The 72089-nt window shown below is 40.7% G+C and overlaps 4 protein-coding genes and 1 long non-coding RNA gene across 7 annotated transcripts in view; 4 read left to right on the plus strand and 1 right to left on the minus strand.

Moving 5' to 3' along the window:
* Window positions 1-2643: 2643 nt before the first annotated feature.
* On the plus strand, window positions 2644-3830 carry LOC142962649 (uncharacterized). Its single transcript, XR_012957346.1, has 3 exons — window positions 2644-2715; window positions 2825-2878; window positions 3586-3830. It is a non-coding gene; the product is annotated as an uncharacterized LOC142962649 (long non-coding RNA).
* Window positions 3831-7280: 3450 nt separating this feature from the next.
* Window positions 7281-17433, plus strand: LOC142962703 (sodium-dependent phosphate transport protein 2A-like). The gene is made up of 12 exons (XM_076103317.1): window positions 7281-7341; window positions 7429-7614; window positions 8020-8166; window positions 8451-8594; window positions 10358-10469; window positions 10992-11187; window positions 12578-12673; window positions 12896-12962; window positions 13101-13268; window positions 13438-13554; window positions 16448-16572; window positions 16828-17433. Exons 1-12 carry the CDS (start codon window positions 7281-7283, stop codon window positions 17431-17433), a joined length of 2025 nt encoding a protein of 674 aa, XP_075959432.1.
* A 28538-nt stretch (window positions 17434-45971) lies between these two features.
* Window positions 45972-47243, minus strand: adra2db (adrenergic, alpha-2D-, receptor b). The gene has a single exon (XM_076103849.1). The coding sequence runs from the start codon at window positions 47241-47243 to the stop codon at window positions 45972-45974; it is 1272 nt and encodes a 423-aa protein (XP_075959964.1).
* Window positions 47244-60626: 13383 nt separating this feature from the next.
* On the plus strand, window positions 60627-69557 carry simc1 (SUMO interacting motifs containing 1). 2 transcript variants are annotated; one of them, XM_076103511.1, is made up of 10 exons: window positions 60627-61028; window positions 64392-65726; window positions 65827-66077; window positions 66217-66286; window positions 66457-66605; window positions 67054-67146; window positions 67281-67412; window positions 67831-67987; window positions 68086-68170; window positions 69205-69557. In XM_076103511.1, exons 1-10 carry the CDS (start codon window positions 60870-60872, stop codon window positions 69414-69416), a joined length of 2643 nt encoding a protein of 880 aa, XP_075959626.1. In that variant the 5' UTR covers window positions 60627-60869; the 3' UTR covers window positions 69417-69557. The 2 variants fall into 2 exon arrangements, 1 of the variants encoding a protein (XP_075959626.1); XR_012957371.1 differs by lacking the exons at window positions 68086-68170; window positions 69205-69557 and having other exon boundaries at window positions 67281-67489; window positions 67831-67969.
* Window positions 69558-69856: 299 nt separating this feature from the next.
* The window catches only part of LOC142963291 (CCR4-NOT transcription complex subunit 6), a 16297-nt gene continuing 14064 nt past the window's right edge, over window positions 69857-72089 (plus strand). The window contains exons 1-2 of one of the 2 annotated variants that reach the window (XM_076104047.1): window positions 69857-69971; window positions 71074-71195. In XM_076104047.1, coding sequence (XP_075960162.1) covers window positions 71084-71195 — 112 coding nt within the window. In that variant the 5' untranslated portion in view covers window positions 69857-69971; window positions 71074-71083. The remainder of the gene's footprint in view (window positions 69972-71073; window positions 71196-72089) is intronic. The other variant, XM_076104048.1, reaches the window with a different exon arrangement.

The raw sequence follows: 72089 nt of genomic DNA on the forward strand, positions 1-72089 counted from the left end.
TGCAGATCCTCACATCAGCATTTTATTCTGTGCTGTAAAGGCTAATTAGCTTTGTTAAACTTTGCTGCCTCAGATTTATCATGCTCCTCTTGCAGTGTCTCAGTCATGGCGATGATAAAAGGAGTGAAAGGGTGAAAAAAAAGACTGCGAGGCCAAATACTCTATTCGCCCATCCTTGCAGAAAAAGTTCTTGAGTAGCTTTTAAGGCGAATATCAAGGCGTTGCTTTTGTGTCTGTGTGTATGCCCATGTCCACGTAATAATAAATGAGCAGTTTGGGTCATTTGTGGATGTACGCATACCACAAAGAGGCGTAGTGTTTTCGAATCCTTGGCTGTTGTTAGCTTGCTCATGCGGACTAATCGATGGAGAAGCAGTTCTCAACGCCGCAGGGCTTTTCTACCTCGGCTACAAAGGAAATGCACTTCAGTGTAGCCTCTGCGGTCCTTCGTCCCTTGGCCTCGTCTACAAAGGAAGGGATTCCTCGTCTAACCAAAGTGGGACAGACAGTGACCGAGGAAAGCATGGGGAGAGACGGGGGTTAGGCAAGCATCGTACTCATTAAGGTCATATCCCTGTGAGCTGGTCGGAGAGCGCACTCAGGACTCGCTGAATGCCTGCCCTGCCATCAAGGCTGAGATTATCCTCCTCTATCCCTCAAAGGGCTGCAGCCTAATGCACATCTTAGTGTAAGTGCATGGAGTACAACAGTCTTGCATGCCCCCGGGTGACTGAACCGACACGCGTGTGCATAATAGGCCTGATGTATGAAATAAACTGGGAACCCTTCACTGGCCCAGTCCCTCTAGTGCAGATTGTTCAGTAGCAGGTAGGCCTGGTTGAATATTACAATCCAAGTGGCACTTTCTAATGGGGTTCCCCAATAGCATCAACTGTGGCGCTGACGTCAGCCGTCGCAGTGGGCGAGTGAGCTCCTGTCGATCAGCTCCCATTCATTCTTCATGAGCCTTGGGCTGAATGCTTCCTGTCGAGCAGCAACTAAAGATCACGGAGGTAGACGAGTCAGTTCAGACGCATCAGGAGGGGACTTTCTACGCAATTCATCTTTGCTCTGTGGACATTGTTGTCGCGCCGTCATCAGGAATGTAATGCAGAGATTTACTTAAACCCAATGATAACTTGCTTTAACGGCCCTGAAAACCAAACGTCTCCATCAGCTTGATGATTGCTAAACTCGCCGGCTAGTGTTTGAATGTTGTGTTTATGAACCATGATGGACAAATCCTACTCACTCTGGCTTTTAAAGGGATTAAGCCTTGACTTAAGGGGTGTTACTGTACTATAGTAGGTGTTCATGCTAAGATATGTTAGCCATTAAACAAATACCAAACGGATATTGCCAAAAGAGAAAAATTTGAAATTACAAGTTTTAGAAAAACTTACAAATGTAATAATCTTGAGGTCTGCGCAAGGACAAGCTAGACTTGGTGTTTCTGAAGCTTTCAGCATCACCCTTTAGAGCTCAGCAGTCGTGCTTTTCTGCTGAGGAAGGACACAAGACGTACAGTAGCTTCAGAAACATCAAGTAAGTGGACCTTGTGTTGAGCTGTTTTTCTTTTGCACATTTCGTTTTGCTTTATAATGAGAAACGTCAGTGAACCGCGCCTTCGAATCTCCGATATCTTACCCTGGTGTCTCTCCACCATCAAAAGGCATCAGCAGAATAGAAAATCAGTAAACCATCGATTCACTCCGAAATGCCAGGAAGTATGTTCGATTGATCTGATGATCTAACTGGTCAGATGTCAGACGGATGCAGACTTCGACAGGCACCACTGAGATCGTTGGAGTATGAAAATGGACCCAGACCCAGAGGTCTTTTGTCCCCGGCCACCAGGCCTCCTGCCACCAGCTGTGCATCTGGCTGGTAATCATTGTGGCCTTTTAGTTGTGCTGAAATCATTTTGTCCTGCATGACTCCAACTGGTATTGATATATTTCTGGCTCTATCACCTTTCAAATGTTCAAATGGAATCTTAAACTGGCAGACTGTGGACCATTTCTACTGTTATAGGACTCACCGTTTATTTTAAAACCTTTAGTTAGTTAGTTTCTGCCAGTTGGATGAAGACAAAAAAAACCCCCTCAGGTGCGTTTTTGTTCCTGTCTTTACAAATCAAAATGAGAAGCAAGAATAAAAGCAGCAGTGTCTGGTGGTGTTTCAGAGTGATAATTGGTACCAAAATCAAAGGTTTAACGCCTGAGGAAAATCATTCAACAAAACATTCAGATCAGTGAAGTAGCAACAGCGTTGGATCCCTGGGTCAACGTCGCCATCTAGTGAAAGGAGTTCAGAACTGCAGATTTTTCAGCTGGCAAGATCAGGGATCAGTTCAGCTTTTTGGTCACATTTTAAATGACAGTAAAATGATTTGGTCAGTTTAGATCAGTAAACTAAAGAATTATAAAATATCTTGCAACCACATGACATGTAAAGTTCTTCCTCTTTCCTTCTAGTTGTACAACCACTATATTCCAAAGGATATCATCTAATCAGCACTGAACGTCTCCAAGTCAGCCATGGAACAGAAGGCAAATGAGGTGTGTGAAAGCCTGATGGAGAGGAAGGATCATATTGGACAGGACCAGAGTGATAATATTTTGTCTCTGTCTCTAGTGTCCCACCACCACGTCTCCTCAGAAGCACATGAAGAACAGGTCCAAATCCACAGAGGAGATGCAACAGACGAAGAAGGTTAGAATTAATCTGACATTCATACCTTTTGGTGTTTTATGCCTTTTTCTTTTGTTGCATACTTTTATAATCATCGGATCTAATGGGACTCTCCTGTCTCACATTACAGTCCTTCTCCTCACAAAAGTCACTCCCGGGCAGACCAGAGCTGGAGAAAGTGAAGGTGAGCAGTGCACACGTTTCTATTTGTATTTATTTGGATCTGAAGAAGTTTTCAGATGCTTTTTAAGTCAAAATACTAATACCACACTATGAAAATACTTCACTTCATTGTGCAGTAAAATGTTCCTTGTCTGTGTTCTTGTTTTTACTGTTGTAGATGATTAAGGTTGAGCTCATTTTAACTCCTTTTATATGTTGTTTGATAGTTTAATCCACAGCAATGTGTCATATTCTATAAAATCATCTTATGTTTGCAGCGTCGCTGTTTTGCGAGAGCCACATAACTCTACAAAGTCCACTTTTCTTATGCTTTGTGACGATGCATTATCCATTTTGTCAACTCTCAAAGAAACACTTCATCCTTCTGTATATCACAAACTTTTAAAATCAGAGATGCATGGTTTTGACTGGGCAGGAAGAAAATGAAAAGCTAATCTCTAGAGTTACAAAAGCTGTCAGAGTAGTGGGAGGAGTAGAAGTTTGAATGAAAGTGAAATACTTAGTGGAATACCTTTTTTAAATGTGTACTTATGTACAGTACTCAAGAGTAAACGTACTTAGTTACATTGCACCACTGTATTGCAATACGTATGAAAAGAGAGCTGTTATGCATTTATTTCTATGTCACTGTTTAAAACGTAAGATATTTCACGGAAATGCAGTTGAGCTGGATCTGTATTTTTTTCATGTGCCTCCCTGTTTTTTCAGGAGTGTCCTGACGGCTCTGACACGCCGTCGTCCTCCACCGAGGAGCTAAAGTAACAAAGGCCTAACCCAAAGGATATTTGAGTCACTTCACTTAACATGCATACAAACATACAAAAGGAAACATACAAAATACTATCAAGACATTTGTGATATAGATTAGAAAACACACGAGCAATGAATTTGATTGGTGGAAGGAAACTGTACAAAACGTGGTAAATTGAACGCACGCACTGAAACAATCGCTTGTAAACCTGTGATGATGCTGTTTCATGGTACTGTGAGTGTCGTATACATACCACACTGAATGTGTACGGACAATAAAGTGACGTTGCTGACTGTCTTTACTCGGCTCTTGTTCACATCAAACATCTGATGCTGCACTGACGTACTGTATGTTCTAAACACAGCCTTGTCTATTGAGTATCTTGATGAATTGACAGAGAGGAGTGACAGCTGTGAGGGGTCCAAAAATATTTACTGAAACCGCTGACTCGCATCTGCTGTGGCGTTTGTGTGTTAGCATGGGTGTGTGCATATCACTGTACTTTAATCTGCCAAGAGGCTCTTTTCGATCACTATATAAGGGTAAAACCATAACGGCAGCCATTGGGAGATCTTTCTTGAACCACAGACCGGACAATATTCCAATGTAACAGTTTTTCAAACATCCTTCAGCTCAGATGATCATTGGTTGAAAATAAATTCCACAAACAAATCCCAGATAAACCATTGGATAATAACTGAGGCTATTCTATCATTACATTGGTCGACCCAGTAATAAGATTGGAGTACAAGAAAATAAAACTTCATCACTTTGTCTCCCTTGTTTTCAGCAGGTTTGACCATGTTATGAAATCCTGCTTGGCACAAGTAATCTCTTTAGTCTATCGACATTAATCTCCAATAAGGGCTGCAACTAACAACTGTTTTACGTATAAAATTATTTGCCAATTGTTCAGAAAATAGGGGAAAATACAAAGTGATGCCTTCACATTGTTTTGTCTGACCAATTGTCCAGGACCAAAATATTTAATTCACCATCATAGCTAACTAAAAGAACAGCAAATATTCACATGTCAGCAGTCAGTACATTTTGGACATGTTTTCTTTAAAAAGTACTTCCTTGATTATTATAGCAACAGTTGCCAATACATATGTGGCCTCAGTTTAAGGTTCAGCTTTCATGTCAGCATACTTATGGATGCTAAAGTCAAAAATTCACAGCATACTGTATTCATGATTGATGGATTGCCTCCACATGGCGACGCCAGAGCCGGCAGTTCACAGCTAACTGACATATGTCTAGAGTTAATATATGTTTCTGTGATTCCCTTCACTCAGATTACAGGCTGCAAGCTCACTAAAAGCATGATGTATCCCTCAGTGTAAGACTAACGCAGGATAACGCAGCCACTGGGGAGCAGAGGAGGACTAACAGCGTGCACCTACTGCTCATTGATTGGCAGGTGTTGTGAGTGGCAGGATGGTGCATGACGACCCGGTGGCCTCTGTTTGCTTTATCCCCAGGCTGAGCAGCAACCTCCCTGTGACTTGCGCATCTGGAGAGGGGATTAACAGCATCACGGGGAGGTGGTGTAGCAAAGAGCCCTGGAACCGCGCCAGATATTTAGCCATGTGTGTGTCCATATGTGCATGTACGTCTCTGTGTCTCTCTTCCTCTGCTTAATGCAGCACCACATCTCAAGGATTTATCCCCTCGCCGCCATTGACGGCAGCAGCCTCGGCTCGGGTCCAGCTGCCTGCACAACAACAGAGCTGTTATCTCGCTTTGGCTCCCAGCTCTCACAACAGTTTGGAAAATAACAACTCTAGGCTAGTGGGTTATTAAGTTCTGCTCCTCTGAGTTCATGGATGCAACTCTGAGGTCAGCAGATCTGGCTGAGAGCGCTGCTGACGTGACAGAAGCATAGCTGGCCTAATTGTTAACAATTACCCTGTTACTCAGGCAATCGCAGCGTTTATGACATGGTGAGGAGGACCTTGCCTGTGAGTAGCGGGGTGTGTAAGTCAATGTGTGCACATATGTGTTAAGAGGATCTGAGAAAAATATTCCCGATATTTAATTTCCAATCACAACATGCTTCGTCTTAAATCCTGGAAATGTAACATAAGCACCTGAACATCCCGCACAAGTCATGCAGATTATGACATATCATGCAAGAAATGATCATTTAATACCCTGGCTTTATTCTGTGCCAAACTACAGTACGTGATGAAAACAGCTGTTTGAAAATATGAGTGGACTTGAGGCGCCCGTGCAGAAATGATATTTTTCTCCTAACTTTTGCCACTAGGTGTCAGATTTCTCCTTCTCTTGCACGTGGAACTAGAAGAACTTCCAACAACAACGGTGATCATCAATCACATCAAACAGTCCTCTTCATCTTGAACTCCTTATCTGGCCCCAAGTCAGGGGGAAAAATAGCTGTTTGAACAAACATCATTCATCACCTAATACACAACGTGCTTTCCCACCCCGTGCATCGTTAAGTTGTGTCTCTGTGTTATTGATTAACAGTGAGGTCTGTGATGGTGGCGCAAGTTAATCGACGAGAGATGGGGTGTTACCTGGTGGTATATTTAAAGCTGAGTTACACTTCAGTTTGATGCTTTCCTTTCCAGGGTGTCATACACAACACCGTAGACTGTTTCAGACAAGGTAAGATACTTTAGTGCGTATGTCAATACCAAAAATGTATGTTGAGTGACTTTGCGTCATCAAATACTGAAGCTTTCTGGTGTTATTTGGAATGAATAATTTATTAATTGTCGTTTTATCTAGAAGGGACCAACAGCTCATAGATCCTTTGGACAATGTTGGCATGTCAGCCATCACTCACTGACAACTGTTACTAAAAGTAAATCTCAAGTAGAAAGATTTCGGCGCAACATAAACCGCACAGAGACGATATGTAAGACAGTGACTTAAAGAATATGCTCAAGTACATTCAGCTGCAATCTATGGAACTTGTCTCACTCTCACATACAGGGCGAACAGGGCCTCTCTGCACATCAGAACCTGCTGGAGGATGCCACACAGAATGAGAATGATGCAGCGACTAATTACTGCAATTTCGACTCCTGTAATTACTAAACTCACTTCCATCCTCTTTGCTTTACAGAGACACATTAGTACTCCCTCCTACACTGGAGTCCCCAAAATATGGCAAAGTGGCTGACATGAAAAGGGGGTAAAAAAAAAAATAAAATGTTTCTTATCAAACCGAGAGCATGAAAATCTTTGGAGGGAGTTGCTGCACTATAGACAGTGGAGAGTCCCTTTAAGAGCTGACTTGCAGCTGCAGGAAATGGAGGGCAAGACAAGTTACATGGAAACTGATGTTTCCTTATTGATTCTGACAAGGCGTATATTTGTTGAGAGGCGAGGCGATGCCTCGCGGTGTATGTTCAAGCGTTCGGTTTGACCTCGAAACCAAGGACAGCTGGCAATTACAGTGTGGGCCGCCTTTGTTCCCTTCTAATTGCTTGTCTGTTGATCTGAGTAGCGTGGTGAGACATGTGCTCGTATACACACACGTTCGTCTCCTTGGGGTTGTTTTTACTGCTGCAGGTGGCTGATAAACAAATTCACACTCACATGTGTCGCCCTCTACAACGGCGTTAACCTGTGATTTTCAATTTCCTCCCTTTCCCCACACAGCATTCAAAGCAACATGTCGTCTCGATCTATAACTATAGTGTCCTCTGGACGGAGCACAGGGCTCCACTACAATGGTAACTTATTGGCTTCAATTCCCATCATTCTGGTTTTTCATGTCTTTGAAATGCTTGAAATGTATGCTTTTTGTTATTCTTTATGAGGGGGGATGAGGATGCACGGCACTCGGCTCTCCTCACAGCCCAAACTCCCGCAGGAGGAGGACAGGGAGTCTGGCATTGGCTCCACCCTCGACCTCTGCAGCAGATTTGAGGGCCATAACCAACATACCAATCATCACTCCAGCAAACCTGCATTCAGGGAGACGGACAGACTCCCGAAACAGAAAGGTACAAGAGTGGCGTTAGAAGGAGAATTTTGCACTCATGTCCTGCGTTGGCAGCAGGTCTTATGGGTTCGAAAAAGGCAAATAACAGCAGCAGAAGCCAAACCACATGCTCATTAGATAAAGACATGCTCAAAGACACACAGGGCCAGTGAGATCATGCAGTCTGGGCAACAAAGGCTAAGTCCTGCTGTCACTCAGCAGCATTTGGCTGCATATGGGTAATGTAGTCTGTCAGATAGCTTTTTTCTCCCCATTATGTGAGATAGCTTACTGAGTCCATCTCTCTCATCCAGAACAAAGAATGGGAAACATAGAGTGAAGTAAAAGCTAAACATACCACATTTGTGTGTTAATCTGTGATATATTTTTTGATAACTTTGTACTCAACAGTTGTTGTTTTCAACAGATAGCTCTCCGCAGACCACAGCAGTGAGTCAGAACAAGACCAGGCAGCTCCTTATCAATCTATCCAAGATCCCTCTCCTCCTCATCCTCTTCTTCCTCTTCGTTTGCTCCCTGGACACGCTGAGCTCTGCCTTCCAGTTAGCAGGAGGTAAGTATACTATAACCCTCACTGCCCCCCTTAGCGGGTTGATAGTGACTCAGCCAGTTGATGCTTGACAAATAGGTGAGTCACTGCAGAGCAGTTCACACTGTCCTACGGGGGCTCTGCTGTATAATTTACCACAAAGCTTCATCTAGTGACCTTTCTGGATTTTGGGGAAACAAGAGGTTTGAATTTTGTTTAACATTGCTCTTGGCAATTGTGTCATATCTGAGACCAGCATTTTTTTGTTTGTGTGTCTGTGTGTGTATATGGGCGGCATATCTAACCAGGTAAAGTGGCAGGGGGAATTTTCCAGGACAATGCAGTGCTGTCTAACCCTGTGGCAGGGCTGGTGGTGGGGATCTTGGTTACGGTGCTGGTCCAGAGCTCATCCACTTCCACCTCCATTGTCGTCAGTCTGGTGGCCTCCGGATGTGAGTAGGAGCATAAAAGTCGGTGTAAATGTGCCAGCACCGTGTAGCGTAGCACAAGTTATTTTAGGTTTTAAATAAGACTGTGGAATAGAAAAATTCTCCAGACTGGCCTCATTTATTCTGAGATATATGTTGTGTGGCTCTCTAGGCTATTATTAGGTATGCAAACATATTACAGTAAACAAGAAACAGTAACATAGCAATGAATACAGAAAAGACTCCCATGTTGCATGTGTGGCAATAACAAATAGATTGATCCCTATGAATTAATCTGTGTTACAATCTCAGTTTTCTTTCATGATGTGTTCCTTATGGAGGATACAGTAATTTATGTCACGTGATTTGCTGCTTAGCATTATGGACCAAATCAGTGAATATAGCTTAGGTTAAATACATAAGTGTTGGCAGGTAAATGAATATTAGGACAGCAGAAGATTCAGCTCTGTATGTACATACACATGCATTCATTTTCTCCAACAGCCAGGAGTAAACTAGCAGAAGTACATTCTCCGATAACATCATTTCAAGGATTAGGTTTATTCTGTTATTCTGTATTGATCCCACGAAAAGGCCAAAACAAAGACCTAATGATGTGTTAGTAACTTTCTCAATACTTTGCAACTTCTTGTGTGGTTCTCAGCTCCAAGCCCATTCATTCTTACCAACGACATAATCCTGTTTTCCATATCCAATTCATATTGTCATTTTTAAAAAGGCAAAATATTTTCCTGAAACCGCTGGACACTGTAGTTTTTGGCAAATATTACTCAAAGGGAAGTAACTAGAGCATTTGTTGGGGACTATTTTCAGCTACGGATGGATACACATTTGGTGCCCTTGTATTTTTGGTAACCAAACGGTGTATGTGGGAGTGACTCAAATGAATCTACAATGCCCATGTCGTTTATAATAGTTTTTGGTGGTCAAACAAGGGAAGTCTGGGCACATAATAAGCTATATCAGGTGTTAGCTACACAGAAACTACTCAGTGGAATACATTTATTAATGTTTTGTGTCTTTCCATGGGAACCTTTTGACAATAAGAAAAATAAAATCAGTGACTAAATTAACGAGGCATAATTGAATCTTTCTTATGTGAGATTTCTACCATACACTGACTGATTTACTGACCTGAAATTGACATTTTGAGATTGATGCAGTGGCCATTTGCAAAAAACATCTGAGAATTATTGTACTCCAGCAGGTCAGACTGGGATCAGATATAATGAAATCAAACCATTTCACACCCTGTAATCTCCCAACAGCTCAGCCTTTAGCTTATCATGCCTCCTAAGACCATTACATGGTGAGGTTATGACCTGTCTGTTTCTAATGAGCGCAGCCTCCGAGGTCTCCCCTCTTTCATTACAGTGGTTAAAGTGAAGGATATCAGTATGCAGGAGCTGCCGCTGTGCTTCTAAATCCTTTCTGTAAGGGAGCCAGGAGAAAGATTATAAGTTATTATCAAAGAGAAAAAGAGATGCATTGCTTACGTGAACGTGTCTCGTGGGTCATCATCATTAAAGACATCCTCAACAATGAACCTCTGTGAGGGCTAAGCTGCTTCCACTCAACTGCAAATTACAATCCCCTTTTATCCCAATTAAAACGCAAAAGGTCATGTCTTATTCTCATGTGCGCGATGCATTATCATTCAATGAATGCGGACATTTATCCATTTACAATGTTTTTGTTTAGCTCTGCATATAGTTCTAAGAGTGATTACTTTCACGTAAGATGTTTTACGTGGTCTCACCTCACAGTGCTAGAGGTGAGGTCGGCTGTTCCAATCATCATGGGATCCAATATTGGGACATCAGTCACAAACACCATAGTGGCCATGATGCAAGCGGCAGAGCGGACCGAGTTTCAACGGTGGGTGAAGAACAGTGGCGGGGCAGAGGGTGAGTGCAGGGGAAGGCTGAAGAGCAGGGGAGAAGAAATTGAAATGGAAAACTGAAGAGGATAAGTGGGGAGATGGAGGAATGAAGGGGGAAAGTGCTGAACGTGCAGAGAAGAAAGCAGAGGAGGGTGAAGGGGGATCATTAGCAGCTGCTCGCTGCCTCTTTGCTTCAGCCTCCGTTTGAGCGTATTTTCTACAACAGTGACAATAATGCCACCAATCCACATTGCTCTCACACCCCTAACCCTTTGACGTGAAAATGTACGTCACTGAACAGATGGCACGTTGCTTAATCTGTGTCTGGTAAAATAAATACAATTTATTAAACTTTAATAATACTCACACACTGAGTCAAAACTAAAATACCCATTACATCAGACACATCCCAAAAAGGCAGGGTATGAAAAGCAGATTAACAAGCAATCTTTTTGAGTAGTTGATCATGCTGATGGCTGACCTTAGATAACGCGGAAATTGATTGTGATCCACTGCAGTGCCTTTGCCGGGGCAACGATCCACGACTGCTTCAACTGGCTGTCGGTGCTGGTTCTGCTGCCACTGGAGTTGGCGAGCGGCCTCATGGCCAAGCTGTCGCACCTGTTGGTCACCAGCTTCAAGCTTCAACCAGGGGAGGAAGCACCCGAGATGCTCAAGGTCATCACCGAGCCTGTCACCAAACTCATCATACAGGTAAATCAGCCAATCAGCATTCTCGTAACTGACCATTTGCGAAATCCCTCGCCCAAACAGATTGTCCAACTATAGCTTAGCAACTATAACAATGGTGGGACTGTCAATCTTTGGATTTCTGTAGTAAGAGCGATGCTAGGCATTCGAAGAGTTTGGAGGATAATGGCTTTTTTGCCTATTTTTTTAAAACTGAAAAACACAAGAACACAAGTGTACGGAATGGACTAAATACTGTGTTTGTCAGCTTTAACGAATGGCGCAATCATTAACAAGTCCTGCTAACTAGCTTACTGCCTACAGAAGTAACCGAGGGGCTTTGCAGGCCAGTGAGCAGATTACATTAGTTTGTGTGTTACAGTTTAAGTTATAAAAAGCCCTGTTTTACAACTAGCACAGCATACACTGTGTAGTATTTCCCCCACTATAGGTCCTGGATGCTACACACTCAACGTTAACCTGCTCTTTATTGAATATGGAGAAGTTTACATGCAGCAACCCCAGCAATGAACCCGGGATAGTGTTGCATTTCTCTATTACTTTGGTTAGAAATCTTCCTAAAAGGCTTTTCAGATGTCATTATAAGTGAAAAGCTAAGCAGACAGTCAGGGTAACGTTAGATTGAAATAACAGTCGTAGCTGTAACGCTAGGGCTAACTAGCTCTTCATTACAATGCAAGAACAATCTTATTTTCTATGTCTTCTTCATTGATCATCACTGGTGAGGATGACACGTTTGTGACTGCGACATGCAGCTTTAGCTAAAGTCTTTTAGCATCATATCAGTGATACATTTAAGACCTCTTTTACATGATTCTCATTTTAAAAGAAAAAAAGGCTCACTAGCCGGCGGAAGTAACAGGTGGTACTAAAAACACTAACGATGGCGCCGTTCTGTTAAGTGTTCCAGATGACGTTGACAGGGAACCAGCATGCACGATACCAGGAACCTCAAATCAAAGCAGCTAAATTAAACCAGCAAGGTTAAATGTCTTTCGTGGAAAAGCCCCACTAGCTAGCTTGAAACAGTTGCCATTTTGGCTGGCAAAGTTGTCGGTTGCTGTCTAGAAATTAGAAGCCTGTTTTTTTTTTTTCTACCTCTGTCTGAAATCAAGGACCCATTGTTTTGAAAATTGAGTGGTAAATCTGCCGCCGGTATTTTTTTTTAACTGCATATGTGCCGCAGAAGGCTGGAAAGCTTGATAGGTATTGCAACTCTAACTAAGGGGGGCGGAGCCTAACGAAGAGTCAGTTAGTTGTCCTAAGTGTCTTGGACAGCTGTTGTGGAGGATGTGACTGAATGACTGCAGTTCGAAAACTATAACCATGCTCTCCTTTGACTCACTGAATTTCAAAGATGAGAAGAATATTTCTCCTTTATTTCCCTCCTCAGCTCGACAAGTGTGTGATCACAGGGATCGCCATGGGGAATGAGGACATGAGGAACAGGAGCCTGGTGAAAGAATGGTGCCAGACTGACCTTGTTATGGTAATAGCTCCACTGCTGTCTCCTGCACATGTAGACACATTGTGTCACACTCTGGCGCCAAATAGAGCATGGCACTGCTGCCAGTGAACTGTGCTGCAAATTTGTGTTTTCATCACAGATGCTTCTTTCTTCCTTCCTTTCTTTCTTTCTTTCTTTCTTTCTTTCTTTCTTTCTTTCTTTCTTTCTTTCTTTCTTTCTTTCTTTCTTTCTTTCTTTCTACAGTCCACTGGCAATGTGAGCACTGCAAACTGTGGCCCCAGTCATGGCATGTCCCAATCTTCACTGAAGTGTGAGTTGAAACTCAATAACATTTGTAACACTCCTTCTCTTGTGAAGTGTACAGTGCTTTTCTTGTATGCATTTTCTTTCAGTATAGTATAGTTTGTGGGATCATTTCCTGATGATTGTTGGTGCTGTCACTCTGCAGGTATGCATTTGTTTGCGTCCACGCGACTGTCGGACCTCGCGGTGGGCCTGATTCTCCTGGCAGGCTCTCTGGCCGTCCTCTGTACCTGTCTGCTGCTTCTGGTCAAACTGCTCAACTCTCTTCTTAAAGGCCAAGTCGCAAAGGTCATCCATAAAGTCGTCAACACAGGTGGGCTTGCCTTTTGAGCTGCTGGAGGTTTGACACAGGTTATCCTGTAGCAACTGCAAATGCATGATGCAGTCTTCTTGGATGCAAATTAGACGAAAGAGGCTGTGAAAAAGATACAGGTGTTGATACATGTGGGTAACTCCCATCGCTCCTCTCTTTATCTCAACAGACCTGCCGTATCCGTGTGGGTGGCTGTCAGGATACTTGGCCATGCTTGTGGGTGCAGGGGTAACGTTTGTGGTCCAGAGTAGCTCTGTCTTCACTTCAGCCATGACTCCCCTAGTAGGTGGGTGAAATATGCTTTTGCAACACAAATCGTGGAGATTATATGTTACATTCTGTAAAAAATGAAGGTAAAACATTTATATGATAAAATGTTAACGTGAGAAATGTGTAGGTACAGTATGTATGACCTAGAAAAGACTTGTAAGCAGAAGTAAAAACTCATCAGCATCATGGGAAACTAAATCCAATGTAAATCTATGTGCATTGAAAAGATAATGCCAAAACATAAAAACTGAGGGGAATATGTGATAAAAACAGACAAGATACTGAACAAGCAGAAATATGATAATAACCCCACTAAGAGGGCTGCAAAGAGCTACACACTTACATCATTTAGTTTGTTCCTGTTATTAAAACCTCATACATTTGTTATCTTCCTGTAGACTCATGAAATATGATGACATCCCCCAGCAATGCTTTCACCAAACTGTTATGTAAAACCAACATCTGTCGTAAGAAAAATAATAGATGTTGCTTTAAAGGCAATTGAATAGATATCATTTAATATTATGGTTTTTAATCAATTTAAGGCCTAAATATATTATCAACACATGTCCTTTTTTCTCTTGGAAACCATGTGATTGTATTCTGCAAGACACCACAACTGTGGAAAAACAGCTAAAGATTCAGTGGAGACATGCACAATGAGTTTACAGTGGTTGAAGGTTTGTGTCTAGCAAGAGATATTTGATAAAAGCTCTTAGTTTGACAGATTAGTTTGAACTGTTCTTGTTTGTACTGTTCTTGATCAATTCTTGGTGACCTGCAGGGTTTTTGTACCCTTGTCTCACTTGCGTGGCTGCTAATAGCATGCAGTATGAACACAACACAGCATGAGCAGAAAACTTGCTGCATGGATTTGTTTTACTCTCTTGGATGTGTTCGATCTTTCTTGTTCTTGACCGCCGCCCACCTCAGTGACCACAGGAGGCCGAACCATTTTAAAACACCCCCGGCCATTAAAGTACGGAATAATATCAAACTTAACCTTGTGTAGTCAAGACCTCAGTGTGAGTGTGAAACCTGTGGCAGCGTCGCTTGGTTATTACAGGATATAAGAGATATGTGAGTAATGTTAAACAACGATTTGATCCCCGGCAGTTGTCCAGCACTTTATTCTCTCTATAGAAATACTAGCTGGTAAATTGTACAGTTATTCGTAGCAGCCTGATGGCTAATCTGTGGTACTTTTGTTGGTTCTACATCATATGCAAAATCCAATTGTATTATCATATATTATAGTTTGTCATTGCAATTTTTCTTTGAGAAGTAGTACAACTCTTAAACATTCCGTTTGGTTAGTTTTCTCCTCTTTGTGTTGGGTGATCTTTGACAAAGTTCTGTTTATAGTCCGGGGGCGATTCCAACATCGGCCCAGTCAAGGTTGGACTGATGTGAAGCTTCTTCTCATCTCATCATGTTTCATTTGGTGCAAACCCCTCGGGGAGTCTCTTATAATGTCTTATTAAACCGGACTCTAACTGTGCAGAGTATCAGATCTTGTCCTTGAGTGGGCCAGCAATGTGCAGCGGTGGCTATCAGTCTGGACTCTGCTTCTGGCATTTGAGGTTTGCCACTGCGTTTGTGAGCTTAGGTGATCTCATTTCATGTTCATGTCATGTGTGATTACTTTGTTTTAAAGTTGTTGTGGAAGAGAGAGAGAACGTCAAACGCTGAAAACAGCAGCTCATGCGTTTTACTGTCAGTCAAACCTGGACGAATCGCCGCTGTAATCCAGCAGCTCGTAAACTGGGCTGTTGTTTCCAAGGCCACTGTTTTTTGCACCGAGTTATAAATTCAAACACCACAACCTCTGAACAGACATTCACTACAGTAATTGTTAACTTTACATTGAGCAAAGGTTTACCTGACTGCTCTTGTCATGTATTTAATGGCTAATCAAGATGACTTTGTTCTCATACTAACAGGAGAAAACCATACATTTCCTTGTTGGCTAATAGCTCATTTACCAGCTAGACGAGGCCAAATAAGGACACAACCCTGCTCATTTCCACTGATCGAGTCTTGTGAAGTTTGTAAGAACATGTTGCATAACCGGTATTGTATGCCACTGGCTAAATGAAGCATGTAAAATCAGCGATGACTGAGTCATCAGCCTGCTACTCGGTGATAAATGTGAGATGGGAATCATGTATCATTTAAAACAGGAGTAATTAAGCAGCTTGGGGGAAAAAAAGCTACAAGGCAAGAGACTAATACACATGGATGATTTCCAATCCTCAGATACACTTAATTAAACATTTCTGCTTATTTTATGTTAGACTTTAGCTTTACCTTCCCTTCAACCGCTGTGACTATAGGTCATAGTATCAGGTATTGAAAACAAACTAGAAAATAACAGATAAAGAGCAACCATGTTCCCTCTATTTCAGTATATTTAACTACATGTAGACTATTGCAGCATTGGTGCTGCTTTGGTTGTCAGTTGCTGTCAAGCATCCACTCATTTGACAGTCATTAGTCATCTTATCTGGCAAACTATTTCAGTCTCTATTCCGCTGTTGTTTTTTTGTAATATTGGCTTTTGTTCATCACCAAGTACAAATTATATTTGATGTTGTTTATTTATCTGAGATGTAATTTGAGTCATATGGTTTGACTAATTCAAATAGTTGTTTTTAAAGCATTTTTAGGCGAACAGCCTCTATGGCTCTCAACAGTGTTCAGTACATTTATTTTGTTGATGTGGTTTTATTCTGCTTGTTATTCTTGTAAAAGCAGTGCATTCAGTTTTGTATCAACTTTTCAGAAATGTAATCCCCAATGAAATAATCCCACTTTTATCTCTTGTAGATGCAGCATTTCCTGGTTATCCATCTCTATTTAATGTCCTCGTGTCCCCTGACGCAGTATGTTTCTTTCGTCTCCCTCAGGTATTGGTGTGATCAGCCTGGAGCGGGCCTATCCCCTCACGCTCGGGTCCAACATCGGCACCACTGCCACAGCCCTGCTGGCAGCTCTGGCAAGTCCGGGCAACAAGCTAGCAGCCGCCATACAAGTAAGCCAGTGCTTTATCAGATGCAAGAGCAAAAGTAAAGTGAATGCACCATTACCAACACCCTCCCACATTGAAAGTAAAACAAATGTGTTTTTCCTGTACACAAAAAAAAACACGGACAATCTTGTGTCATTGAATGGATTGAATGTCACATGATGACATTCAATCCATTCAATCCTCTCTGAGGATTTAAATGACAGTGACAACAAACATTGACTGACACACTGCATCTTTTTATCTTCTCATTCCACGTAGATTGCTCTCTGTCACCTCTTCTTCAATGTCTTTGGTATTCTGCTGTGGTATCCTCTTCCCTTCACACGCCTGCCGATAACGATGGCTCGTGTCCTCGGTGAGCGCACCGCCAAGTACCGCTGGTTTGCAGTCTTGTACCTCCTCCTCTGCTTCTTGCTCCTGCCGTCGCTGGTGCTGGGCCTCTCGCTGGCAGGCTGGCGAGTGATGGCTGGCATTGGGGCTCCTTTCCTGGGTGTGACCATCTTCATCACCATGGTAAATGTGATGCAGGCCCGTAGCCCTCGCCATCTGCCCACGAAGCTCCAGAGCTGGGACTTCCTGCCCAAGTGGATGCATTCTCTCAAACCGCTCGACCGGCTTGTCACCAAGGCGACTGTCTGCTGCGGCTCTGCATTCCAGGAGGGACAGGGAGAAGACGAAGAAGACGAAGAAGAGGAGCCTGTATCAACACAGGCGACCTCTGTCAACACGCAGAAAGAGTCCCCCCAGAGGAGGGCACAGCTGGCTTATGACAACCCAGCCCTGGACTACCTGGATGAGAGCAGACCAGGTGTGAGGGTGCTGAGATTAAAAGGGTTAGAGCGGTGTAACAGCACTCCGCTGTAGTCAAACTGATGAAACATTGCATTTTGTCAGTATCAAGGCAATAGATGGATTGAGAGAATGAGATTTTATAATGATTTAAAGATAAACTCGTTTCTGATTATTAATTGATTAATGAATAGAGTGTAGCCTCCCAAAGCCAGGCTAAATATCGTGAGCTCAGTATGAGATTTTCATCCAACAGAGCAAGCTCCATCTGCTGATGAAGATGAGTTTTTTTTTGTCACCTTTTGTTAAGATCAATGATGAACTTTGAAACTTAATTGATGAAGAGCTACATAAACAGAGCATAAAATGTAGCATGGTAACTGTATTAAAGGTGCACTGTTTTTGACCACTAGTGGTGCTTTGGAGCAATGGTTTTGTGAGTGTGTCCCCATTTTGTTTCAGCCAAAAGTGTAGCAATGCATCAAACAAAGGCAGCGGAGAAGAGGATGGCCATCTAGTTAACATTGATGTGAACAGAGCGGGATGGTATATAAAACAAAAAAATGTATGACATAAAATGGAAACATGTACAATTGTGTTTGTTTACAAGAAGCGCTCCACAGAGCAGCTCGAACTAGCAAACAGAATTGTGCAGCAAATGTATTCAGAAACCAGTTTCAGTGGATCATTTTGCACTTTTGACAACATTTGCAGAACAGCCATGTTCTCCAGCCTTTTGCAATGACCAGTCAATAACCACACAAAGGCTTTATGTTCGAGTGAGTACAAACCTAAGGATTCAGAAGTCCTGCGTGTAAAGTTCATACATTTTATGTTTATGTTTTTTTTCATGTTTTTGTGTCAAGAGCAGGCGGATAAAAAAAGGTTGTTAGCCCAAAGTTTAATGATAAAGAATCGTATTACGGAGTGGATACATGTTTAATCATTATGTTGTTATATAAGTGTATGTGGGCACCTGAATACACACAAGCACAACAAAGGATTCAAATAATCATCACGTTTGCTTCTTGATGTTATCTACAAAGGAGTATATGAATGTGTGTGTGTGTGTGTGTGTGTGTGTGCTTGTTTAAGTGGGAGAGAATGCACACTCGGGAGGTGTTGTTGAATGTGTGAATATGTGCCGTTTTCTCTGTGGCACTGTCACAATTCATCGTGCGTTAAAGAAATGTTGAGTCCCTGCTTGAAGTCTGTTAATTTAACAAGAGAATAAAGTTTGACTCTTTCACTTTTAAGGTGGCAGACTTTGAAGAGCGCTTTACAAAGAGGATGAAAGAACAATAAATAACTACTCTCTTTCAGAACTGCCCAAAAGATGAACTTCATTCATTCTTGTGTGTCGTGTGTCTTACTTGAAAGAATGAAGGAAAATGTGTCCTTTTTTTTTTTTTTTTTTGTGGACCCCACTAATCTGCAAACGTACACTCCAGACACTTTGTTTCTCCAAAAGCAGCTTCGTCTCATCACACTCCTCTGATCCTGCCATGATCTTTAAAGTTTTGGGGTTTTTAAATGAGATGCAGCCATCCTCTCCACCAGACATAGCAGTCTGGACAGAGTTTGCATCATCTCGGCTGAGTCTAACGTGAACCCCGGAGGCAATCGAGAGCAGTCTGAAAAGGAAGGGGAGCCAGAAACAAGAAATCTACCTTGACACTCACTCCTGCACCCACACACAGAAACACACCTGTTGTGCAGCAGCGCTCTCCTCTCTGAGTGAGAGCTGATGTGAGTGCTGATTATCTGTTGGGAACTGCAGTCTGGATGGAGTCCATCAGGGTCGGGTCACGATCCTTCCAGGTCCTCGTGTCTAGGGCTTCACAGCGGGGACCCGGAGCTGCCAGCGCTCTCTGGCATCTCCACTGTTTTTAAGCCACTACATTATTATCAGATAAAAATAAAAGACTGACACTGATTCAAATGTGCATGCTCCTGAATGACCCTTTTTCTTCACTTCTCTAGGATGTGCAAACAATTCTATTTCTGTGACATTTTTTCTAATGTGATTATTGTGTTTATATGAAGTGGAATCTGATCCCAACACATGCTCACTGACAATCATTTATTACACATCCCTCTCCAGGTGACATAGTGTGTGTGTGTGTGTGTGTGTGTGTGTGTGTGTGTGTGTGTGTGTGTGTGTGTGTGTGTGTGTGTGTGTGTGTGTGTGTGTGTGTGTGTGTGTGTGTGTGTGTGAGAGAGAAAGAGCAATTGTGTTTTTACAGTACAAGGAAGTAAATCCCTTCTCTGCCGTGTTCACAACATACTTCATGTAGGGCTGAAGTCATGAACCTTTTCAACCCTCAAGCCCTCAGATTTTGCTGCCAAAGCATTTCGCAATGACTAGTGCTAGTCATTGGATTAATGTATGTCTAATAGCGCTTAATGATTAAGAATAATGGCCATGCATGCTCACTAATACAAAGCAAATTAGGCCAGATTGCTTGCTGAACCAGCAATTGCTAAAGAAAAGATTGCTATATATCTCTTTTTTCCTCAGGAATAGGTGGTCAAGTGCAGTAATCATTTACTTTTAAACAGGTTTTCACTTGGTAGCCATGACCTGTCTTGCCCTAAAGTAAAATAAGAGGATTACAAATGATTGTCGTGGTCTTACAAACACATTAACAGAATGAACTAAATAGTATGTGCTAACAAAAAGCTGCAACTTTTCATTGTTCATTCTGTCCACAAATCTCAGCCAGATGTGAAATAATACATTTTACTCATACATTGGCACTTGAGATTCATGCAGGTTCAAAACATCAAATTAAAAAAGAACTAATGGATACATTTTGGAAAATGTATTAATTTTATATATATATATCTTTTTTTTTTTTTTTCATCTATTCATGGTCTCTAAAATAATAACCAGAGAAACAGAGCTGAAAATGATCCATTATTATTCAACATGGCCAGTGGCTGTTAAGTCAGCAATGTGTGGGCCTTTTGGGAACACATGTTACCCAAACCTGCAGAAAATGCTTCAGTCTCATCCATGCAGCCAAATGTTCTCATTTCACTTTTACTTCTTTGTCACATATCCAGTTGGCTATTAATGACATTTCATATTTAAGCAGCGCCCGTTTTGTTTTATGTGTTTGCATTTGTTCTTCTTTTAACTACGATATGGCTGTGCTTAACTTAATGGAGACGTGATGATGCATTTGAATGTGAACATTTGTTTTGATTCGATGATAGACCCGCATGCCTGCACACACCAGTGCAGGATCAGACCTCGATGGCCATGGCAGAGTGAGGCAGAATTTATGAAAGTATGTTGAAGTGTAATAACTAAAACTCTGATGTGCTTTAAGTGTAGGAGAGGCGTGTAGGCCACAGCTGGTAAGGAAGCCTGTTAAACAGTGACAGAGTTGAGAATCAAGCATTTGTAGTCCACGTCACCTTGACAACATTCATGTTAAATGTTGAATAAATGTTGTCAGAGTGCATGCATTAACAAATGTATCTCAATCAACCAGCGAAGAGGTTTTCTCCCCATGAGTTTATAGTACTGCACATTATCTGTGCTGAAAACACATAATTACATCCTTAGCAGCACAACACATTTGTAGTGAATGCAACTAGAGCAGAGAGAGAGAGCGAGAGAGAGAGAGCGAGAGACCAAGTTTTTGAGGCAAAACAAGCTCTCTCCCTGGCAACAATTTCCATATGTTTTCATAATTACGTTTGTCTCTATGATGAAATGTGGTATTACATCTTCAACCTCTGGGCCATGTGTAATTTTGGCTGTGTTGGGAAATAATTCAAGCATCGGGTTGATAATAAATCTTGCATAATGTGTTGATACATTCCTTTAATACCAATATTTGTTTTTTCAGGCTCCGACCAGTTGTTACAAATTGTGTACAACATTGAGAAGAACCACAGCGACACACAGGAGATGCTTTTCTATTTGCATAACATGAGACAAAAAGGACTAAGGCTTTTAAAGTTAACACCAGAAATATGCAATAAAACACAAGTTAATGAGAAAAGAAGCTCAGATGCACCAGGAATCGGACAGATTGGTTTTTAAAAACTCTTTGTCATCATGATCTGCAGAAAGTATAAACAGATCAGAACATAAACAGCAGGACAGGAGGGAAAAGTAGAAAACAGCATCGCACCAGCAGCCTGATTTCCAGACAAACAGGACAAGGTGGGAACAAAGCACACGAATGATCTTCTTTGGTGCCCAGCAATACAATCTGACATGTAACTGTACGTTAGCATTTTTCATTTCCTGCACATCTGGCTTGCTGTTGACACATTTTTGGTCAATTAAAACTATATTTCAATGAAATGTTTATCTTTAGCTCTATATGACATTTATCTTTATACTTTTCACATTTTAGCTTCAGTATCTTACTTTCAGTATGCTCTAAACTACAAACATCACAATAGTATATAAATATTTCAACACCATTGATTGATATAAAAAAATAGATAAATATGTATACCAGTGTAGATAATAAACACCAGAAAAGACACATAAACATGAGGCAGAGCATTCCGACTCAAAGTAAAAACATAATTTCATGTAAGATGTGAGATGAGGTGTTGGTTTCAGCATTACAAATTTAAGATGTGCCATGAGCGCCCCAGATCCCGTGAGACGGTTGAGCGGTGTCTCGCCAGCTGAAAATGATTAGCTCTAATTAACAGTGAGGAGAACTCCTGCCAAATAATATTCAATCTGTCCCCGCTTGTGATTTGGTCAGTGTTGAAGATGACTGAGCTTTCTGGGACTTTAATTGAACTGAACCAAACTTTATTTTTATTTGTGTCAGGAAAGTGTCTGTAAAGATAAACAGAGGGAATCCACCTCTGCCAACAGTCTCAAAAGAGGAGTATCAATGTCAATGTCTCAAAACTGTCACACAATAACCATATTTGGGATTTGTTTGCAATACAACATGAGGCAGCAGACTTACAAAGAGGATTTAAAATGACCTGTATGTTAATCATAAGTACAGGTTTTGTTATAGCCATGACCTTTGACCTTTTCAACGAGATTTGCAGCTTAGCTCTTGTCCCCTCCCTTCTTTCTGCCTCTGTAAATATGCCTTTTAAGTTTGTCTGAATGTACATTTGTTAAGTTATCTAAACAAGACAGCTCTTTTAAAAATGGCAATGATATAATAAAGGCGTAGTCTGCAACAGGAACATGAATCTTGGCAAAACTATAGTTTTCACACTAGATCTTGCCAGCATGTTGTAACAAAAGCATCAAGGAGTGCCAGATCTTTTAAAGCTTTTTTAAGGGACCACTGTAAAATAACTCATTGTTATCTTGAAGTCAATGTAATGTGGTCTGTTATGTGTCAGCAGTGAGTCAGAATAAAGTCTCAGCTGTGTGAACTGGACTTCTTCACTTGTACTTTGTCGTGACCGGGAGTCATGGATGAGTTTGCCTCAGCTCATTTGTTTTTGTGGATAGCCCTCTAATCACATGCACATGCACATAATTAAGCAAAACCTGGAAACACACACACACACACACACACACACACACACACATAACACGGAACAAATGATCCATCAAATTACTGAAAGGGAAGCGGGACAATGTGTTTGTTTATCCTTCAGGATCTGAAACAGAAATAAATGGCCAATTTTCCATAATACACATGTTACACATTCATTTTGCCAAACAACAGGCAAATGCGAATATAAGTTTGCCCACAATAATGTTCACATTTCAGGAGAAGAGATCAATCATTAGTGCTGCATGTTAAAATCCACCTGAGTATTAAGAGCAAAGCAAGGCTTCTTGCCCACGGGCAAAGCTGGCTGACATGAGTGATCCGTCAGTGCTCTCCTTAACTGCAAAGTAATAACATCACGCTAAGGTGGAGTTATTGGGTGGCGAAGAATGACACGTGTATCATTTTGAATCCCTCAGGTTAAGGATATTAATTCCTTGTTGATGGGTGCTACTTCAGGACAGTGCTGTGTGTAAGCACTTCACTTTCACTTGACACATTAAGACAGTGGCCCCTATACTTCTGAATCTGCCTTGGACTGGTTCATAGAAATGATGATGATGATATATTAAAGCTGTTCTCACTGTACAGTTTGTGCTTCCTTTAGATATTTATTAATATAACATCTTATTTCATTGAGCCCATGATGTGCATGTATAAAGCCCAGAAGTGACTCCAAAAGCTGGCCCCACTGCACAGATGGTAACACAGATAATAACAGAATGTTCAGCTATTTACAGGCATCAAAATCCATCCACGCAAATACTGCTCCTTCTTGCTGTCCTTACCCCTGATATCATTTTAAACCTTCAATAACAAGTTATGAGCACAATTGACGTCCCCTTTAAAGTTGATATGGCGAACAGTTGCTTATTTGCTCATCCAGAAGTTACAGAGGAACATTATCGTTCATGTTTTGAGTCGTGTTTCTGGCGAATGTAAGTCCAATGTGCACCTACATTTTAGCTCTGCTTTTGGTCTCCTCCAACTCTTGAGGGAAATATCTGGCTCTTTAGCTGCAAAATGTTCCACCATGTTCACCAGCTAGTTGCAAAATGATTGAGGTTGAAGTTACTTGGTGTTCAAGTCTCCGAGGATTTCTTGGACCCTCAACACTTCAACACTGCGGTCAAAAAAGCTCACCAGCTTCTCTTTAAGGAGACTGAGGAAAGTCCACGTGTCTCCTCAGATTCTGGTGAACTTCTACCACGACATCTTCGTGAGCATCTTCACCAAATGCATCACAGTGTGGTATAGCAACTGCTCTGTCTCGGACTAGAAAGCACCACACAGGGCGCGGAAAACTGCCCGACGCCTCTGGGAGGCGCTGTAGGACTCTCAGTTCCAGGAAAAGCAGATTCAGGACCAGCTTCTTCCTCTCAGCTGTCACCTTGACAGCACTCTACAATTAAGCAGCTACTGACCAAGACCAAGTATTCCTTCCCATATTACATTGTTTTTCACAGAGCTCTATGTGAGCTGGAGCCACATTGTATTAGTGAACTATCCCTGCTGTCCTCTTTGGCCTCTCAGGTCCACTAGTTTTGGTCTGTGGCTGCTTACAGTTTATGTTACAAAAGCAAACTGTACTGTAAAACTGTGTTGCCTCTGTTCTGGAAAATGTTTGTCTTTTAAGATCTGCTGGCGTTTATTGCTTATCTATTTTATGATTTACCCTCTGCCTTGCTGTAGTGTTTATTATATAACATTGTTTTGTTTCATGTAAATATGTCCTTTATATACTATACATTTGGAGAATCATAATGATACTTCATTTGAATGACCATGCTGGAAATGAACAGATTATTATTGAGAATGTAGGTGCTCTTTGGCCTCAACTCTTAAGAATTTCTACTCGTTAAAGTGTTGTTGTTTTTTTCCCAACAGTGTATAAAGTGCTGATATAACATCCACAGCATGTCCGCAGCTCTTCATTCAAATGGAGCAGAGGTTCGGCAACATCTTTTTAATCTTTTTATGTTTAAGTCCAATCTGTCGGCTCATCTCGTTCACTTTGTCTAAATTGAAAGAAAACTCTGGCGAAGCCTCCACATGCCATGAGACAAGATAATTAGATAAAGAATGCAAGTGCAAAAATAATGACAAAAACAGACCATTTAATAATTTGAAGGTGTAATTCATTTTGCATATCTTAAAACAATGAAGCACTGAGACAATGCCTATCAATCAAGTCCAGTTTGTGATGCCACCTCCATTCAAATGAGTACATTTGGCTTTCACTTCGCTTCTGTCTGTGCGGCTGTGATTGCGATGCAGATATACAAACAGACAGATGGAGAGAGTTCTCTTCAGTCTGAGCATGTTGCTTTTTTTGGGTCTCTCCCTGTTATTGACAGTTGGTTGGCGGCACTGGTTTGACGGAATTTGACTATTATTTCCAAAAAAATAGTTTTTTTGCTGGTGCATGACTATGAGTTAATTATTGATTGCCCCTGATGGACAACAACTTTGTAAGCGCATGTTGGTAAAAACTGTGCAAGAATACATATTAAATTATTTATTTTATGTTTCAAAACTGTGAAACTTTGGAATCTTCTTTTTTAATAAAATTGAATTTAAGGTCCCAGTGAAACAGAAGTCAGAGCGTCTTTAGCTTTTGTACGGGGAGTATTCCAAACAGAATATTTGAGCAATGTACACAAGAGGGATTTAAATTAAGCCCGTCACATTTGACTAGACTGCTGTAAGTGGCGGGTGTAGAATGTAGCACGATAAGGAGCTACAAAGGACTTCTCAACATCGTTTCCTCATATAATGGTTCATATATCATACGAAAAGATACGGCTTATTTTACGTGCAATTTCCTGCAAAAGCCAGCAAAACATGCCCATTTATGTTCATCACATGCATACGGTCTCTTCCAAATACACTTCAGTCTTCACAGGAAACCACTGAGTTAGGTGTAGGAAAAGATCGTTGTTTGGTTTAAATAACTATACGGAAGTGCCCTTACAGAAGTACGCAAGTTATGTGACGAATAAATCAACATTGACTTCTCAGTTCGCACGGGAAACAAACATACTTCTTCATTCATGATTACCTGGAAAACATACAATATAATTTTGTGTGAAATCTACGAACTACAGCGCATTATTTTTCGTAGGTGTAGAATGCTGGATGAGACCAGCCCAATGTGGCATAATATGACCAGACGTGATCTAAAAAAAGGCTTTTTCTTTCATTTCATTTTAAGAACAGGGCTCCTCATTATATCCTCATTTACTGGACCAGCACAAACAGTTAGTGCCATCAGTCCACTTAAGCTGTTCATTTAGGAGGAGCAGAGCAGTGCTACCTCAAGAACATCACGTCCTTCAGTGCAGCTCACTGCTTTTTTCCTCTTTGCCCCATGCTGGGAAAGAGAGAAGACATTGCATTGTTTGTTGTTGTCATTTTTATCAATACTGACGCCGGTATTGTTTTCACCGTGTGAGTCTGTGTGTGAGTCATCATGGCAAAATGTTGTCCTCGAGAAACCCTCTGGTTTTGCGTTATTTGCCAGGTGTTTATATTTCTGTCTGAGATTCAAGATGCAGTCACAAAAATGTACAGGTGTGTAGTTGAAATCAAAATAAAGGCAGAATTCGAAGATGTGTGTGGTTCAAATGAGGACACACACACACACTTAACGCCCCTGGCCCAATTTGGCATCGTGAGTGGTTTGAAGATGGCTTCTAGTTTTAACCTCATGTCACCTGTGTGTAGTGTCCTGCTCTTACCATTTAAAGTCGCTTTAGCAACGACAGCAGCGCTGGAATTGTTTTTAAACTTGTGAGTCTGTGTGTGAGTCGTCATGGCACAATGTGGTGACACCAACTGTAACAGGAACTAACACACTTGGTCAGATATGGCGTTGTGGCTGGTGTGAATCCATCGCAAGATAATCTCTAGTTTTAAAAAACTTGTTAACCCACCATGTGGTCCAAAGGCAAAATGTTGTGGGCCCTTTGTGATCTCCTTTGCTCCCACTCTTTATATTGTTTATTGATCCCGTTGCCAGGGTGGCAGTACTGGTTAAAACCAAATAGTGCCGTTATGCTGGAATACTATACTGCCCCAACACTGCTGTGAGTCGGTTGGTTGGCAGTAATTTGATTGAATTTGATTAAAACAGGGCAGGGAAACTATTATACAACTAGTCAAACAATGAAATATGAAAAATCTAGATGATTAGAAAAAGAAGGGATGCATTTGGGAAACTTTTTCTAAAAGCCTGCTTACGTTTAGGAACCAGACACTAACTAAAAATAGATGTGGCAGCAAACAACAGTCAAAGAAAAGTAAATTACATCAGAACGGACTGTGCATCACAAATAAACCTATTGGTAAGAGCATGTCCTGTAAGAGCAGGGTTTCTCCATTCATGTCAAGTAAGAAGTAGATTACTGGGAGTAGATAAAAGCGCAATCATTCAAATCCTCAAACCTCACATTACACACACACACACACACTCAGAGGTCAGAGGTTGCCATGACGATCCCATCGGGAGTCATTCCCAGTTTGCAGTCAGCACTGAACATGAACAGTCGTGTGAAATACGTGTGAAACTCCACAACAGACACTGACTAAGAGCAGCCTCACTGGTACATGTGTACACTCCGTGGGTCTGAGTCCTGGCGAATAAACGGTGAATTATCGTCTTCACACATACTCATGATGACATTCTATGAAAACGCTCGCTCCTCTTCTCTTCTCCTCTTATGCCGTCCTCACACTCTTCTCCCCACCCCTGCTCCTGTCCCCTCCCTCCTGGGTTGGAGTTTGTGCACAATGAGCAGAATGAATCCATTTTAATTGACAGGTTCCTGTTGCACTGTGGCCTGGCTATGTGCAATGGGTAATGCATTAGGGATCTACCTGGTTTGATTTCCAAAGAGGAATGTCACTGTCAGGCGCTAGTGGTGTGTGTGTGTGTGTGCGTGTGTGTGTGTGTGTGTGTTACAGTGGACACATGCATATGCTCACCTAACCCGGCTTCCAATGAGCAGTGGGAGAGCCAAATGCCCATCAGATGACAGCTTGCATGTCAGAGTGTGTTTATGGACTCACTTGGCTTTGATTGTGCACTTCAGTGGGCTGGAGTCATCGCATACGGAAACACGTCGCTTTGTGTCTGAAAGTGATCAGTTTCCAAATCATGATCTTAATTACTGGAAAACAAAGCGCAGATAATTGAAAGGCTCAGGTTGAAGTGAGGCATTCATCTGATGTCCATCAGCAGGGGAACCACAGAATAAAGTCCTTATTTTGGAATAAAGCAGGGAGGTTTAAAAAGGATAGTAAGACCAGAAGAAGGTAACAGAAATTGGGATACGGTTGTGCCATTTTCTCTTAAAACGGTGCAATAGAAAACTGTTGTGATCCAGATTTATTTCATCCTCAGAATCTTTACAACACATCCCACTCCTGGGTTGTGCCTCTACTAAAGGCAGAGATAAACAGCTGGATTTGCATATGTTGCACCCTTAAAATGAACCGTCCAACAACACGTCCATCTTCGTTTTGCAACTTTTATTTACAAACCCCACGGTTAAGCACAAGCACATCTTTTCCTTCAGCCTGCATACATCACGTTCTCTCTAAACTCTCTTAAAGCGACAGCGCTTTCTTCTAAAGGGTCAGTACACCAACTTTCTTCCCTTTACAGTTAGCAAGCATACCGTTCAGTAGTTAATAACATTACCTACTGAAGTAATACAAATATGAATGAACTTAAACACATATTTAAAGCAAATGATTTTACATAGACACCCTGACAAATGACATATTTCAGTGCGCTACACATAAACCAAAACCATAAAAGATTCATGCGAGTAAGACTGGCTGACAGGCCAAAAGGAATCAGACCCGAGTTGTGGAAGCAGCTAGACTCATTTCATGTGATATAATGGATTTTGTATTTGTTTGGAGATAAGCAGTCTTCAGGTTTTATGATTCACGGGTGATGATGGGGCGCTGCTTCACCAACCTGTATACCCACTGATGGCACTCAGCACCTCAGAGTGATTGCACCAGCCAGCGTGTCGTCTCTAAGCCACAAGACGCTCCGCAGGCTGACATTCCAACACCAGAGACTGTGTTTCTCACACATCATAAACAGCATCTTAGTTGAAATATAAGCTGAGGTTTACTGGGTTGTGTGCTTTGAGCTGGCAGCGGGCTGCTGATAGAGACATGAGATATGTGAAATCACACACAGAAGTGGCCAAAAAGTGCCCTTCAGGGAGAGAGCAAAGCTTTAAAGCAGAAAGTTAGAGAGGTCGACGGTTGGAGAATTGTAATGTTACACACAATACACTCGTCTTTTTCACCCAAAATGAGCTTTCTTGCAGAGGTGAGAGCACCGATTGCTCGTTTCTTTTATTTGTCACTTGAGACTCATTCAAAAACAAACAGAAATCCTCTTTTTTTATTTGCCCAGTTCTTATCACCTGAACAGTGTGAGTTGTGCAGGTTTTGTGCCAAGTTTTTTGAGGAGTCCACAGCTGTTATGTTCACCCACACATGGTCAGTTTAGGTCAAACAGCAGAGTGATCATACCGTGCTCAGATCTCGCATACATGAAATGACATATGGCTGATCAAATCACAGTTTCTTTGCATGAAATTTGGTTTATTCTAGCATATAAATATATGAATGGCTCACAATGTGTGCACATACCTCGACTGAGGCTGAGACTCTCAGAATGTTACACAGTCATGTTTGTGAAAACCTTTCATGTGTTGGAGGCAGTGAAGGCTGCAGTGACATGAATGTGAGATGTGCAGTAAAGAGTGAGACAACTGAAGGATAGGCGTGCATATAGAAATTAATTTTTCTTGTGCTGTGACATTGTGTGCTGATGTAAACCTACTTGATGTTCGTGGCAGTTCTGCGGTAGTAATGACATGGATTTCACTCTTCTCTTTCAAGTGGGTGACTTTGTTGGCTTTCTTTTAAAACAATGAGAAGCACAGGGAACTGCTGAACCATTTTGACCTCAGCTGATGTGTTATTTGTAAGTTTGTGTGTGTGTGTTCTACTTAACTAAACAGCAGACAAACACAGTTCAATCAGGAGAGACAAGTCAGATAAAGAAAAGATAATTGTTTATTATTAACAGATGGTAAGTGATGATAAAGTCTCGACAGTCTTTGGCGCTTGGACTCCACAGGGAGATTTGTAATCGAGCGGCGTCTGCCCTGAGCAGCAGCAAGATAAATCCCCCCGTGGAGTCCAGACACTGGTGGTGGCTGATGAGGCTGACAGAATGATGAGTCGATGAAGCGGATGGATCTGCGAAGATTGGGCGGAGGTGGGGAGGTGTAGGGGTGCGTAACAGCAACATAATTGTGCTGAAGGTAGAGAGACAATCATATTTATTAAAAGAGACGGTAGCAAGATGATAGACTAACAATGTAATTGTTTCGTTGTGCTGTTAGATAGAGGAGACCAGCTGATCTAAACAGCTGATATCACGATTGACAACCCCAAACAATGACAGCAAGGGAATTACGAGTGAGCATGTGTGAGGAGTGATTGGCAGATGTACGAGGAATAAACTACAAGCCTGAGCATACAAGAGTACAGTCTTCTTGACTCAACTTACACTAAAGCTTAATTTAGCAACTAGCTGGTGAATTGAACGTGTAGATGCTGAAGATCCAGATATTGTTTTCTGAATATTGGACTTAGATTCATCAGGTGACCTGAAACAGTTTCAAAGGAATGGTAATGCCACTCTGTGTCTGCTGGGTGTTGAAATATGCAACTCTCTGTCTAATAAAAAACACGTCTTGACAAGAAGCCTATTCACATATTTATGTGGGTCTGTAATTTATTTAATAGTAACTTAACATCGGTCTTAAAAGCATTTTTTTCACAGACCTCTTTTGGGTGAAAACTTCAAGTCTGTTGCACCACATCGGTTGTGGTCCCAGCTGTGACATTACTCATCATACCCATCTGACCACACCATCAAAAGATATATACTCTCAACGGCAACAGCTGGAGGTCAGTAAGAAAAAAGATCTCCAGCCGGTGTTGGGTTCCTCTTTACAGTCCAAGAAGCACAACAGCAAAAACTCTCATCAGTCACTGAACGGTTGCACACCGTCTCCATCTAGCCATGTCCAAATGAGCACAGAGGTCAGACTCACATCTTCTGCAGCAAAACCCATTTGGAATCGTGAAAACATCAGTGAGGCACTATAGCTGTCGTTGCAGTGGCTTTGTCTTTGGGATGAAGTCAGTGGAGACAGGATGTGTTGATGCCATGTTCTGAGGGGCTGGGTGTATTGTTTTTGCAAAATGATGTATCTGTTTACTTTCTTAAGTTGTTACTTCTATATCACATATTTTGAATATTTGCATATAATCTTGTGACATTTGTCAAGAAAGAAATAAGATAATATACTATAATAAAATCTGAGAACTGAATGTCATGTCATCAGCTTCAGTAATTCCGCTAATGAGAACACACACTGTTTATTGTGCAGCACAATGGCAAGGTGTTATCCCCAGAAAACAAATCCATTTTCACAGTGACTAAGCACTGTCAACGTTATTGTCCGACAATTTTTACATTTATATAAGAACTAACTGCTTTGACGACTTATATATGCAGAGCTGCAGGATTGACTCAATCTTCATGACATACTGAATGCATAAGAAATTTATTTCACGCGGCATTCTCCTTTCCTTACGTTATCAATCTATGCTGTCTAATTAGCAAAGACGGTGTCGCCACATTCTGGGCCCAAAACATATGTGATTGATGGAACGAATTACATAGAAGCAAGGGTGTTTTCCCCCCTGATACCAGAATGATAATGTCAGGAGCCAGACCAATGATACCTCCTCATGACAGGGCCTCATCAGTAAAGCAGGACTCTTATCATGTCAGGTGTTGTTATTTTTAATGGTACGTATTGCCAAACAGAAATCAGCAGTAAGCCTGGAGCTTTCTGGACAGTTGTCCTCTTTGCCCTGTTCGTGATCCAGCCTTCCCTTTTAAATTCAGAGGACACCAAGAGGATTTAATTAATATTTCTCCCATGACACAAACACACGGCAGACATACCCATGACCCCTCTGAGCTGTGTGAACTGCACACGCCAGACACTAGACGGTAGCCCAAAGGCTGCTGCAGCATTATCACGTCCGTATGGGAGTGCTACCACGACGAGGGGGAGGCCTGCTGCATCCTGATCGAAATCTATCTGCTCCACCAGCTGCTTGGTGTCTCTGCTCGCTTCCACTTTTTACACCACCAAGCGTAGTGAGGGCTGATGTTCTCGCTGTGAGATGGACTGAGATGTATTTGTTTATTTGCAGTATAGCTTACATGGCTGATGGCACAAAAGTAAGACAAAATGAGAACTTGTAGAGGCTAAAGTTTGAATCATGGTGCAGGAGCATGCTTATGGAGAGCTGAGGAGAAACAGGAAGCCTGGCCAACATCACCCATAACCCGCCGAGTGCAGAAATGCTTGAAAATTGTGACACATGGCATCGGACAGGATAAATGATATACAGGAACATCTGGAGAAGCTTTCATTCTGATGAGGGTTCCTTTTTGAGGGCCAGTTGAGCACCCCATCAATGAGTACATGAGAGGCTGAAGGCAACACTTCCCATATTCAGAGAGTGAAATGATGTTCTCGCTGAAGGAGAGCAACATGTTGTGTGTGTGTGTGTGTGTGTGTGTGTGTGTGTGTGTGTGTGTGTGTGTGTGTGTGTGTGTGTGTGTGTGTGTGTGGATGAGGTGTGTGAGAGAGAAGAGAGAGATAAACTGTGTATCATGTCTCTGTAAAATAACAAAACCACCAATAATCCAGGTTTGGATATTTTGCTACAAGTCTAAATGCATACCATAATGTCACGAGGTACTGCATTAAAACAGTTTGTTATATACAGGAATGTCATCTTTTCACATCTATCTATAACAGGCTGTGTTGTCTGACCAGAACTGGAGACATAATTCAATGTTGAGTGTAAAATGACCAGCGATGGCAAAACATTGTGGATATAATGTACCAAAGTATAACATTTGAGTCATTGCAGCATGACGAAACAGTGCATTTACTTTTTTTGCTTAACCTCTGTGCCTTATGGTCCTGAATTACTCTGAATCTGTGCTCCTCTCTCTGTCTGTTTCTGACTTACACTCTATGCATTATAGCACTGTATGTGAAGACTAGCCATGTGTTGTTCACAAATGCTTTTTGATGGGTTTATGGCAAACAGTGAGAAGGCCCACGTATCAGCTTGCCATACCTCCTTTTTCAATAGTTTTCATCAGCTACATCTGCAGGAAAACCAAATTCAACCTGGGTGAGCTCCTCAAGCTGTAACACCAACCCCCGATCGGAGGTGGATTTAGAATTTAATGCGGGATAAAATGGTACGAATATCTGCACTGCTGTTGTTGTCAGGAATGGTAGACCAAGCCACATGAGTATTGCATAATTCATAGGTAGAGCACAGGGACCCATCACTGTAATAAGCCAGTGTGACAAGAATCGTCACCTCCGTCAGCAGAGAACGGGATGACATGTCAAAAAAAAAGTCATCTCACTGAAGAGTACAGTGTGCTCTAGAAGGTGTCATGGTAAGTATAAAAACAGAATCATATCCTAATAATCTCAGGATACCTCATTTCACACAGAAAACTTTCTACAGTTTTGAACACACTGTGTTAAACATGTTTGGAGGGACACCCATTATTTTTGGAAATGGCATTGCTGGTCTGTCAGTATGTTGGTCCAGACTGAAACACCTTAACTATTGGATGTACTGCCATGAATTACTGTGTACAGACATCCATGGTCTCCAGAGGATGAAGCCTATACTGTCTTTGGTGATCCAGACTTTTCCTGGGGTGCCAGCATAAGTTTAACATTTTAGTTTTTTACTGAAATGTCTCGAAATCCACTCGATGAGTTGACACCAATAGCACGGAGGACACAATTTTTAAAAAGGGAATACGAAGAAATTAGTTGCTGGCCCAGTGGGGGCATTATAATTAAAGGTCGGAATCTGATGTTTGACAAACATCACATCACCACCAACACACACCTTGATACACACATTTAGCTTCCTTTACAAATTAAAATGGATCCCCCTAAAGAGGCCACATTCATTAACTAAAGGTCACATTTTTAAGCTCAACATGATGCCAGAGTCTCTACTGGGGAGATTTTGACCAAAAAAAAAAAGCAGGGTATGTCGTACTTTGTTGCTATCGTGACGCTTTAATTAAGAATTAAGAATTAGAAGTGTGAAAATAGAGGTCATATGTTTCATAGTGGAAACATATTAATTGTGCCAAACACTGAGATAATAGATTCTTGTGAAAAAGTACCACAATATTTCCCCCATTTTATGTATTTCTTTCTTTCTTTCACACTTTCTTTGTATGTTAGGACAACAACTGTGGACTTATTATTCATTAGTATCAGACTGTTTAAAAGTAATGTTAACCATTTTCATTGGTTTTACGGGTGTTGGGTATTGGACAATTTTTTTAACTGATGGTGGCAACAAAGGACAAGTCAGGGGATCCATCCAGTAGGTGTTGAGATATTTAAGTCTCGATATATTTGTTGGACCGACCGACCAACCTTTTCATTCTCAGATCAGAGCTGTGCAGCTAGTGAGGCTAAAAAGCCTCCATGCAGCAGTGAGCTGGTCCCCACAAGTTTAAATACATTTGATGATCAGTGTCTGTCATATGATGCAGGTCACCAGACAAATTGATATGCAAAGAATAATGTGTGTGTGTCTCTCGCATCCATCCATCCAGCCATCACCTGACTGTTAGGTGTCAGTCCATTTACTACTTGACCCTCCCCACACATCCTCTCTCTTCCTCTGTTACTCTTTCATGTTTACTTATCTGAGCGTCTGAGTGTGTTGGCAGATCTGCCTCTCTCTATATTTCTGTCTCCCCTCCCTTTTCACCATCCTCTCTCTGCTCCTGGATGAACTCTACTCCACCATCTGCCTGGTAATCGGAGCGTGCAGGCTGTCCCCTCCCCGCACCTGTTCCTCCTTCATGGAGTTTGGTTCCCAGTAGCAGCAGAGATACTGCCTACTTAGCCAGCAGTCAGCAAAGCACCTACATTCACTTTGCAACAGTATAACAAGGCTATTGTCACGCTCAACTGTTCCCGGTGCAGAAACCATTCTTAAAGAGGACGTGACACCAGTAAGGTGTTTTTTGCTCTTTTCTTATCACTGCAGACAATTTTTACTCAATGTCTACAGCTTCAAAGAGCACATTCAAAGCTGTGGCGACCATCTTTTAGCGTCTGACTCATCACAGCACACCTTGGGTTTTACACACTAAAACGTTTACACAAATGGAGATCAGAGAGATTCCCTCATGGTAACTTGCTTCCATACTGTCATCAGCCCTAACCGTATCCCTTCTGTGCATGTGATAGGTTCACAATAATAATCTATGGTTTTGTCAAAGTCTACGGCGCTACGATTACAGGTGGGTTGTTTTAATTAGCTTAGAAGGACTGCTTATGTTTCCCTGGGAGGCAATATGTACGCCAACCTACATGGTAATAACCAAAGATCCCCAAACTACATAAAAACAAGCATGAACGCCCATGAACACACAAGCCAGTGCACATACAGATGCAAGCGCACACACAGTTCATGACTCCCACACATGTGTGAGTCGTGTGCTTTAAGTTTATCTTACGTTTGCACACATAAATAAGTCACTCTGCACCTTTTAATCCCTGTCTCTTTAGACGCATGAACAAGGTTAGGACTAAAACTTGCCCAGTGGTCAGAGACATTGGGGAATTTAATTGCCTCACTTATGCAATGCATATAATGTCTCATGCAAGAATATGGGACACATACGAACACACATATACAACATACATAAACACATGTGGTCAAGGACACACATGATGATAGATGTGTGCGTGTGTGTGATAGTATAAGGATTGGGAGACATGAGGGATTAAGAGACTCCTACTCACTCTTTTAACAATAATCTTTAACACCTCATGAGTTTAATTGGCCCATGAGGTGTTCATCACTGGTGCCTTCTGACAGAGACCATGCTTATTAGAAATGTACCGGTATATCCAAAAGGGTAATCTCGAATATCACTCCTCGACCCATTAGCAACCCAATGTTCAGGAGCTCAAGCCCCTGTGGATTTATTGTAGGGTGGTGGGCATCCTTCACTACACATTCACTTTTCGTACAGGATTGATTTCAGATTGAAAAATATCGTGACCTCAGATTTGAAATGTTCTGTGTAGAGTGCAGTCTGACGGTGTTACACCGAGCATTACAGGTTTTACTTCCTAGCAGATGAAACTGTGAGATGAAATAAAATCTTTGTGATCCTGGCGGAGTGTTGACTTTTTAACAGGTTAGGATGCTCAGCAGGGCATGGGTTGTTAGAAAGCACTTTACTCAAAGGTTAGGTGGGCTAAAGGTCTGTAACATGTCTGTAACATGTCTGTCACTGCAGGCAAAGAGGAGAATAAAACAGGCAGGCAAAACATCAACAAAAAGTGGGTAGCTGACAACTAAAGATAATAATAATATAAAGTGTGTAAAATATACTAGTCTTCATTGTTTTCCTCATTTTGTCAACGAGATGTCGATGCACCATTTTGTATCATACAAGACTTAAACGGATGACCAGTAGGCCTTTTACAAAAAAATGAATGATGGCTGAGGTCATTTATCTGCTTCCGTTTCAGAGTCCTGGTATTGTTCATGCTGGCTTAAACGCCCTTTTCACAACAGCTGTTTCAGTCATTACAGGTGTAATTAATAACGAAATTCCTGTACTGACGATATGCTCTAAGAAAAACAACGATGTACGTAATTGTAGTCCAAAGGTCAGCTGAAGAGAAAGACGCACTTATAAATGTTTATGCACTGGAGACGCATTATGTAGCAATACCCATGTGGCCACAATATATAGGCAGTCATTTTACACAAGGGCATGCTGAGATCAATAAATAAAATGAATCAACTGGCAGTAACTGCCCTCGTACAATCTCGCCACCGTCGACTGTTACGTTTATACTTTGTTGCCTTTGCGGAAGCCCCGATGATTGAGGTTCGATCGCTTTCCGTGATGGGAGTTATGGTACGGCTGCTCTTTGTGGATGGAGTTGGTGGCAGACTTGGGTATTCTGTTGGATGGTAAGTTATAAGACCTTTGTGGTGTTTCCAACTTTAGTCCCGACTTGTTTATTGCAAAGCCTACAAATCACTTTGTTCACATTCTCTGGCTCTCCTTTTCTGTCTGGTTTAAAACCAAAGAATCCCCAAATGATTTGCATTATTTTTGCTCATGAGAGTGGACATCTTTCCTGCTGGAATTGGGGCTGATTACTATTATTACTCGGGCTTTACCGAAGCTTCATTCATAAGATTGACGTTCAAATTACTTACAGAAACATTACCTGCAATAGTCCACCAGCTTCCACCTTCTCTTCCCTATCCCTCTCTCTCTCTCTCTCTCTCTCTCTCCTCTCTCTCTCTCTCTCTCTCTCTCTCTCTCTCTCTCTCTCTCTCTCTCTCTCTCTCTCTCTCTCTCTCTCTCTGGCCTCATCTCTGTTATAATCTCAGTTCTGAGTCCAAGAGTCAGAATTTATTGAAGGCAGATAGATGAAATAATTTCCCAAATTTGCAACATATTTTTATCTTACCAAATATGATGCTTTAATCAATCATTTGTTGGCGTTCAGCCCTTGAAAAACATTTTCATTGCAGTCAAACCCTGTTTATTCTCCCACACGCTGATATTACAATTCTGCAGTTATTGAAAAGATCTTTTATAAAAGACCATAAAGAAATGCTTTCTCTTTGAAAACGTTATATCGGCCGCCATCCATTCGAGCGCCAGGTTCTGTCAGGTCGAGATCAACCAAAGAGCACCTGAGCGGACAACATCAATTTATTTCTTGCGCCATTTGCTGTAACCCTCCAACATGGCAGCCCATATACTGCGCACATAGCTCACATGGGGTCAGAGACCTTGTCTCAGCCTTCATTTATTAGCCTTAGTAAAAGGGAAAGACAGCCCCTACAGGAAGTCAAGAGGGCTGTCACACTTCCTGCATCTCTTCTGAATCGGAAAGACGGATGTGCTGTCAAACCAAACTCCAAAGAGAGATAACCAGAAAGCTATGAGATACTTGGTCACACAGAGTCTCTCTCGAGCAACACCTGAACATTTTTCAGGTGTTGTTTGAGAAAATAGGGTTAGGGTTAACCCTAACCCTATTCAGCACGAAAGGCTTTTTGAAAATTTGAATTGATAATAGAGTTTCTCTTTTGATGATTGAAGGTGGTTTAGAGCTCATTCTTTAGATATTGCTATTGTTGATGTGAAATATTTCCTTAATGAGGAGCTGAAGCTTGAGAGGATAATTGCATTATTATTACTATTATTTTTAAGAAAGCAAAATATAAAGTACAGAAAATGCATTTTCTTTGCCCTCAATAAATTCCACATATGACCCGGAAAACACAATACAGCAGAATGGTCCCAGAATGTAAATCTGGCAACAAAACAAACACATTTATAAAGAGGACAGTTGAACAGAGAGATAAGCAAAGAGAGATGGAGGCAGATTGATGCGGTAGAAAAGAGTCAAAGGTTATGAAAATAAACATTCCCCTTGTTTGGACAAGTTTGCGTGGCTCTCTCTGCGGGACATTAGTCCATTCCCTCAGGGTGTTGTCAGCTCATGTTTCATTACTGCCAGTATCTCAGCGATCGCTTTCAATCAGCCCCTGTCTTTGATTTATTACTTCCTGTTGTGCTTGGGATTGTTGAATTTCACTACACTCTCTGTGTAGCGACAATTTGAAACTCCAGCTCCTTTGGTGCTTGGGGGCGCTGACCGCAAGCCCTGGCTGCGGGGTCTAAAATAGTTTGGAGTCAGAGATAAAAGGGTCGGGATGGGAAACAAAATGATTCTCCTTCCTGAGCTTGGCTGCTTGTCGGCAGGTTGGATGTCTGTGAGAACGTATCATCTCAGGATGGTGGGTGTGTGATCCCGGTGACTTCTGGCCCCGTAGGGAGTGGTGGGTGGGGCCAATACTTGAGTAATTGTTTCACAATCTTGCATCTGGATTAGCGCTGTTAAAATAGCGCACAAGCTGCGTCTCGGACTTGTCTCTCCACACACACTATGATAAATGAAAATGAAGCAGATACAATAACAGCCAACTGCTGGGTGATTTTCTTGTGGACTGAGTGTCGGCCTCATTAGGGCTGCGTTCAGCTCAGGGTCGCTGAGACTGAGGTCAGCGCCGGGGGAACCTTCCTCCAGCCTTCCCACAGCTTCCTCTACTTCCTGTCCCAACAGCTGGCTTTACCCCATCCTCTAGAAACGTGGTAATTTATCATTTCTATATGCAATTTTGATGGAGAATTAGCATAAAGAAAATATTCCTTGCGAGCCGATGGTGCTGGACACAAACCAAACAACAAAAATCATTGCACTTGATTATTTCTCTCAAAAAGCTAGATACTAGTTATTGTTGCTATTAATTAACACACTTTTATTGGTGAGATTTTGGTTCTTTTAATCTGTTTGTGAATGTCCTAGATGCACATAATTATATTTATAATTCTGTTCATGATTGTCAGTTATATAGAAAATGGTTGTGTTTAACCCTTCATTCATTGTTTGATTATTTTTGTTTTGCTCCTTGGGGGGGAAGCACAACAAACTGTAAACACACTCAAGTTGTCTTGATGACAGTTGCCTGTTGACATATCCAGCAGACTTGTAGCAACATTAGCATTCAATTGGAGTTGCGTGTTTGGCCACATGGAAAATGAAATCCCCCCTTAATCAGTTTTTTTGGTCTCCATCAACTCCAGAGGGAAAAATCTGTCTCTTTAGTTTCTAAATGCTTCAATGTGTTCACCAGCTAACAAACTGTGCATGTTTGGTGCTGGGCAGGTGGTGGGGTTGTCAGAGCTTTCTTCTTTTTTACTAACAATGGTTTAACAGTTTAACCCACATTCCTTCTGGATTCTCACAATGAAGCCCTTAAATGTGTGCAGAGTAAAGAATTGGTCCCAACTACCCACAAACAAATTTGAAACCACTTTCGGGGAGAGGAGTAAAAGCATGTTATCCTCTTCTTACTGTAGCTTAAAAAGGAACATCCCCTCTCTTCTAAGGATTAGGAGAGTCAGTGAGCTGTACGAACATCTCAACGGTGCCAAGCGGATGGCAACAAAGCCGTAACATACACACACTTTTTGGAAAGGATTTATATATTTGAAATGCTCAAAAAAAAAAGCTCTTAAATTAAGATGGTACATTTGTGACAGATGTTATCACTCTTTTCTGCTCTGTTCTTGTTGCAGTTGTGCATTTTTTTTAAATAAATAAGGCTTTAGGTAGTCTATTATTGCTTGAACTGAGCCTAATTTCTCTATTTTATTTGTTCAACATGTTAATTGATACTGCCCACTGAAGATTCTTGATGATGAACATGAGAGTTGGTTAGTTTGTAGTGTTGGAGAACCACAATGAGACGCTTTCAGCGACGAAGTCGCCTCTGCATGAAGTGCCGGTTGAAAGCCTTGTTACCTCTCATATCCAGCTCAGTGCAGGTCGTATTCATTGTGAATTCTTGGGCTGAATCCAAGATTCATGACAACTACAACTCCAAGGCTGCATGATTAAAACACTTCCTGCTGTGAAGTGCATGTGGTCCACCAATGGCTGCACTCAGTTGCTTGGAGGGCCCAAGGCAAATACAAGCACAAGGACCCTGTAATTACACCCGCAGCATTTACATCCACCCCTCCAACTCATTGAAACTGGGTCAGAGCAGAGAATGCATTGAAGGGCTGTTGTTATGAAGAGCACTAGAGCTGAGAGAAATACACTTGGGTGATGAGGGAACTCCTATTATTATTATTATTTCTTCATTCTCCCTTGGCTCCTAACATTAGTTTCATGGCTGCAATTATTGCTCCTGCAGGGGCCAGCACTAGAGCTCTTTCAGATGATGATATTACAAACAGTTGGTGAAGCTTTTATTTATCTATGTAGGCAACTTTGCTTTTGTGCATTTTATTGTTTTTGATTGTCAAGATAAAGACTTGTTTGTAGATAAATTATTTCAAAATATTGTATTTCCTGTGCCCCTTCTGTGCTTGTGACCTACCTGCACATAATAGTACAACCAGTCCATTTCCTGTGTTTAGAGTTTCCATAGTATCACAGGTCATAGGTGTTTGGTTAATGGCATGGCTACTTTGACAAAATGTGTATAAATAGACAAAATCCATGACAGAGTGCAGGAAGTTCCTGTGTTTTTACATGTGATGGAAGGAATAGAAAACAAAAGGGAGGAGAGAAGCATTATGGTCCAGCAGGGCATCGTCTCAGTAATCTGCCTCAGTACCGGAACGGGGGAAGTACTTAAGAGTATCAAGAATAGCACCTTCCATCAAACATTTTGAGAGAAATACATTACACAAGATTTCCCTAGAAGATTAAGCAGCTGCACCGATGTTTTGTTTGGATTTAAATATTGCCTGTGAATGCCCGCTACAAACAAAAGAGGATTTAATCTCACACAGAAAGCGGAAGAAGCACGTTGACTTTATGAAATAGAGTGGGTGGGGATGAATACAATTCTTCCCACTAAAGACAAACAATACAATACAAGACAATGTTCACATGTTTACATCTGCACGGTACCATACCATCTGTTTTCTGAGGCCTTTGAGCAAGAATTCCTTGAATGTTCAGTTCTATAAACGGGACAGATGGTGAATAATTTGTAACTGCCATGACTTGACATCTTTGTCAACATCTTCAATATTTTTTTTCAACAAATATACAATACTCACTGAGGAATGCGAATAAATGATAAACAGAGAGACAGATGCACATCTCTCTTTGAATAACTGCTTTCATAACTAGTTTTATACCAAATGCAGGAACAAGGAAGGCAACAGAGCACGAGAGGAGATAACTACATCGATTAAGTATCGTGGTTGTGCCTTAAGGTACTGAACGTTTTCCTACACACCACAAATTAATCACACCAAAAGTTGTTTCTTCAGTTATAAGAACAGAACAGGGGAAAGCATACTTTTGTTTGAAAGTGTTTAGGCGAAGAAGCATAATCAAAGTTTTCAGCCCAAACAGGAAATTCTGGTTCAATCAGCTTGTTGGTCTACTTTAATATGTTTCTTTTTTTACTTTTAAAGCATGAGGCTGGCAGTATTCTATATCTTAATTTTTGTAAACAACTTCAAATGAAAAGCCTGAAACAAACAATGCAAAAGTCTGTCTATGGCTCTCAATCACATTTCTCCATTTATTTTGTTAAAAACGGGCCACACATAAAGTTTCAGTACCCTAAAAACAGTTAATGGGTTTTTCCTTCTAAAACAGCTGGCCTATGTTTTTCAGGTGTGGATAGATGAAAACACAGCTTCACCCAGGAGACTGCTGCTTGTGTCCATTGTGAAGTTGTTGCGTTTTCGTTTTGTTTCAATTCCATAGTCGTTTTAAGCCGAACCATGTTTTTTACTAAACCTGACCTGAATAGTTTTGTACCGTTTTTCTCTTCTTTTTTTTCTTCAATTTACAACATTTACTACGTGTTTCTAACTGCAACCGTTTGGTCCAGAAGAAAATATGTTTTCCTCTAAATGTAATTAAAAGTGCAGTTTATTTGTATTGTTGGTTTTGTTTGTTTCCTGGGATCAAGAGAAATATAGAATAGCACCGTACATTTCTTTCAAAGCTGAATTCTTTCATATTTTTTAAAAATAGATCTTAAAATATCTAATGTCTGGAAATTGGTAATTCTTCTAGTGAGTAGAATATCCACATGCTTGGTCTAACCAAGAGGCATGGAGGTTACACATCTGCATATGTGTACATGCAAAACACAGAGGCCAGTAATCTGACTGTCATCTTTCGGTGAGCACTGTAGTTTTATGATTTCCTTTGACACCTCAAGTCACATACTTGTGTTGAATGGGGCGATATGCTAGAACAGCCTGGAGGCAGCGAGCTCAGTCCCTCCCTCGCTTGAACACCAGCTGATTTCCACTAATGAAAAACTAGCTCTTCCTCTCCAGATACGCAGCTTCCTGGGATTGATGCCAGTTTTGGCCCTGCTCACCTCCAACTCTTATCTTGTTAGAGACAATTGAAAAAAGTAATTACCTGCAGATGCCGCATTATACCTGATAAACAAGATAATGTAGCAGAGGACAACACACAACTGCTCTCAGCATTGTTCTCTCTCTCTCTCTCTCTCTCTCTCTCTCACGTCCTAAGACGCTGCACCCATCTTAAAACATTTATAACCACATCTCCTCAAACTACTGTGACTGTAAATAGCCTTGCCCGGGCTGCTGACCCTGGCAGTTGGCTCTGACCGTCCACTCTTCCTTCCCTTTAACAGCCCAGAATAAAGCTTTTCCTTCAGCATCCCACACCAGGAAATGTTTTGACTCTGTCCAGTTGGTCTGTTGCTCTCATGAAGAGGATTTGGGAGGTTGAGGGTCACCACAGCTCGGCTTCTCATCCTGAACTCGTCTCCAACTTTGTTTACAGTCTGGGACAAACAAAAGGCTCACTAGGAGAGGCATGCAAATCACAGGATAAACAACACAAATTTTGTCTTGAATACAAATGCAATTAGCAAAGCATTTATCTCATGAAGGATTGTGAGGGATCTGTGTTTAGTCTTGTTTGAAAATTTAGTTTTTCTTTAGGTGAAAATGAACATAGTATAACATACCATGCTGCTCTGCATGTAGGTCTCTCAATTCGGAGAGATTACACATGACTAAAATTGACAAAATACTAACAGCTGATTAAAAGCATTGTGCTCCATTTGTGCTGCAATTAGCAGTTGATTAGAAAGATAATTAAATCGGGAAGTGAGATTTAACAAGGGAGTTACGTGTCTTGTTGGACAGTAATCGGTATACAATCAGGAAGAGAATTACATATGAGTACTCATGGAAATATTTCCTCCCAGGACTTAATAGAAATTAAGATGCATATGTATACACAACAACATCAAGTTACACAAATCCATCGTTACATCATACGACATCATTAACATCGCTTTCCTCCCAGTAATTCTTCAAGATGAAGATACAAAGCTAATTTGAATGCTACCTGTGAGTGTGACTCGGCCCAGACATTTCATCTGTCTCAAGAGTTTGTGAATCCCTTTGAGATAAAGTTTCCTCTCTCTCACCAGCTGCACTTCTCTCAGACTATTTAATTCTGTTCATGAATAAAATGGTGCTGTGCGTCAAGAGGAAAAAAGGAAATATGCAACCCCCTTCGCTCTTGTTTCCCTCGATGATATTTCAACAACACCTTCATCACAAGAAACGCTGGATACAACTTTTTTTTTAAACATTCCTTTCAAGCCTGACACCCCTCAAACAGTGTGATTATCTTTGGCAAGGCGCCACTGAGCCGTAGGACTGCTTTGAAGACATTCCTAAGAGGATATAAATAGTGTATCTTTCCGCCGCACCCCCATAGACAATAGGCTGATATGGAGCCGGTCAACCTTTTTCTCACTATAGCCGAGTTTTTCCAAAGAAGCGCAGGAACTTCTCATACGAGTTTCATCATATATACAACATTTCACATCCACTTTATATATCCCAGATGCACCATGAAGCAACCACAGTTTGAGGCTATGGGAAACAGTGTTGTGCAGTAAAAATGGACCCTGGAATCTAACCACAACATTTCCTTTGCACGTAGTAACAATATATATTTCCCCCATACAATTGAAGACTTGTTTCTGCTCTGAATTGTTTCTACATATACATAGGTTAAAGGATAGTTGAAGTCATAATTTGTTGGACTTTTTCTATGATAACAGCTTTATAAAGCAGAGGAGCCTGATGCTTAGATATTACATTAAGCCATCTTATTGAACCAATGAGATTTGATACTGGATGGAGATCCAGCTCTTCCCGCAATAACTTTGTCTGGAGATGTTATTTTTACGACACTATTTAGGTTGTTTCACAAGTGAGCATCCTTACAATCCTCTGGCAATGTCACAGTCAGTCAAATCTACAGGACATTATTTTTCTCATCTTACCATTCACATTTTATTTGTAAGAGAGTGAAAAACATATTTCACAACACAATGAAAATAATATTTGCTGAACTATATAACCTAGCAATAAGGTTGTGTCGCAGAATAGTGATCTTGCATGGTTTTAATATTTACCGACAAAATACTGAGGTATGTGAGGTGTTGAAATGAAACACAGATTTGTCCAATAGATTTTGCACACGCAGGCCTCAGCTTGGCCATTGTTCTGGTGTGAGGTGGTGTGAGATTAGACTCTTACATAAGTTTGGGCGGTTCACTGATAAGAAATGGCAGTCTTGCTGTAGCTTTAACTGCTGCAAGAAAAACTACATGTGTGTTCGAAATACCTGCAGTTATGCCAAACATTTCTAGAATGCTACATTCTACACAGGATGATAAACTTAAATCATTTGATCTATAGCATTTCATGTCATTTTTATTTCCCCGTGAGACACACTCACACAGGCCATACTTCCTTGCCTCCTTATCCCCATGCTCATATCTTATGGATGCTGGAGATTCATCTTTTTATCTTTACACAAATCACCCACTGCGATCCAGCCGCCAGCACTGGAATCCAGCTACATTCATGACTTCAATTGATCCTTGAAGTAGCTCTTTCCTCCTGCTTGCTGCAGCATTCGTGATTTATCCAATACAAAAATCTTACGTTTGAATGTGCATGTTTGCAGGACTTATTATACAATGAACATATTACAACTGTGGCGTAAATGTATCTGATTAAACTACTTATTTGCAACACTGGTGCATATGTCTCTTTTGTTTTGCTCAACTTAAAATTTTATTCACAGACTTTTTATATGTTCACAACACTGGGTATTTTTTTTTTTTAAATATGATAGTAGTTACATTTAAATGAATTTGGGGAGAAGGAACGAGTGCTTATAACGCCCAGCATTGAGTGAAAGAGGCAACACAGATCTGTCCCAGGACTCTGTTCTGTGTTTATGTGCGTTTAGAAGTTCTGCATATGATTTTCATGAAGGATTTCCTGAAATCCCTGTTGAAAATGGTGTAAATTATGGGGTTTACAGAACTGTTGCAGTAGCCGATCCAAAAAAAAAGGTTGAAAAGTGCGCCAGGGATGTAGCAGCTGTCTCTGCAGATAGCATGCAGGCTGTACGTAAAGAAGAAGGGGAACCAGCAAAGCACAAACACCCCCATCACTACCGCCAGCACGAAGGTGAAACGTTTCTCCCGCATCTGGCTCACTTTGGTCTTATTGGCCGCTGTAAGTTGTTGCTGTCGCACAGCTGTGTTCTGCTCCGGGTAGAGTTGTGACGCCCGGGAGGAAGCCCAGGAGAGACGGCAGTTCTGAGGCTGGCAGCAGTCTGACCCCTCAACCTTTCTCCGTTTGGTGAAGCGATGATTGCGGGGTTTAGTATCCGACGGACCGCAGCTCTCCTCCAGGTCGATGTCATCCAGCTCCCCCTGCCTCTGCTGGTGGCTGCCAGAGCTCTGGCTACTGGGACTCTCCATCTCGAACCGGTCCTTCCTGACGAAGCAGGTCTCGGACTGAGAGGGCTGCCTCTCCAGGCCGTTCTTGGCCACGAACACGGTGGAGGAGCGCTGCTTGGCCACCTTATATATTTTACAGTAAACCAGAATCATAATGAGACCCGGAGCAAAGAAGGACACCATGCAGGAGGAGAGGATGTACCAGGTCTCGTCGTTCAGCAGGCACTCCCGTTCATCATGTTTGGTCATGAGAAGAGGAGGGAAGGAGATGACAGCAGATATTACCCACACTATAGCGATCATGGACTTGATGCGTTTCGGTGTCCGCTTCAGGTTGTAGCTGACCGCCTTAGTCACTGACCAGTAGCGGTCAAGGCTGATGGCGCACAGGTGCACGATGGATGAGGTGCAGAACAACACGTCGAGAGCCAGGTAGAAGGCGCACCAAGTACTTCCAAAGTACCAGTAGCCCATGACCTCATTGGCGAGGGAGAAGGGGATGACCAGTGTGGCGACTAGGATGTCCGCTGATGCCAGAGAGACCAAGAAAAGGTTCTGGGGCGCACGGAGAGCCCGGCTGGTCAGCACCGCTACAATCACCAACACGTTACCGACAATGGTCACCGAGATGATCACAGTAACCACCACGATGATGAGCGCAGTGGCTGCCACCGTGTGTGGTAAGCCAAACGTTGCGTCCGTGTTGTTGTCATTGTTGGAAACGTTTTCCACCAACAAATTTAACTGGGTTAAATCCATTCTGGCTCAAATTTGTCCTTTCGTGTCATGTTTGTTGTTTTGCACCTTTTTCCTTTCCAAAAACAGCCACGACTGGTGCGCTCCTAACGCATGGAGATATGCTGTGCGTAACGCTCCTGGTCAATACAAACAGTGTAGCCCACAGAAAACGCAGTTCCTGCTCAAAGGCATCTTCTCAAACAGCAAACTCTACATTACAGATCCTCCAAATTATCCCGACGGGCACACGGGGTTCCGAAAATATCACAATCCAACGCTCCACGAGTAAAGTCGCCCCTCTTCTGTCACATCGCGGTGCGCAAAGGTGTTTATTTATGCGTTTTGGTGAGCAGCATCTTTGGAGACAAACTGCTGATGGAATGAATGCCCACACAGGAGTGAGGTGACATCACTGCAAGCCTCCTCCAAATTTGCGCGCGCGCGAGAGAGAGAGAGAGAGAGAGAGAGAGAGAGAGAGAGAGAGAGCATTGTTCAGACAGATTTGAGATTTCTTTGATTTCTTTCTATTTCATATTAACTTTTGTCAGTATTACACATAATACACATAAGCCTACAGTATGCTGGGAGTGGAAAACACAAACTGCCTACACAATCAATCTACCACTGTAGATTGTACCATTGTAATAATTTTAAATGATTATTTTCATTATTATATTTCATGGCACTGGCAGGGCTATGATAGGGACATTTAGGGCGAAATGGCCTTTAATAGCCACTAATGGATATGGAGGTCAAACAGCACAGCGGGGGGTCTCTCTGAACTTTATCAGCCCTGCATGGCTGCCAATTAGGAAGTCACGGTGTTCAAAGTAAAAAGGCTTTCATGCAACAGTGATTGGTTGATCTTCATGTTGTCTGTGAAATGTAGCGGTGCATTGTTCATGGCACATTTCTCTGATGGAGGCTATAGACTTGTTGTGCTCCCTCACTCTTTTCCATTATACATACACTCTAATCTAGAATTGTTCTATGTCGGCACATGGAGGTGACCATAATACCTGTTGCTGAGAAGCTTGCATCTGTTTACTCTGAAGGTCGAGTTATATAACATGTATGCAGCGGTGTTAGGCGGCCAGTCTAGAGCCAGGAGATATTTACCAGTCAGGAGTGACACAAAAAAAGACACAAACACACACACGGCCAGTCAGGGGTCATTGTGAAATAACACTATGAAATAAAATGAATGCTGAGCTGATCCATCGTCTGTAACTCCCACCAGATGCACTTCACTAATTTTGTTTTGGATTTCAAAAAATGTATCTATTTGTAAAGTAAAGAGCATCTGTCGGATGGCAGTAGGGGATTTGTCCAGCTAAAGCTTTTCGCTGGATGCTAACATTAATGTAGGTGTTGGTGTGTGCGTCTGTGTTCATCCTTGAGCGTGAGTCGTCTGGAGGCTGAGCATCCTTTCGTGGCTGCAGAGACAAAACACAGAAGAAGATTTGGAGGAGGATGTGGAGGAGGATTCGGACAGCCTCGCTTCCCTCTCCGTTTCCTCTCTTTCTCTCTTGCTCTGATGTCACTCCCCTGGATAAACATGAAACCCAGTGAAGATCATCTAAAGGGTGACTGTCACCATATATCAGTGGTGTGTAGACATTCCCTGAAGGGTCTACCTGCTGCGTGAAAACAGAAAAAAACAGACTTCAGTAACCAGCGTCCTCCAACACAAACATGCTCTTTGCAAGCAGAAAAAACTCTTTTGTGTCTGACTTTAAATTACATATAATTATAATTATTGCAAATGAGCTCTCGTTGTGCAATCCTTTGATGGAAGATGCAATTACACAGGTTTCCTCTGTTTTATTACTTTCTTCATTTGAACCTTAATTATTAAGGTAATGTTAAAAACATTATGGATTTGTTCCAAAGCAAAGGAAAGATCGGACAAACCAAAAAGGTTATGTATACTTCAGACTTCTATACTTACTTATCCTTTAGATAAATTTAAGTATATATACTTAAATCAATTACTTTCTTCACCTGTAACTTTTACCAAGGCAAAAACAGAAACAGTTCTGAATTTCTCTGCTTGCAGGTGTTGACAAAATCCAGTCAAAACAACAGCAAAGTGTTTTTGTCACGTTAGTGCACTGGCTGTACTTTTGTTCAAGACAATTGTTCAGGAGAGAAAGAACAAAACTGTCTCCACAATACTGTTGTGCTCTTTACAGTTACAAAATGCATTGTACTAAATATCTCTTAAAGCTGAAAGTCACTGCAATATCCTTTGTATGAAAGGCAATGCAGAACTCAGAGACCCACACACATTCCTACATTTCATACAGATCACAAAAATGTGTATGTACACATGTGCTGGACATGTACTAAATATTGAAAGAAAGAAAAGAAAAGGAGAGAAGAACATGTAGGCATGAACACATCCACAGTGTATTCTAGACATACTCGTTATTAAATATTGTATATCATGACTAACAAGCTGTCAAAACCATTTTAAAGTCATCACAGAAAAATGATTTGTGATCTGAGGAAAACTAAATACGAAAAAATAATTACGTATCCTTCCGTACTCTGTATTCCAAGTAACACAACAATACCCAGCATCCTGCCACTTTGGATCCAGCTTCCTGTTGATGCAGTAATCACTCCTAATGAGGGCTCCTGAGGTCCACGCCTCTGTGTTGCCAAAGGTTTTCCCACAAATTAAGAAATTACACACATCAAATCTCCCATCAACACATCATCCAAACAATTACAGTCTCCATTTGAGAGTAAAGGTCATCATTGAACGGGCCGAACTAATCAGCTGTCACGTTTGACGTCTCTGTGACACACATGACGCAGATGCCAGACTCATTTACTGTCACATTTTAAAATATTAGAAGCTCTCTGCAGCCACAGAAGTGTTTGTATGGCTTTAATCTCCTCAACTCATCGATTATTAGATATGCGCCGTAATGCTTTGAGTGATGTAGTTTTAGTTTATTAACACTCTTGCTGAACACCATTTTACTGCTTATTATAAACTGCACACACACTTTTTCTCACTTACTTGTGCTTCTTAGCTCACCTAAAAACTAAAAGTGAGGTGCAGATGTCCAAGATTGATGGGGTTGAACAAGACGAGTTGGCACTTCTGATGAGCCTTTATAGGTGGAAAGAAATATGTCATGCTGACATCCTGATGATGCTGAAGAGCAACTTTTCTGTAAGATTTCATACAAACCGCTGTATGAGGATATATGTTGTGTCGACAAAAAGACAAGATTCAGAAGCGACTGACGTCTGTGTTTCTCTCACTGCTTCGGTCCGCTCACCTTCCTGTTTTCTTCTTAGGAGTTTTTTTTGGCTGGCTGTGAGCAGAACCCACTGCTGGATTATGTAACGCTCCAGGAATAAATGGCCTGAGGCGGAGTGTGAAAACCTCATCTCTGCAGGTGATTTGTTATAGTAACGATTTTCTTCAGGAAATCCAGCCAGGACCCCATATGATTGCTGTATATGCATAATCATTTGTATGTGTGTGACAGGATCCTTTACTCTTGTTGATGTGTATACTTGTGGGAGATGGTGTACGATGAAGAGGGAGAGCACTGTGTGTGTGTGTGTGTGTGTGTGTGTGTGTGCGTTGCAGTCACACTGTGATTCACAATTTCTTTTTTCAGAGATCTTACATCTTTCCACATCTCCCACTTTCTTCAAGTGTTGCTATTGCTGTAAGTAGGCTTGGCAGGTCTGGATAAACACATGACTGCCGACCTTTACTGTGTCCCAAACAAACAAGATTTCCCTCAGATGTTTCCACAGCTTCGGACATGGCTCCACTGGAATTTGAAAGCAAGCATGACCGTCTTAATGATGCTGTGAAGGCCACACATGTCATCACATTCCCCGATGGAGGCTTCATCTCTAATTTCAGATGAAGTTTGGGATGGCTTGTTGTCAGGGGAGACGCTGAGGCTCAAAGGGCAATAAACATATCTGCAGTTATTTGAATTGGACATTTATTTTAAAAGATTGGCTCATTTTAATCATCTTAAAATGCTTAAGCATGCTGGCATCTCTGTAGATCATTAAAATGGCCCTGAATATGTTTAAACTGGGACTGATGAACTTGTTTCATCAGCTGCTCTCTGAATTGGAATGAGGTATAAAGGGCTTCATTTTTGATAAAGAGCTGTAATGGTTGTGTACACATTCAGCAGAGGAAGGAGCTTTTAAATCTCACTTCCAAGACCCAGAGAAAAGGCTTCCTGCAAACGCACTCCAGTGAATGAAATCCTCCATCTACTTTTAAGGGAAAGAACACATCTGTATCTCGGTGAAAGTGTCGTGGTGGTGTTATTTGGTTAAATTCCTGTTTGACTTAGCTGTAGTGTAAAATGAAGTAAAATGAATGAGGAAGAAGGCAACTCGTTAGTATACGGACTAATCAAACCTTAATTGTCTTTAGTAGTGGGCTCAATTCACTATACTGTAAGGTATGAAAAAGTCCTTGCATCTAACATATTTTGTCCACAAAATCCGCCTCGTTTACACAGAACAAGTGGAGCACTGACTCAAAACTGATGACTCACAAGACATTATGATTTGGTCATTGTGACAAACTATTAAACAGGAGTTATCAGTTGACGTAGATTCGAGGGAACATGGGTCATGAAAGGACACTGTTGTAACCACTTTTTCACCAGAAAAGCGTCAGTGATCCTATATTCTTATTGGCCAACGATAGTGCTTGCAATTGGGGTCCACATATTTTGGGTAGCCGTTTTTATTTTGTCCCTCTGCAGTCTGGTTAAAGCTGTGATTAGTCAGTCATGTCCCGCTAATATTATAATGATAACCCTTGACTAACATTCTGTTATAGTGACGTGTTAAAATAGCTTTGCTTAAGCAACAAATCAGGGTGCATTATTGTGCACTTGAACCAGAAACAGGAATTTGTTTCCATTTAAATCTGCACACATTTTTTTTTTTAACCAATGACTGGTGATTTCTTCCATTCTTATTCAACTGTTGCACGGAGGGATCTTTGTCTCTTTCTGCCTGTCAGTCTGGTTGAACCATGGCACAGCGTTTTGTTCTCCATGAACAAAACATGATTTGTATCATCTATTTGTAGAAGACGTTCTACTTCTCAGACATCTGACTGAAAGAACTCAAGCTTTTGTGGCTGGTGATCCAAACTGTTGAACAGCTATATATTTTCCAACATAAAATAACATGAAGATAGAACTATTCAATACAAATAGTGAAAAGAAATGACTGGATGATGATGTACAGTATCAACAGTGACAGATATGCATATATTAATGCACATTTTGTTAAGAACTTAAAAATTATAATCTATAATGTCAGTGGATATTTAAGTGTTAGAGGGTTATTGACAGCGATGGCAGTGCTGGGTCCACTTATTTGGTCCGGACTGAAATATCTATCACCGAATACATGCAATTAGCAAACATTAGCACGCTTAACTAAGATGGTGACGGTGGTCAACATCATACACTCTTTACATCAGCATGTCGGCATTGTCATTATGAGCATGTTAGCATGCTGATGTTAGCATTTAGCTCAAAGCACCACTGTGTCTGCCTGACGGAGCTGCATGGCTGTAGACTTATTCTTGTTATAAAATGCCAAAGGCTTTACAATTGTCACCGTGTGTGACACAAAGAAAGTTTTCAAATAGCAATGCAGCTACGCCTCATGAACCCTGTCCTCGTGTCAGCTGTGAAAACAAAGTAATTTAGCCGACCTCAAAGCAATTCCTGTAAACTCTTAATCTCCACAATTTGTTCTCCGACTCTGCCGAGTACACATCCCAGCTCTTGGAAGTGAACCGTTAGTATTCAAGGTATCCCTCAGCATCCTCCCGTCAGCCAAGTGCTCATTAGAGCGCTCATTTAAAATTTGACTTCGGCCTCGTTCCCTGTTATTTTTGTGTCAAATGCATTGTGAAATTGTGCCTTTTTATCATAGAAAACGTCTGTTTATCGACACAAGCGTTTTTGTTGGCACACAATGCTGCTCTCTCAATTGCGTGGTTGGCTTTTTAATAAGATTCAGGGTTCTATATAAACTTTATTTTAATAGATCTTAAGAGGCATCTGGTAACTCTCAGATTAGTAGTATCATTTTCTTGAACAGAAATCCTAACTCTACTACAAACAGCCATGAAATAAACCCTGTGCTATTAAAAATAATCGATGATTTGAGTTTAATTTTTACTTAGCTTTGCCTTGTGCTTTATTAGAGCAGCAAGGCCCACGAGAGAACAAAACCATCCCTGAGACAGCCACTGTAGCAGAATAACTGATCTTAAAAATCACGTGTTATTATTTATTCTTTAGATGTTTACAAAATGGCAGATTCCAAAATATCTTTTCAGTCCTCTGACATAGTGTCCTGTAGTTCCTAGCAACAGCCGTTCAGTGAAGGATGCTGTTGTGACATCCATCAGCCTCTGAGGTCACACATTGCAGAGTGAGTCATCCGGCTCTGGTCCGCCATCAGCCTCCTCTGTCCCTGGACCCGGCACGCTCTGCCAGTCAAATGAACCTTGTTAGGGGTACTGTGAAGCTCCGCAGCCAGAGAAAACAAGAAGAAGAAAAAAAACAAGTGCACAGAGCATGACATGGATGTGGACAGCGAAACAGAAAAGTGAGGAGGTGGTTGTTGGATGCTTGTCAGACAACGCTCCTTGTGTTACCCATCCCTGTCTAACTTCATCAGACCTCTCTCTCTCTTGTCTCTTTCATCTTTTTGCGGTAACAGCTGACACCTGTTGGTTCTGCAAGTAGTTTCACTTCACCCCTCTATCTTCCCCTACCTGCCCATCTCTCCCTCTCTCTCCTGTCTCATTTCCATGAGAGTGGACTCTCTGGCCTGACCATCTGGTGGGTTTTTTTTGGGATGCTCAGTCATTTTCTCTTTCCATGCAGCTCTGTGGAAACAAACCTCTAGCTCTAGTTCTTGTGTCCCTTTCTCCACAGGAAAGCACTACCCACCAGCATCCATGTGCAAAAGCTTCCGTGACTCTGGCAAAAGAAGGCCACTAACAGGATAAACTATGGCTATTATCATAAATACAGATTTCTTATATAGGTACTATAGCAGTGATTTTGTTACTTGACACCATATCTCTCACTGAAAGTGACTCTGAAAAGGGGGTTATGGTTTAAACACCAGAAAGTACGTTTATCAAGCTACTGTACTTAGGTGTACTCAACATCAGCATATTTAATGTACTTGACACTTGTACTTATGCCCCACTACTATTCAGAGGAAAAAAATAACTTTCTACTCTACTATATTCATTGGTCAGTTTTCAGATAAAGTATTACGTTAAAAAACATTTGATAGTAATATCAAATATAATGCATTGTTTTATATGAAGTGGTTCCTGTAGCTTTCATTGGCTTGTAACAACGTACACAGAAGCAGTTCCACCAGTGATTTCCCCTCTCAGATGGTTTCATTTAGACGTTTTAAGGCCTTTGACGCTTTCAGCATATTCAGCTGATAATATTCCAATATTCCAGCCAAGAAAGTACTTTAACTTAGGTAAAAGCTCTGGGTACTATTTCCACCACTGTAAAACACAGCCTACCTGTTTTCTTTTTGTAAGTAGCGTAAACTCAGAGTCCTGAAAATAATGTACTCTAAGAAGGAAATGGTTTTGCATGGTGGTGTTTTTTGCTTCCACCTTGTCTGTTATTTATATAATATCAGAACACTTTGGCTTAACTAGGACCCAGACAGACAGTCTGATACATTATACCTTTAAAACTACTATCACTCAGTGCTAAGAGTGTACAATATCAAGTATTTAGTCATAGCTCTTTGATTAGTTGTGAACATACTAGATTTGTAAACCAGCTTGTCTCGGGGTATTATTGACATTGATTGCGTGATCGAAACAGTCAAGGCTGTTTTTCAGATACTGTGTATTTTTAAAATTATTATTTGAGCTCCAATTCTTTATTTAGATATTATATCTCTGCTAAATATGGTAAGACAGCAGATGTGACATTTGACCTACTTCAACGGAGAGTGTTGACTAACTATCGATGAGAGTCTGGACTGTCTGGCTGAGACAGGAAGGGATAAACACAGTTGTCAGCTCCTCAGTTCACACAGCTATCTTACTAGGTCCTCCTCTCGGCTTATTTTTTCTCCTATCTGAGACTGGCTGATGATTCTAATGCTCTTATCAACATTTAATGCAATGTTGTTGAACAATGATATGTTTGTGCCATATGTCCCAGGAGAGTCTTTGCCCTAAAGTAGTTAAAGTTGGCTTGAGGCAAATACTCTAATTCTGTTATTTAAAAATGTCTGGAATCTTGATAATAATAAACTTTGTGGAGTTGTGATGTCTTCACTGCACACTCTTGATAATAACTGCTCCAAGCATGTTTTGATGCCTGTCCTTGTGGGCCTCCACTTCCTATGACAATCTCTTCTGATTTAGACCCAAAATAGGAAAATATAATTTATTTTGTTTCGTGTTATTAATTTGCTGTAAAGAATACTCATAGTTCTGATATTATTACATCCCCAATGTAGTGGGGAACGCTCCCCAGAGAAGGAAATGCAGGATTGTGAATGCAGCCCTCAGGCTATGTCCCCCTTTTGCCTGTTTTGTCTGCTTGTTTTGCCTCCATTTGTCTTCTGTTTTGTATGTTTTGGCTGTTATTTGTTTGGGTGATTTTCATTGATTACTTTTAATACATTTCACCCCCCTAAGGCCCCACTACACAAACATATGTATTCTTTACTGTTGACTCCGCAAGAAAATCAAAAATATTGAGAAACCTCAAGCGACAGACTGAAAAATTTTCTCTTGAAAATTGTAGAAAATAGGCTTATTCAGTTTCTTCCCAAAAGGCAGATGAAAATATTGATATAACTCTCATATCCTTCTGTTAAATATACAGCCAGGGGAGGTTTATCTCAGCTTCACACAAAGACTGCAACAGAGGGAAACAGCTAGCAAGGCTCTGTCCGAAATCCACCAACGAGCACCTCTGAAGTTTACTAATTTACACAACATTTCTTAAAAATGTCAATTTGCTGGGTTGTGTGTGGGACTATCCAAGAAATAGTCTTGGATAGTCCCCCCCCCCAAAAAAAACACAAGGTAGCTGTAAACGGTTAGTAAATATCACATATTTAGTTGGTTGATTGGATTCCAGATTAGGACTTTTAACTTGCACTGTTTTTCATTCCAATGCCATTTACAGATCTCCTCAGGTCTGTCTACCGCCAGCTGGCCTCATATCAGACATCACTGGCTCCCAAAGCAAGTAACTAATGAGTGCAGACGTGCTTTTATTCACCTTTTAAAACTGGAAAGCGCAACAGAGCATGCCTCTGTTGCTGATAAAGTATTTCATCCTAAATCTGTGTCCATGTACGGGCAGCAGAGTGTGGAGATTCATCTGGGATTTCAAATATCATCCATCTCCCTCTCTCTGTCTGATTGAACTTGGACCACCTTTTCCAGCTGAATTATTTTTGATGTTGTGGTAATATTTGTGTTCCCACAACTAATGAGCGGAACACAATAATACGGACTGACTGACAAAAATGATTCGACATCAACCACTGTTGTGTTGGACATTATTACTCCTATAATAACGTGCTACTTTTATCAGACATTTATAGCACAGTCTGCTTTCAAACTGAAGCAACGCGTGGGCTCCAGAATTGATAGCATTTTAACAGGACAAAGGGGAAGGATAATTTCAAAGGCACAAAAGAAATCTTTACAACTCTATATGCATACCTTATTCCTTTATCTCCATAACCATCCTAATAAAGTCTTCACATGCTGTAGGTGTCAGGAGGTTATTACGATGACTCATCCTGCCTGATTTTCCTCACAAGGTTTAGTGGTTGGAGGCATCTGGTTAATAACATCCAATTACATTAAATGCAGTACAAAAAAAATTTATTTCTTTGAAAAACAAGCACGAGTTACTGAAAAAATATATATCTTTTCCTGGAATATCTGCTGCCACATGCATTTAGAAGCTGACAACAGTTAGTGCATTTTCTACAGCAGCAATGTTCTTATCACAGTTACAGTATCATCAACGCAACACATGTGTGCCTATGTGTATGTGTGTCACAGCTCCCCATTGAAAGGAAGCAGATTTTAGTGATGCCATGCACCACGAAACACTCAAAGCTCTCCTCCATGCTTATCACATAAGGACGCTGTAAAATATCATGTAATGTGTCATCTGGGGATGGCTTACAAAAAAATGCTTTTATTACATTTGTTCCCCAGAGCCTACTCAACTCTGATACTGTGTTTATATCATTGTAACACAAGGGTTTGTACGACACTGTCCAGTGGGTCCGCCGAGTATCAGAAATGCATCCTCGGGGATCAGAGAGGTATAAAAGAGCAGAACAGAGGAAATATATTTGCCTGACTGTGAATAAGACCAAAAAAAGATTATCTTAAATCAGATTATTTCTAAGTAGTTCTGTTCACAGATCACTTTTAGGGACATTTCTAAAAGGAAAACACAGATGCTTGATTGCTACAATCCGTCCTGTAAAGGCTAAATGTTATATTTGGGACGTTTCAAACTCATCTGCACAACACTAGTGCACTCCAGTGGTGATGTGTGAGACTACACAATGTCCCAAAACTCACTGAAGATAGGGAGATCTGATTTATATTTACCTGTGTGTGTATATATGAAACACATCTGTCATGTTTAGTGACTATAGCAACCACACTCATGTGTGATTTATTTCTTTGTTCACTTCAAGTCAGTAACGAGTTTTTATGTGTATGTATGTGTGTATGTATATATATATATATATATATATATTTATGTATATGTGTATTTTTTTAAATTATTTTTTATCTTTTATTATTTTATTTCATTCATTTCCTAGTTTATTTGTAACGTATCCAACAGTCTCACTGAGATTTCTGTTGTTATTATTGTCTCGCTTTTGCTGCTTTGACTGTCAAAGCACTTTGTGAACTCTGTTTTTAAAGGTGCTATATAAATAAAGTTATTATTATTATTATTTATTGTTAGTGTAACTAAGTTGTCAAATAACAAAAGAAACAAGAGAAAGGTGTTCTAAGAAAATCCTTTTTTCAAGTTTTTTTCAAGTTTTTTTGTTTCAGGTCATCATGACTACTTTGTTTGACTGATTTATAACTAATGCACATTTCTATCACTTTGACCAGATAGTTCACTATGTCAGAATTTCTAAACGTTGCACGTTTGTCAGTAAAGTGTCTCAAATAGAGCTTTTTCAAAGCGGACCTTTTTACCTAAGCACAGGTCTAACTTATTATGCTTAATTGGATCTTTAGAATAAATCCAATAGTCTTTAACCCTCCTGTTATGACCCGTTTCAAAGTTTGAAAATCTAGAAAAAATATTTGAAAGTACTTTTTTTGTATGAAACTTCTTCTGCTTGCCTTAATTAGTGTAATCAACGTGAACAAAAAAAAATAAAAAAATGATCATGTATTCGCAACCCCCCCCTGCAGGTTTATATTACAGAGATGATGTTCGGGTTAATTTGACCCGGCAGTGAAAGTGGAGGCTATATGGGGTCAGAAGGGTCATGTTTAGACTATTTCTTTCTTTGAAAATGTGAAACATATTTCTACCTCCCACCATGTTTCACCCCATTTCTCACACACACACACACACACACACACACACACACACACACACACACACACACTCACCGCGTTCATTGTGTTCATATCTTGTTAATTTTTGTAAATGTCTGTTTCTTAACACTATAAATAAACATAAATAGAGTTTACTTTCAATACAAATCCTTATGACTCATTTGGCTTGATTTTGAGTGAGCGGGTCAATATGACCCTGAACAGCAGAGTGTCTCATCTCTATTTATCTACATCACCCCATGAAAAAAAGAAAGTTTCAAACTGTAAAAACAAATTTGAAAGAAATACATTTTATGGTAGTCTAATGCAATTTATATCTAGGTTTTTCCAATGTACCTAAAAAATAGTTTGAACATGTATTTTTCATGAAAACGAGTGAGTTATCCGAATTGAACTATGATCTATGGAGGGGTGAATAACTCCATTCCAATAAATACTGATTGAATTGTTAGTAATGGTGTTGGTGATGAGGTACTGTAGAAATATGCTAACGGTATTTACAGGCATTAAACGTATAAGTATTATGCGTGTGCTCATTTGCAATAGTGTTGCGTGTGTCATAGAGCAAAGGTTTGAATCTCCGGGTGAGGCACTCACGCGCTTCCCGTACGAAAGAAGAAGCTCTGACACACAGGTGGTTTAGCTTAAACTCGTGCTGTGAAGCGGGTTAGTCCATGAGATATTATGTAGCAACAACAGGTGGAAAGCAGGAACAGCTTCTTCGCTATCCCTGAGAACGACAGGACTCCCACACACACAGTAGCCCCAACCCTGGCGTGTGTGTGTGTGTGTGTGAAGATAACTCGTCCCTGTGCAGGACAAGGTCAACTCCTCATGAGAATGAATAAAGAAACAGGGAAATGATTAGGCAGGGCTCACAAAACACCGAGAGGAGAGATGCGTGGACCGAGCCCTGACTTTCTGTCTGTTGCTAGGGATACTTAATCAATTCTTGTGTTTTGTGAAACCATAGATCTATGTTTTTTATGCTTTGATGCTTGACTTATTAAATTGTTAATACTTATAGATCGTCTACCGTCTTCTGTTCATCGAATGTAATTTCAATCAAAACGATCTGCGCGGGGTCCTTCTGAAGGTGTAGTCTTTTGGAGTCAGGTTATACGGTGGGCTTTTTGCCCGAGGGTAAATCCCCAACAGTACAAACTATATTTATTAGGAATTTTTGGTTTCTGACAACTTTTGGATGATTAAACATTGACCCGGGAACGTAATGGCTGTACCTAAGAAACGAACATAACAGGAGGGTTAAGGTAGACTCTTGCATATTGTACTGCTCCACAGGAGATAGCCTACATTTTATGGTGCATTTTTTGAATGTGATCTAATTCCATAAAATGTTTTTTGTTTGTCCATGAAATTAAATGTTACGGTATTTGTTTGTATCACCTGAAGCCTAATTCGAATGAAATGGAACCATTCATCCATTACAAGCACAATACAACAGGTGTACAATAAAAGCAAAGAAGGTCATGTGACAGGGTTAATAAACAAGCTAAAGGGTGGAGGAGTGGATTCCAACTGGCTTCACTGCAATTTGATTAAAAGTCAGTGGGCAGGCATGTGTGTTGAGTAAACTGTGTCAAACTTTTGGGTTTTATTGTTTTATTAGAGGAAGTGGTGGCAGGTTGAGTCTTCACACACCAGTAGGTGGTGCTACTTGCAACTGTGTAGCTGGGTGTGATCCATCCAGACACTAGAAGAAGAAATACAAGAAAAAACAGGAAGCGTCAATTTTTTTGGATTGTCGGTTATACAGTTGATTCAACAGTGTGGACGCAATGTCATTGGATTTTGTTCGGAAATGCCAGAGGACCAAAGGTTACCTGCAGAGTTAACGTGTGTTAGCTCTTCCTTCGTCGGGACTGGGGCGACTATCATGGGTCCGCTTCAGGTAATAATACCCAACGCAAGCGGCTGAAGTTTCTGTCTCGTGAGGCGGCTCGAAGGGTGCTGGAGACATGGATGAAGTGATCACTCTCAGCTCCGACAGTGAAAAAGAAGACTCTGATGTGGAGATCGTCGGCTCCTTCGGCAACGGTGTTACGACCAACCCTGACCCGCCGCCGCCCCTCACTGCAGTGCGAGTTGATATTGGCCCGACGTTCAACGTCCCACAGGTGAGATGCCGCGCGAGCGAACGTACCTCGGCTGTTACTGTAGAAACCATTGTCTGTAACTTGTATAAGAAGGTAGTAGCGAGTTCTAACTAACTTTTAATGTCCTCGAGATGTCGCTGCAGCTGTAGCTAATTAATCGGAACTTAAACCGAACAGAAACGTACAGTGTTTCAGCTTTCCTCAGGTAAATATAGAGACTTTATCTCCTCTATTTCTGCTGCCTTGTCGAGGTGAGTTTGTCGGATAAAGCTAACAAGAGTCATGAAGATATTGCCTTAGCAAAGCTAAATGTGTAGCTTAACCTAATTGGGCTGTTCCTGTTATTATAATACATAAACATGGATTGACTTTAACACAATTTGACTTTGTTTTGGCGTCGTGTCTGTTCCCACAATCCTGTGGTGGTGAAATACTTTTACAACACGATGTGAATTCTAGGTATGTCCATTTGAGCTGCTAATGTCATCTGCCCTCAGGTGACGCAAACCCTGCCCTGGCAAGCAATCAATGCAATGTGATGAATAGATAATGTGTTAGTTATTTCTATCCATATGCTTTGTGGCTTTTGCTCTACTGTTTATGGTTGTCCTGCTAAATGTAATATGTTTACTTTATTCTTTATTTACATTTTCTAACATGGCCATATCAAATGAAAACATTGCAATTTTGCCATAAAGCAGCATTACTCAATGATTTCCACAATGGCCTAATACACCCAGAGATATGAAAGGGAGAGATACCCCCATATTAAGGTTGTGGTGAAATATCTGTGTGCCTTCTCAGAAGTGTGGATTATCAACTAAAAATACAAGTTTCACAATTTCATATACTTTAATTATTGGCCAAGAGAAAAGTCAGTGAGAACTGCATGTGTTTATACTGACAGAATCAGAAGCCATGACATTCTTCACTGTAATTACATGATGTTTACTGTTTATTTAGAAGCCATGACATTCTTCACTGTAATTACATGATGTTTACTGTTTATTTAGAAGCCATGACATTCTTCACTGTGATTACATGATGTTTACTGTTTATTTAGAAGCCATGACATTCTTCACTGTGATTACATGATGTTTACTGTTTATTTAGAAGCCATGTCATTCTTCACTGTGATTACATGATGTTTATTTAGAAGCCATGACATTCTTCACTGTGATTACATGATGTTTATTTAGAAGCCATGACATTCTTCACTGTGATTACATGATGTTTATTTAGAAGCCATGACATTCTTCACTGTGATTACATGATGTTTATTTAGAAGCCATGACATTCTTCACTGTGATTACATGATGTTTATTTAGAAGCCATGACATTCTTCACTGTGATTACATGATGTTTACTGTTTATTTAGAAGCCATGACATTCTTCACTGTGATTACATGATGTTTATTTAGAAGCCATGACATTCTTCACTGTGATTACATGATGTTTATTTAGAAGCCATGACATTCTTCACTGTGATTACATGATGTTTATTTAGAAGCCATGACATTCTTCACTGTGATTACATGATGTTTATTTAGAAGCCATGACATTCTTCACTGTGATTACATGATGTTTATTTAGAAGCCATGACATTCTTCACTGTGATTACATGTTGTTTATTTAGAAGCCATGACATTCTTCACTCTAATAACATGATGTTTACTGTTTATTTAGAAGCCATGTCATTCTTCACTGTGATTACATGATGTTTACTGTTTATTTAGAAGCCATGTCATTCTTCACTGTGATTACATGATGTTTACTGTTTATTTAGAAGCCATGTCATTCTTCACTGTGATTACATGATGTTTATTTAGAAGCCATGACATTCTTCACTGTGATTACATGATGTTTACTGTTTATTTAGAAGCCATGTCATTCTTCACTGTGATTACATGATGTTTACTGTTTATTTAGAAGCCATGTCATTCTTCACTGTGATTACATGATGTTTATTTAGAAGCCATGACATTCTTCACTGTGATTACATGATGTTTACTGTTTATTTAGAAGCCATGACATTCTTCACTGTGATTACATGATGTTTACTGTTTATTTAGAAGCCATGTCATTCTTCACTGTGATTACATGATGTTTACTGTTTATTTAGAAGCCATGTCATTCTTCACTGTGATTACATGATGTTTATTTAGAAGCCATGACATTCTTCACTGTGATTACATGATGTTTACTGTTTATTTAGAAGCCATGTCATTCTTCACTGTGATTACATGATGTTTACTGTTTATTTAGAAGCCATGTCATTCTTCACTGTGATTACATGATGTTTACTGTTTATTTAGAAGCCATGTCATTCTTCACTGTGATTACATGATGTTTACTGTTTATTTAGAAGCCATGTCATTCTTCACTGTGATTACATGATGTTTATTTAGAAGCCATGACATTCTTCACTCTAATAACATGATGTTTACTGTTTATTTAGAAGCCATGTCATTCTTCACTGTGATTACATGATGTTTATTTAGAAGCCATGTCATTCTTCACTCTAATAACATGATGTTTACTGTTTATTTAGAAGCCATGTCATTCTTCACTGTGATTACATGATGTTTACTGTTTATTTAGAAGCCATGTCATTCTTCACTGTGATTACATGATGTTTACTGTTTATTTAGAAGCCATGTCATTCTTCACTGTGATTACATGATGTTTATTTAGAAGCCATGACATTCTTCACTGTGATTACATGATGTTTACTGTTTATTTAGAAGCCATGTCATTCTTCACTGTGATTACATGATGTTTACTGTTTATTTAGAAGCCATGTCATTCTTCACTGTGATTACATGATGTTTATTTAGAAGCCATGACATTCTTCACTGTGATTACATGATGTTTACTGTTTATTTAGAAGCCATGACATTCTTCACTGTGATTACATGATGTTTACTGTTTATTTAGAAGCCATGTCATTCTTCACTGTGATTACATGATGTTTACTGTTTATTTAGAAGCCATGTCATTCTTCACTGTGATTACATGATGTTTATTTAGAAGCCATGACATTCTTCACTGTGATTACATGATGTTTACTGTTTATTTAGAAGCCATGTCATTCTTCACTGTGATTACATGATGTTTACTGTTTATTTAGAAGCCATGTCATTCTTCACTGTGATTACATGATGTTTACTGTTTATTTAGAAGCCATGTCATTCTTCACTGTGATTACATGATGTTTACTGTTTATTTAGAAGCCATGTCATTCTTCACTGTGATTACATGATGTTTATTTAGAAGCCATGACATTCTTCACTGTGATTACATGATGTTTACTGTTTATTTAGAAGCCATGACATTCTTAACTGTGATTACATGTTGTTTACTGTTTATTTTTCTCTTTTCTAGCTTTATATCGACCTCACCGATCCCAGATGGACTCTCCCAGAGCTGAAACACAAAAGACAAAATGCCTCTGCCTTGAGGGTGGTAGACCTGACTGAGACCAACGTAGCACACGGGACGATATTGGAGACAAAGAATTTGCCACCAGATGACACTCGATTGAAAAAAGAAAGTACAAATACAAATCAAACTTCAAACAAACCGGATTGTAACTTGAAGGAAAGCTCATCAAGAGACCCAACTCTTTTTGCACTACAGAAGGACTGTTGCAGCCTAAAGCCAAAGAAGAGACCTTTGGATTCTCAAACACAACACCAAACGCATCATCGCACAGCAATTGTAAAATTAAGACGATTCCCTTTCCTTGAAACTCACATTGCAGAACTGAAAACATCAAAGTGTTCCGTCTATTTAAACAACGATTGCACACAAATGTCACTGAACCTAGACGATAATAGTGAAGCGCCGGAATGCATTAGTAATTTAAGGATAACTACGGAATCACACGGTACCCACCTGGATCCCTCGCTGGAGTCTACGGTGGTTGAATCTCTCATCAGACACGAAGAGCAAGAGAACAGTAATACATCTACGAACACACAGTTAAATGGTAAAACATCTCCGCTTCTACAGACCCCAGCTGACTCTCCCTGCTCAGACAAAGGGGGCTCTGCTGCAACCTCAAAGGAGCCCAGCACTCGTGAAGACAAGAGAGAGGACTTTTGCTCATCCGTGCCCACCCCCCCTCCAACATCCAATTTGTCATCCCAAGATGAAGCACAGCATTCCTTACAGGAAGAAGTCGTCTGCTCCAAACTGATACAACTGGAACTAGACAAAGGGGAATCTAGACAAAGCTATCTCTCTGATCCCTTATTCCCCAACTCTCCTCCCACAGGACCAAACCCTTCTGAGCATTTTGGTCTAGACTCTCTGTCCCACACAAATCCCATATCTCCGAACATTATGAGCCAAGTCGACCCAACACCCACCTCTGAGCAGACACTAGCCGAGAGTCCGACTGAACGGCAATCGGAGGAGCTCAATGCTGATGAGGCCTCAAACAGCTCTGACTCCCTGCACTGGAGCATCCCTAATGAGCCTCTTTTGTCAGTGTCCAACGAGGACATGGATGACAGATCTGGGGCCGGGACATACAATGGGGATCTGGGCATTGACAGTCCAGTGTCTTTTCATTGGCAAGAGGGTAGTGACGGAGACGAAGTGAACAAAGAGAGCTCATTTGATATGGACTTTAGGGTGGCCAGTCGAGAGGACAGGCACTTTGTGTGCCCAGTTACACTCAGGAAAATAATGTCTGGAGCAGTTCAAGCCCCGGTAAGAGACATTTCTCCAAATCTTTCTGTTTCCATTGCTCTCTTTGCACATGATTATATGCTAGGCGGAATGTACAGACTCTATTTTCTTTTTTGTTTAGCTTAATGAAGAAGAAGAAAAAGGTTTTGGAGCTGCAGAGGTGCTGTGCCATCAGAGCCTGAGCCTGGTTTACAGTACCATCGATGAGAACTACCCAGAGGGCACTTTGCAGCTCTTGTCTGACCTGCTGCAGCCCGGTTACTATCCACCCAGAGATATCACTTCCCACCTGCTGCGTGGCATTCTGCTTGACCTGCAGTGTCCTCATCACCTGTGCGTGCAGGCCTTTAATCTGCTGATGAGGACACAGAGGTGAGCGGATCTCGGAATAAGAGTAATGTATTATTCGTAGCCTTCCTATTTAAATGATTGATCTGTCCTTTACGTCCCTCCTTCCGTCTTGTCTCTTCCATGTTTAGAGTTAGAGATTAAAACTGCTTTCTGATTGCAGACACCACATGGCTGATAGTACCACAGCGCCATGGGACTGGGAGTTGCTGACCTCAGTCATGGCCGATCAGGTACTATATCAGATAGCAAAATGTGTCATTGGTAAAAAAAAGTATTTAGATATTTCTTTCACTCTGCCGTAGTATGCATATACTTACAGCTGAGTAGCTGTTTTTGTGATCTAAGTACACTGACATGTCCCTATCTGTGCCCTCTCCTGCTTCCTTGTTCCCATACAAAGAGACATCCATGTGCGGTTGTGCGTATGCTCCTGGACTATATTGTGCAGACTTTGGAGGACGACTTGCAGGCCAAACGCTCCATCTCTGCACTCCACCACTCCATTGCCAAGGCAACATTGTCGTGTGATCTGCAGTTCCCTCGTGTCAGGTGCACGTGTTGTTTATTTTTTGTGTTGAAAATGTTTATGTTTAGTTCAGGGGATCAAAACCTGTAAACTTCCCACACAAATGATCATTCCTACGCACTGACTTTCATACTGTTATGCACTTTTACTTGTGTCTCAACAGTGGCGTTTGATTTTAAATGCACTGCTATTCTCTGTTAATGTTGCATGTTATTGGATGATTGCCCAAAAAAAACACCTCTTTGGTGTGAACAAAACTCACAGCTGTCTTAAGAAATTGAGGGTTCAAGAGAAGACGTAACATTTAAACTCACGTTGTCATAAAGGCTACTTTATGACATATACAACATAATATTGCACATCACTCTATGCTAGGCTGATCACATTAATGTTCATAGATTAAAAATAGTAAAGTTTTTAATTCATACTTTTTATTTGTGATAATAATGTGGATGTTTATTTGTTTTCCAGGGAGGTCATCAAGTGGCTCTTCTCTGCCATTATGAAATCAACAGAGTGTGGAGAGACTAGAGAAGCAGCCAGAGCGAGAGATGAACTAGTCAGGTCAATCACACATTCTTAAATAGTTTATTTTAATTTTTTTATAATGAATTGTTCTATGCATGAATATATCATTATGGCTGCTTTTATGCCCGTTTTCCCCACATTTTAAGTTTTTGTGCCGTTGACCCGTGCAGAATGGTGTCCATCCTCCAGAGGATGCTGTCCCTGGCTCTTGAGGTGGACCGTTCTCCAGCTCTAAACTCCGTCAAGCTGTCCCAGGAGCTCTTCCATATGCTCATCAGCAATATACCTCTGCGAGCACACAGGTGAGGAGGAGGACAGAGGAGTCGAGTGAGGGAGGCAAGATGAGCCGGTTTTGCTTCATCATGAATGGAAAGTTGAAGTGAGCGGAAGAAACTATTTTCTTTAATATACAAAGATCACCTTTTCCTGTGGTTTTGTGCCACTGGAATATTCATAGACTTTTGAAATTGTCAATTATAATTGGTACGTACAGTAAATTATTCATAAATTAACATAGTTTGCCTTTAAATATTCAATTTGAGACGAGTTGTATAATATCATTAACAAAAAAAATCAAATGCGTGGCAATCAATGTCATTATTTATTTAAAGGATTAATACATTTAAATGGAGTCACAAAATGATCATGAAGGTTTTTAAATTGAACTTTTTGAAATATGTTTTCGGAGCTATCGCGGACTAATCTGTTTCTGACGCGCAGGATGTTGTTGCTGGAGAGCCTGCAGAGCAAGCTGCTGAGATGTAAGCTGTTGGAACATCTGTTGGACTATGCATGCCCACTGAAAACCCCTCTGCCCATGTCGCTCAGTCTTCTGCTTCACTTTCTAAAGTACTGCACTCTGACACCAGACCCTTCGGTGAATATCACTCAGTCAATCAATCAGTCAGCTGTTGCTCTTCACAAGATGTAGTTGTGTTAACATATGTGATTTACAATCCAACACTTATCCTCCAGGATGGTACTGAACGGTGGCAGAGGTGGGAAGAGTTGGTCCATCTTCTCTGGATGTTGCTGCTCAGCTACAACAAAGCGATGAAAGGTGAAATGTTGGTAAATGCCAGTAAACTGTGCAACAGTATTTGCAGCTAGCTGTAGCCACGATGCACAAACGATTAAATGGGATTACCAACGTTTCTTCACGGTACCCTGAGAAAGACTGTCATGTCGAAACTTTGTTAATATCAATAAATAAATAGTTTGTGCATTGTGGCTACGAGTGTGTAACTGCTCTCCTTTCCATAATTTGATGGGAATTTCTCTCAGAATGATGAAACATGCTTATTATACAAAACATGATCAACTTTCTTCTTCAATAAATTCTAAAGAAATACATAAATACATAAGGTGAGTGAGGTGATCTGGTCAGAATCAAAACCAACGTCCGTACTGACTAGAACAGCTCTCCAGTGTCCTGCTGACTTTAAGCAGACGGTGTTTGGAGCTCGTGAGAAACCTCAGATCCCAGTAAATGTGCAATATGTGGTGGGACACCATCTGGGATTGTACTGAGCTGTTTTATTGGAATCGTTTTTTTTTGTACAGCAGAGAAAGAAAATTGCTTACTGTGGTTAAAATGATTAAACAAGACTTGGACTTTCCTGGTCACATAGTCAAATGTCTTTCCCTTTCCTTCCTACTTACTATAATTTACCAATTCTCTATTTCTGTATTTGGTTCATCTCTGGTCACTATTGTGCAAATATTCTACTGAATAAATGAATGAATTTATTTTACGCTATATGCCAAATTTAGATATAATTATAATAGGGAACTTTATTCACTTTTTTTGCCATTCCTGTGCTCTGTCCTTTTGTATGTATGTGTTGATTGTTTTGACTCACAGTCACCTCTATTAAAATGTTTGTATTGTCGTTAAATATTAAGTATATTTGTGATAGTCTTTTAACCACTGATATCCATAGATATTATTTATCCTTGAGAATGCCTTTACGACATGGGTTATATTAACTTTCACTAACTGATACCAGATGTACCATAGCCCTGAATATTAAAACATTTTAACAAGAGCAATAAGCCCATTTTGGTTTAACTTGTTTCATCTGTTATACCCAGGCTATCTGTGCAACTCAGTCTCTGACCAAAGAGGCAGTTTTGCCAACTTGGTTTACAAGCCAGATGATATGATATCCAAGCCCGCCATCCGTGAAGCTATGGAGGTCTTCCTGTCCAGATCCCAGGCGGACCTCGGCCAAGCCTTACCTCTCCATGTGGAAGAGTCCCTCACTTATCTGCAGGATCACCTGCTAGATGTCTGCCAGTGTTGAAATAAAAGACTTGTTCTCTGTTTCTTGAATGAAATGTTAAAGACTGTACTAAATTAATATTTATATTTTTGTATGAATTGTCTTGTTCAATTATTGTATTCTAAATAAAGGCCGTGCCTTGTGTTTTATGAAGTAAAAATATATTGATATCAGGCATCTCTTAATTACCTATTATCAAAGGCATCAGTTTATCAATGAGCGCAATCTTCCTTGGATCGCCATACAAATGCAACCATTACGTCATTACTTTGACTGCATTACTATAGTCTGCTAACTATGCATCATTTGTAAATAAGCCACAGTAAATTGAACTGTGGCATTCCATCCATCCATAACTTGGTCCATCAACTCATCATTTTTAGGATTTTATTTACTCTGGTTCAACAGCTGGTTGGGCCGTCTGCGCGCTGACCAATAGGATCACGCGCTGTTATCGACAGGGAGAAAAAAAAAATCCCCTCAGTCGCCATGATACAGCAGCGGAAACGGGTGAGAAGTAGCTAGAAAACAAAAGAGAACACGCAGTCGTCCTCGCGATTTGGTATGCTCTTGCAGGTATGAAAAACAGCAATCATTCCGATTCGACCTGAACAGTTCTCAGACATTTCACCGCAATCGTATTTGGACGTTTAAAGCGCCGTGGTCGTTTTTTTAAAAGTAGGACTTATCTGATAGGAAGTCGCTCAGCTTCGAGTAATTGAGATCTGTTAGCTTTGAGCTAACAAGCTACCTCGAGCTATACTAAATAGCTCGCAATTTCTTGCAAACCCAGCATTGTGTCGCGTAGTGAGCTCATTTCGCTCTCAGTTTACAACATAGTAGCCAATTCTTGCTTTTGGAGGCTAGCTAGCGGTAGCTAACTAATGCGCTTTTTTTGTGGCCTTGTGTTAATGCGCAAGTCAGTGCTTTGCTATTATGTAAACAGAAATTGTGCAGTATCCTTTAATATACTTGTGCTTCTTTTTAGCTAACCTACTCGCAAATGACGTTAAAGCCAGTTAACTAATATCACAATATCACTAACGTCGCGTGTTCGTTTACTATCCTGCTAGTTAGCAAACAAGCTAGCGTTTAGCTATTTAACGTTTGTTATGTATAGTTTGATAGCTAACGTTACCTATTTAGGTTAAGCTAGGCTAATGAGTTAGCGACAACGAGAGGAACAATCGTCTAATTTTAGCTAGAGGTAGCTATTTTTACTCGTTTTCTTAATGCAGTTTTATATTCAGATATTCGCCAAAGGTTAATTAAAGCTTTACTCTGTTCTAGTTTGCTAAGTTCAGCATGGAATGTGCTACTACCTTAATGTTGCTTTTATGTAACTTAACTCTGAAATCTCAGTCTCTAAAGAAAGCAGTTTAAAGTAAATTGTATAGTATTATAAACGGTTGTAAGTAATGTATCACTTAATATCTGAATTAAAAACGTGTCAACGTGTGTACATATGGTAACATGTGTCCATATGGTAACGTTAGCCTTTTAAAATGTGTCACATGTGGTTACCCGATGAGCTAAAGTGTACACTTCCTGTAACCTAAATCAGTATTCCAGCTTTAGCTGAAGGACTAAATTCCTTAAATGTCGTTCAACTGATGGCATATAGGAGATCTTTGACTCTGTCCATGGATGATATTGTAAATCAAAATGATCTCTGCAGTGTTATAGGAATGCCCAAGGAAAAATATGACCCGCCGGATCCCAGGCGGATGTACACAATAATGTCTACTGAGGAGGCAACAAACGGGAAGAAGTCATACTGGGCTGAGCTGGAAATCAGCGGTGAGTATTTTCAGCGAGTTCCTAGTTTAGTAGGTAAAGTAGTGTTTTGTGTATCTACCTTTCAGAACCCAAACCCTATTGGGCACATGTGACAGGCCTTTTACACAGCAGACATTTTGACATGTCATTTTAGGAATAGCACATGGTTCTGTTCTATTAAAATGCCCACTGTAAGAGCGACCCAGCATGCACTGCACCAGGAATCATTCATTTGATTATTTAAGTCAAAGGCGATTGTCACTGTTAATTGTAGCTACAGTCCCTTGTAAGGCTGGTAGAGATTATTTTTCATTATAAATTAATCTGCCAATTACACGCTTGATTACCTGCTTGGCCCATAAAGATGTCAGAAAATAGTGTTGAATGTTCATCAGTTTCACAGAGCCCAGATCAACAGATTTCTTGTTTTGCTTGACCAACAGCCCAAAACTCAATGATATTAAATATAGTTTATAGGAAACTCAATCATCATATATCCACATGTTAACCAGAACAGATGCAGGGACCAGTTTATGATAGGCATTATCCCTCACAAATCAATTTAAGGATTTGTCCATTGTTGAAGTTGTTAGTTTATTTTCTGTTAATAAATTTGATTAATTGACGAATCATCACAGCTCAAATTCTGAACTGTGTTTTGCTAGGTTTGAAAAAGGTCACTGTAAAATAGTTTTACACTGGAGAGGCAACATGGTGGGTGTAATCAACAGTCTTAACGTGATTCTGTTTGTCCATGTTTTCTTGTTTTCCGGGAAATTAATGCGGTCCTACAGTTATGCACAAGCATCATCTTAACTATTGTGAAATCATTCAACCCAGTGTTGACCCATTCACACCAATGGGAAACAAGTTGTTCCATGTTTTTGCTTTGTTGCGAGGGGAGTAAATAATTGG

This window comes from Anarhichas minor, unplaced genomic scaffold, assembly GCF_050575085.1.
Source record: "Anarhichas minor isolate MPS153535 unplaced genomic scaffold, ASM5057508v1 ptg000028l, whole genome shotgun sequence".
In the NCBI taxonomy this organism is placed as follows: domain Eukaryota; kingdom Metazoa; phylum Chordata; class Actinopteri; order Perciformes; family Anarhichadidae; genus Anarhichas; species Anarhichas minor.

Coding starts and splice junctions, on each gene's coding strand:
- LOC142962703 (XM_076103317.1), top strand. CDS start 7,281: ATGTCGTCTCGATCTATAACTATAGTGTCCTCTGGACGGAGCACAGGG. Junction 7,342..7,428: donor CACAGGGCTCCACTACAATG/GTAACTTATTGG, acceptor ATTCTTTATGAG/GGGGGATGAGGATGCACGGC. Junction 13,269..13,437: donor CCATAAAGTCGTCAACACAG/GTGGGCTTGCCT, acceptor TTATCTCAACAG/ACCTGCCGTATCCGTGTGGG.
- adra2db (XM_076103849.1), bottom strand. CDS start 47,243: ATGGATTTAACCCAGTTAAATTTGTTGGTGGAAAACGTTTCCAACAAT.
- simc1 (XM_076103511.1), top strand. CDS start 60,870: ATGGATGAAGTGATCACTCTCAGCTCCGACAGTGAAAAAGAAGACTCT. Junction 66,078..66,216: donor CTGCTGATGAGGACACAGAG/GTGAGCGGATCT, acceptor TTCTGATTGCAG/ACACCACATGGCTGATAGTA. Junction 67,147..67,280: donor GCGAGAGATGAACTAGTCAG/GTCAATCACACA, acceptor TGACCCGTGCAG/AATGGTGTCCATCCTCCAGA.